The following is a 72089-nucleotide window of genomic DNA, read 5'->3' as shown; positions in this document are numbered from 1 at the left end:
TATGTCCACATCATATGCAAGATTCATACCAATCATATAACAGGATGCTCACAAAGAGCTGTAGTATGATCGCAACACATGTAAGGTCAATACCGATCGAGATCCTCACAGGAACCATGTAACGGGAAGCTCGAGGGGGGTTATAATAGGATGCTCATAAGAGCTATGGTGTGTTTGCAACATATGCAGGACCACAACCATTACGGGAAATCCTGTATCCATCGAATTTTATTTATTCAAACGAGACTTAACGTTTATCGGATATTATCGGATATGTGACTGATTTTCATACATAAGACATTTATACAATTCACACATATACAACATTCAATTCAAAAATATTAATATACATAATTTAGTTACACGAACTTATCTCGATAATTATTCGTGTTAGTAGGCTACTAATCAGATACTTTTTGTTTTTCTCGATCCAATTTTGAACTAGGTCTGTCCGGATCTATATGATTAAATTTAACTCATTTTAATAAAATTCACATTCAATTTCATCCAATTCACATCCTAGGTAAATTTACCATTTTGCCCCTATACTTTTAATAAATGACGATTTCGTCCCTAGGCCCGAAAAATGAAATTCATGTAGTTTAATGCTTATTTCAAGTCTAACTGGATTTTTCAAATAACATTTACAGCCCATGTAATTCATAAAATTCATAAATTTTTCATGAATTTTACATCTTTACACTTTAGTCCCTAAATCACAATTTCATCAAAAATCACTTTACAAAAGTTGTTTATCTATCAACAACCTTTCATTTTCTACCATAAATTTTAAAATTTCAGCATACTCATCCATGGAAAACTTTTAATACTGTGATAACTTTACAAATTAATCCCCAAAATAGGTAGATTAGGTTACTACGATCTCGGAAATATAAAAATTACTAAAAATGGGACAAGAATGCTTACCCAATTAAGCCAATTTAGCTTGCTTGAACTGTTTTCTCTTAGCTAGGGTTTCCATAAAAATAATTTAGGTAAAGATGATGAAAACGATGATATTTTGTTATTTAATTTAATTACCATCTTTTATTTTTTCCACTTTCCAATTTAGTCATTTTCTTTTCTTAAATTTCCGTGGATGAATCATCATAAATATCTACTCACTTCTCTTAATGGTCTATTTTTCGTATAAGGACATCAAATTTTGAATTCCATAGCTATTTAATCATTCTAGTTACTAGAATTCAACTTTTACATTTTATGCAATTTGGTCCTTTCTATAATTAAACATGAAATCGGTAAAATTTTCTTATTGAAATTTTCATACATCATTCCTATCATAATGCAGACCATGCAATAATATTAAAATAAAATTTTCTTTCTGACTCAGATTTGTGGTTTAGAAACCACTGTTCCGATTTCACTAAAAACGAGTTTTACATATTCTTCACAGTGATCTTGTTTAATGCCCGATAATTGATACATAATCTTAGTGACCCATCGTGCTTTTTTTTGAACAAAATGATATACCAAATGGAGTTTTAGATAGTCTAATGAACCCAACATCTAAAAGCTCATTTAATTATTTTCGCAATACTTCTAACTCTGGTAAAGGCATTCAATATGAGGCCCTAGCCAACGGCTCAGTATTTGACACCAACTCAATCCTGTGATCCACCTCCCTCTTAGGTGGTAACTTCTTGGGCAACTCGACAGACATCACATCTCAAAAAGACTGTAACAATTGAATTACTACTTCTGGGATCTCGCCAATGGGCTCATGAGACTCATTAACCTTCAAATTTGCTAAGTAGGAAACTTTCTCTTAGCGCACCTCCTTAGCAAATTGTATTGCAAACAATACATTGGCTTCCACACCCGCTTTACGTTTAATTGGTACCATGCATTGGTGGTGCGAATCCAAAATGCACATTCAATCAACAAAAGGGACAAGAAGAGCATTAGCCTAATTGAGGAATTTTAAACCAACTACAAAGTTGTAATCATCAAGGGGTATTACCTCAATGGTTTCCTTACCAGTCCAACTACCAAGTTGAAGTTCAACTCTTTTTGAAACACTTATTATTAAAACTCTCTTGGAATTCATGGTCTTAATCCATCCCAGCTCTTTCTCAACTTTGAAACCTAACTTTTGAGCAATCTTTTCGGACATGAACAAATCTGAAGCACCTATGTTGACAAGGGCATTCGATCTTCTGCTTGCTAGAGTTATATCTACAAACATTAACCCCTTTCTCTTATGACCCTTCTTGGTTTCGATAGAACTCAAGATCGAACCAAGCTTTTTCATTGCTTTGTTTGGCTTATCATCCTTTTGGTGGCATAAAGTGCATACTTTTTTAGATAGTCTCTTACCATATGTGGACCATCACAAAAGAAGCAGTTTACTGGTCTTTTCTTCTTTTTTTCCCACGGCTTATTGGGTTTGACTTTTTGAAAAGTTTAGGTCTTACCATTGCCATTCTTGGTTGGCTTGTCATTGTCTCCCCCAACATTGCCCATGGGTTTGAATTTGGAATTAAAAGACTTGTGATTATCAGGCTTTTTATCCCAAAACTTACAAAATATATTGGCCTCGACCATGGCTACGGTAAGTTTAGTGATACCTTGTTAGCGCAACTTTTATTTTGCCCAGTCCATCTTCAAACTCGTAGAATGTTTCTTTCTCATTCAAGTCAAAGATTTGAAGCATCAATTTATTGAAGTCTTTGACATACTCTCGAATAGTTCTTTGTTGCGTAAACCAGTGCAACTTGGTCTGAGCCTCATTCTCGACATATTATGGGTAAAACTACTTTTTCACCTCATTTTAGAACTCCTTTAAAGTTTCAATTACGGTCCAACCTCGTTTCTCATTTGTGGACTTGCAACACCACCATAAGAGATGGACACCAAAAGTAAATTGAAGTAGTGTTTACCTTAGTGGCATCATCGTCAATGCCGATCACTCGGAAGTATTGTTCCATTTCCTACAAGAAGTTGTCCACATCTCTCGTTGACCTTGCACCCTTAAACTTCTCTAGTTTGGGAATATCCATTTTTTGTTGCTTCGGTCCCAAAGCCAACATCCCACTACCCAAGGTAGCTTTATAGATAGTGAGCTCCCATTGAGCACCACAATTCGTTCCTTCAAAGTCGTTACCATGGTTTTGAGAGCATCATTCCTCTCTATCTAGTCATCTATAGTGGTGTTAAGGGCTATTTCATCGCATCCAAATTGGATTTGAGAGTCTCTACCACATATTCCCAAGCTACTTTTTCAAAAATTCCAGCTCATCGGTGCGTCCCTCGACCACCTTGAGTGATTCCTTCACATCACCAATTGATTCATCCAGATCAACCACTCAACTTTCCAAAGCCGGCAAGATATCCCTCGATTGACCAGCTTTCATGCCCTACAAGTTTTCAGATGCTCAATATGATCTTCTACTCCTTTCGTCATCTCGACCGACGCTTTCGAAACCTTAGCCCAGATATTAACAGTCACAAGGCTAGAACTTTAGTCTCGCAATCCATGTAACCTTAGGCGATTTCTTAGGTTCAAATCCACCTAAGTCATTCTAACTCTCACAAAGTGAAAATTCTTGATATAAATTCTCTAAGGCATCAGAACTAAAACGGAAACAACTCAAAGACAAACAAGCAATGAAAGAACAAAAAAGCCACAAAAATGCAACATTCACAAGTTGTTTAAGTAAATGCTTTCAAAGTATTCTATTACTCAAGTATGAAGTGAATGCAAATGAGGGATGAATGCCTCTATTTATAGTTAAGCTTCTTCAAAGCCAAAGGTACATATTAAAATACATCAATGGTCGAGATTAAAGGCAAGCTACAAATCAAATCTCCTAAGATTACAAAATCAAATATTTTAAGATAGCAAATCTTCCAAGATTACTTCCCATATTTGCTAGGTTATATAGATAGGCCTTCAATCTCTCCGAACAACATGTTAATCCTATTAGGCCAAATGACCCATCGCGAACAAGATGGACCATTCAAGTGTGCCTTGGTTGCAGGCTACCTTGCACGGCTTGAGACAGTTGAGCTCACTTTAACATGTTTTATCTTTCAATTTAAACATTTGAAGAGTTTTTTTTTTAAATAGAGAAAACCATGTTAGAAAAGCTCTATCCTCGATTTAAAAGTATAACTTGATTTTGGATTTAATTAAAGTTAAAGTATAATATATATTGTACCCATAACTTCTCTTTAATTCTTAAATTGAAATAAAATGCATTAAGAACGAGTAAATCTAAATTCTTTTAGATGTTACCGTAATAATAATGCTAATAAAATTAAAACTTAATTATAATATTTAGTAATATTAATTAGTGATGGTGATATAAATTAACATTATGTTTGTATAAAAATGTAATTGACATATATATTAACTAAATATTAGTATATTAAATTTAAAAACCTAAAGCAATAATTCTCAAAAAAAAATAAAATCTAAAACAATAAATAAAATATTTTGACGAAATCTTAATGAGTAGTAAATAAATAAAAATAAACAAAACAATTAAAAAAAAACAAATAAAAAGGGGTAAATCTTGTATCTGTACTTTAAATTTAGATGCATAGCCATAGGCCCCGGTGGGCTGGGTTATCAACTACACCAGAAACACTTGACAGTCAATTTGCTGGCTTCTTCCCTCTCCTTGGAGCTTCAAAGGGGAAACTGCAGGGATTTTCTTTTTCATTCTTTCTTTTTTGGTTTTTGAAAGCAGAGAAAATTTGAATCGCTTCAATGTCGTCCGTACTCAACACTGTATCATCCTTGAGGCTATCCAGAGTTTACAATAGCAACAACAACAATCACCTGCGACTCCCAATTCACTCCGTTTTAACTCCTCCTTCTGTCTCCTTCACCAGTGAGTTAAATTGAAAATATTTATTATCTTTAAACAAGACTTATTTTTTAGCTCTTATCCTTTTTTCTATCTTCCGCTAATTTTTTTTTCTGAGCTTAGTTAATTTAAAGTTTCACCTCTATTTTTGGCTTCCAATGCTGTAAATAATTTTTTTTCAGGACGGAGATTGACTATCAGAGCGGCGGACACTGATACTAATGAAGGTTTTTTAAAAAAACCATTTTTTATGGCTTTAAAAAAGTAATTATATAAATTTGTTTTTCATTTTTTTTGTGGTGGATATTTGTGTTCATTTGGCAGTAAAATCCAAGGCACCGGATAAGGCACCCGCCGGCGGTGGTTCTAGCTTCAACCAACTTCTTGGTATCAAAGGAGCTGCTCAAGAAACTGTAATTCCTCTATATACAGATTTTTTTTTTTTTTACCTTTTTCCTTGATGGCACTAACAAAAATTAGTAATTTTTTTAATCATTTCTGCTTCAATAATAATCTATAAGTGCAATTCCACTTAGATGTCAACTGAAAGAAAAATGGGAACTTTAGTTGCAGAGCATCCGCCTTCATATTTTGAGGATAAAATTATTCCATAATTTGGTGCGCTATTTATCTCTAACGTGTCACCCATCCCAGCTACCAATCGAGACAGGGCCATAGGAAATGCAAATGTTTATTGGGAAAACTTTTGCTCCTGCTTGTTTCATTCACTACTCAAATGAATAACCTATTAGCCTTACTTATGAAGGAACGTTTGAAGCTGTCTTACTTATATAAGAGCTATTGTATGATTTGGTTTTTTTATACATGATGCAGGATAAATGGAAGATTCGTCTTCAACTTACAAAGCCAGTTACTTGGCCCCCATTGGTATGGGGAGTAGTTTGTGGAGCTGCTGCTTCAGGTACTCTAAGAAAATTCGTTCACATCTACTGTTAGGAGTATCCTTTTATTTGAGAATATAAGAATTAAACTCCACGAGAAATTGTGTGAAAGTTTCATGATATCTAGTGCTTGCATTTTTCTATCTTGCTCAACTGTTAATTGTTAATTCAAATCACTTTCTTTTGTGAATGTAAATTTGTCCATGAACTCAATTACAAGTTGCATGGAAGAGTTTGTGAGGTAACTAGAGGACCACCTGAAACAATTTTATAAATTGCAGGAAACTTCCACTGGAATTTGGAGGATGTTGCCAAGTCAATTCTTTGCATGATAATGTCGGGTCCATGTCTAACAGGCTATACTCAGGTATAAACCCTTATCAGTGAAGGTGTGTCTTGATTTTTAATGAAAAAAAGGAGCTTCAACCTGAATAATACGAAATTGTCTGGCTAATTTGACTTTTTCAGACTCTCAATGATTGGTATGATAGAGAGATTGATGCAATTAATGAGCCTTATCGCCCGATCCCTTCAGGAGCAATATCTGAGAATGAGGTGTGTAATCATAACTAGTTTGTGCTATGCACATGATAGATTTGATATTCATTAAAATTTTGTGCAGGTTATTAGCCAAATCTGGTTGCTACTCTTAGGGGGCCTTGGCATAGCTGGTTTACTAGACGTGTGGGTAGGTAATTTCAAATAATTTGCTTATTTTTTCCCTAAAAGATGTACAAAATGAAGCAGTTTTAATCTGTCGTTATAGGCAGGGCATGACTTCCCTATTGTATTCTACCTTGCTTTGGGAGGATCCTTGCTATCATACATATACTCTGCTCCTCCTTTAAAGGTAGTTCACTTGCATACGGTTGTTATGACCAACCCACTTTCTTCTTATGGAAGAAAATAAGCTTAGATCTAACTAAATTTCAAATATGTTGCAGTTGAAACAAAATGGCTGGATAGGAAATTTTGCTCTTGGAGCAAGCTATATCAGTTTGCCCTGGTGTGATGTCATCTATTTTGCTGCTTTTTCCACCATATGATTTGAACTCTTTGCTAATTCCTACACGCACAGAGCACCCTATCACAAATTAGGCTACCATTTATTCATCTATCATGATTCCTATGTAGAATATATCAAATTTTTACTAATATAAGGCTTAAAAATGTCCTGAAGTATTTGATATATGTTCTGGACTGTCACTTTGCTGTCTGACAAGCTTTAATCTTTGCTAATAGGTGGGCCGGTCAAGCATTGTTTGGGACACTTACACCAGACATAGTTGTTCTCACACTCTTGTACAGCATAGCTGGGGTAAATTTTTTACATTGTCTCATTCTTGTTTTTGTTTGAGGTCCGGGATTCGACCTATGACAATTTGTTTTTGCTGTATCACTTTGCAGTTGGGTATCGCCATTGTTAATGACTTTAAAAGTATCGAAGGAGACAAAGCTCTAGGATTGCAGGTATTCTTTTATTATCATTATTATTATTAAGTAAATATTTGGGACACTGATGAGTTCTGCAGACCCCTTACTTTCTTTGATCCTTTGAAGAACGGAGTTAATATTTGTATGCTTGTTATGGTTGAGCAGTCACTTCCTGTAGCCTTTGGTGCTGAAACAGCTAAATGGATTTGTGTTGGTGCTATTGACATAACTCAATTATCTATAGCTGGTATGTACCTGGAATTTATACGAGTAACTGAAAGACTTGGAAATTCAATGCATCTTTCTTTATTAACAGCTCACTACACGTGGTGATTGCAGGGTATCTTCTAGGGGCTGGTAAGCCGTATTATGCACTCGCCCTAGTTGGTTTAATAGTTCCACAAGTTGTATTTCAGGTAGAACTATTTCTCGGTACATTGTAGAAACTACAGTCCCTTTCTTACCTTCATAGAGATTAATGCTCATATAACCCAATATCTATCCACTGCAGTTCCAGTACTTTCTAAAGGATCCTGTCAAGTATGATGTAAAGTATCAGGTAAATTTTACTCAACTACATTGCTCACTGACTAGAACAGATTAAGGATTTCTACCATAGTTACGACTGTAGGTAAGGAGAAACACAAACCAACTTCTGCTCATCAGTATTTGTAATTCTTACCGTCTCTCACACACACTAATCTTTATGTCTCAATACTTCTACCATCTCATAGTGTCAGTATCAAGAATACGTTACCTTAAATGAGTTAACATGATAAAGGAGTTGCAATTTAATTATCTCATCTCTTGTTTCATATTGACCATCTAAGTTTGTTGTTGTGTTTCAGGCAAGTGCACAACCATTTCTGGTTCTTGGTTTACTGGTGACTGCTTTAGCAACGAGCCATTGATGAAGTATAACTGGTGGAGGACAAGAAAGAGATGAAAGTAAGCTGATGAGCAGAGTAAATTGTGATCGAATGAAGCAGCAGCTAGCTTTTTTGACTCAAAATGTAGTATTTAAATTGTGAGCTTCCACAAATCCAGTGACTGTTCCTTCTTGGTTTTCCAAGTGATAATAAAGAATTGTCCAATTCTTAATGCTTCTTTTTTTATTCCTCACAACTGCCAATTTTCTCTTATTCCAAACGTACTTTTTATACCAATCAATTTTTTGTCTTGGTAAGTTTCTAGAAAAGTGTTTGCAAAAAGCTATGCTATAGTTGCCATTAATGCAATGGAACTTTCTATTCTGATTGTTTTTAGAAGAAAGAAACAATGAAAAAGCAATGGAAGAGTAGAGGAAAATATTAATAGAAGAAATCTGCAGTTTATTGCTTTCACAAGCTCTATATTTATAGTACTTGGAATGACAGAAAAATCAATAAAAAATGTAATCTTAGCTACCAAATCTGATTCACTGGAAATCAGCAATAAACCAACTAATTCCTAAAGAATAAGAACAACTAACAACAATTGGCTAAGAATTTATTCAAATTAAAAAAAAAAAAACATGCAATTCAAAAAAACAATTTTCCAACACTCCTCACTTAATGAGCTGCAAACTCAAATTTTTTTGTCTGAGAAGCTCAAATTTTCTAACTAGTAAAGGTTTGGTAAAAATATCAGCCAGTGGTTCTTCCTTCTTGCAATAAACATAGTTATATTTTCATCTTTTTGCTCCTCTCTCAGGAAGAAAAGCTTAGTATTGAAGTGCTTAGTTTTCCCCTGAATAACAGGATTGTGAGAGATTGCTATTGCAGCTTGTTGTCCACGAACACTTTAGGACCTGTGGTCTGTTCCAGATGTAAATCAACCAAATTTTTCCTCAGCCGCAATGTTTGATTTACTGCTGCTGTTGCTGCCACGAACTTTGCTTCTGTAGTAGATTGAGGCACAATATTCTGCTTTTTTTGAACACCATGAGAAAATTCTAGAGCCGAGACTAAAACAGTACCCTGACGTACTCTTCATCTAAGGAACAGCCCCGATCACTATGAGAATACCCAACTAGCTTCATACTTTGACTCTTCTGACACTTAGCTCCATAGTTGATGGCTTGTTTGATGTACAGCACAACTCTTTTTACCGCCTTTAGGTGCACCTCACTAGCACAATGCATGAACCTTGACAAAAACACTTACAACATACAATATATCAGGTCTGTAATACACTAAAAACCCAATGAGACTTCTAAAGTTTGTTTCTTCCACTTTTTCAGCTTCATCATCTTTTCTTAGTTCGCTTTTTTGTTCTTGGAGTATTCATCTCTCTACAATCTTCCATCTTGGACTTCTTGAAAATCTCCTTTGCATACTTGGTCTAACAAATGAAAACCTTGTCTTTTCCTTGCTTTATCTCTATTCCAAGGAAATATGTTATTAGTGTTAGAGTAACTAATAAGTCAGTTAATTAGTTAGCTAGTTAGCTATTAGTTAGCCGTTAGTTAATGTTAGTTAAGTCTGTTGATGTTAGTTAAGTCTGTTGATTTGGATTCTGTAAATAGCATGCCTTGCTATATATAAAAGCATGAGCAGCCTCTGTAATCCTCAATCTTTTTCAATGAATTCTTCTTTCACAAAATAGCTTAACATGGTATCAAATGTTCATTTCTTCCTGGCGACAGTTCCTTGAATTCCTGTGTTCTTCATGGCTCCGCCTTCTAGTCCGTCTGCCGTTTAGTCTACTGCACCAGTGATGGCTTCCAATCTTACTGATGGAGTCGTTGACAGTCGGTTCTTTTCTACCAAGAAAATCAATGTTCTTCTTGATGATAATAATTACTTGTTGTGGCGTCAACATGTTCTTTTGGCGATCAAGACATATAAGCTTCAACATTTTCTTGACTCTCAAACTATACCTCCTCCTCAACAGATTACGGATGATAATGGGGTACCGTAAGAGAATCTTAAGTTTGCTTGATTTGAAAAACAAGACAGTGCTCTGGCATCATGGCTCCTGTCATCGGTGAGTCTAGCTGTTCTCCCACATATCATTGGGATGGATACTAGTGCTCAAATCTGGAATGCTCTTATTACCTTGTATGGCAGTAAAACCACATCTTGATTGATGTTTTACAGAAGGGCTCTACACTCTCAGCGCAAGGGTGATCTTTTCATAAAAGATTTCTTAATGAAAATCAAGGGTTATTGTGATAATCTTGCTAGTTGTGGAGAAGTTATTAGTAAGCATGAACATGTTACTGCCATTCTTAATGGGCTGTCACCTGAGTATGAATCGGTCATTACGATTATCACTGCCAGTCAGGTGCCTTACAATGTTCACGGTGTTACTACTATACTTCTTGATGCTGAAGCACGACAACATGTTACAATATTTGAGACTCCTAGTTCAGCTAATCTGGTGTCACATCAATCTACAGATCCTGCTGTTGACAGCGTGCCTGCACCAGTGTATAGGCTACAGACCTCCTCCCCCTCCGCAGACAAATTTCTACATGTTTGGAACTAGATCTCCCATTGTACCCTGGATGCCATCATCTATGCCCATTGCATCTCCTACTAGTTCAAGTCCACAATCAGGTTGGTTTTCTCCACCTGCCCCAATTACCAACTGGACTAATCCATTTGCTCTTACTTCTCCACAGCATGGTAATGCACCTCCTTCAGCAACTCCACAATCTCAGGCTTATCTTGCAACTCCTGAAACAATGGCTGACAATGCTTGGTACCTTGACTCAGGTGCAACACATCACCAGAAAAATTCAGCTACTTCACTAGGTGAAAGTATGTTTTACAATGGTCCAGGTAAAGTGTATGTTGGTAATGGTATTGCACTTCCTGTCATGTCTACTAGTCAATAGTCTTTGATTACTCAATCATGACTTCTATTCATGAAATCACTATTTTTTGTACCTAGTATAACCAAAAATCTCTTATATTTGTCCAAGTTTACAAAGGATAATCAGGTGATATTTGAGTCTCTTCCTACACAGTGTCAGGTTCGTGACCTGAAAACCAATGAAATTCTTCTTCAAGGCTCGGTGCATGATGGGTTGTACAAACTGCACTTAAATGGTTCTTCCTCGACAGTGTTGTCTTCTGGCTCAGCTCAGTGTTTTACTGCTAATGCAATAGTTCCTTTAAGTATTTGGCAATCTAGGTTAGGACATCCTTGTAATGTTACACTTACAAAGGCTCTACGTCAGTGTAATATACCATTTGGTGCAAATAAAGATTTTGTTAACTGTGTTGCTTGTCACTTAGGAAAGGAACATAAGATGCCATTTCATAAGTTGCTATCTGAATATACTATGCCATTGCAACTAGTGGTTGCTGATGTTTGGGGGCCAGCTCCAGTTGCTTCTAATGGTTTTTAGTATTATGTTGCTTTCACAGATGCATATTCAAGATGCACTTGGATTTATTTTCTGTAGAATAAGTCAGATATGCTTACTATTTTTCCAAATTTTCATAGACAAGCTAAAAAAGCTCTTGGATACAAACTTAAAGCCTTACAAACAGATGGGGGAGGCGAATTTCAGGTGTTGAAGTTGTATTTGTCTCAACAAGGAACCATACAGCGTGTTACATGTCCATATGCTTCTGAGCAAAATGGACCAGTTGAACGCAAACACAGACAGATAGTTGAAGCTGGTTTCTCCATGCTGGCTCATGCATCTATGCCTATAACCTACTAGAATGATGCCTTTAGCAGTGCAGTATATTTGATAAACAGGTTGCCTACTTTTTCCTTAGGTAATATTTTACCCTATGAAAAACTTTTTCAGGTTTAACCAATTTATTCATCCCTTCAAGTTTTTGGCTGCTTGTGTTTTCCCAACCTTAGACCATACAACACCTTCAAACTACAATTTCAGTCAACTCCATGCACATTTTTGGGGTATTCTCCGTTACACAAAGGGTATCGTTGTCAGGCTACTGATGGTAGGGTGTATATTTCTCGCCATGTTACATTCCATGAAACTGAATTTCCATTCAAAGCCATCAGACCCAAACCTATGTCTTCCATTCCTTCTCCACAGTCTAGTTTTAAGCTACTTGTCATGTCCCAAGGTCATACACCACAAGCTCCTTCAGCAGCTACTGTTCCGACCCCTACTTGTGTCAACCCCTTGAATAATGTCCCTGTGTCCAGCTCACCTAGCCCAATACAGTCTCCTTGTGCCAACTCCAGCTCTAGAATGTCTAGTCCTGATATACCACACCTGTCATCTCCACAACCTTCTCTTCCAATTAATTCTCATGCTATGATTACACATGGCAAGACTGGCATTTTTAAACCCAAAATATACCTGAGCAAAGTAACTTGTTTATCCAATAATACTCCTACTAACATCCATGAAACAATGTGCGATGAGTGTTGGCAAGCAGCAGTGCATAATGAGTTACAGGCTCTTCTTCAAAATAAGACATGGAGTCTTTGCTCTCTCCCTATTAATCGAATGGCCATTTGCTGCAAATGGTTGTTTAAGGTGAAAAAGAAGGCTGATGGGATTGTGGAAAGATATAAAGCACGATTGATGGCTAAAGGATTTTCTCAACATACTAGACTTGATTTTCGAGACACCTTCAGTCTAGTGGTTAAAGCAACAACTATACAAATTGTTCTTACTATTGCTGTCATGAAGGGATGGTCGTTACGGAAAGTTGATGTCAATAATGCTTTTCTCAATAAGGACTTGACATAGGAGATATACATGGATCAGCCACCTAGTTTTGAAGTGGCATGTGACAATAGCCAAAAACTTGTTTGCAAATTGACCAAAGCTTTGTATGGTCTGCGGCAAGCTCCTCGTGCGTGGTTTCAAACTCTAAAACAGTATCTAGTTGATCAACTTGGATTTCATGCATCGAAAGCTGATCCCTCATTTTTCATTTGAGCCTCTTCAAGAAAGTTCTTGTTGCTTATGGCTTATGTGGATGACATAGTTGTAACAGGCAGCTCAAGTGAAGATATAGACAATGTGATACATCAGCTTCACTATAAGTTTGCTCTTAAAGGCATGGGGAGACTTAATTTTTTTTCTTAGGTATTGAAGTGTAACACACACCTCAGGGGTTGTTGCTTAATCACAAGAAATATGTCTCGGAGATACTTCATAAAACAGGAATGATAGGAGCAGCAACCACACCTACACCCAAGGTGAGCACTCTTAAATTGGAAGCTTCAGATGGTAGTCAACCATTTTTTGATGGCTATTTGTATCGAAGTGTAGTTGGAATGCTTCAGTATATGTGCATTACACGCCCTGATTTATCATTCTATGTTAACAAACTTAGTCAATACATGAATTCGCCAAGTGACACTCATTGGAAAACTGTTAAGCATGTGTTGAGATATCTCATCGGGACTATGGATCATGGTTTGTTCCTCTCAAATGGTTAGTTTGAATTAGTCTGTTACTCTGATGCTGACTGGACTTCCTCTGTTGAAGATCGACGTTCTACCATAGGATATGTTGTTTATCTAGGACCTAGCCCGATTGTATGGTGTTCCAAAAAGCAAGAAGTAGTGTCTAGGTCTTCGTTTGAAACAGAATACCACAACTTAGCTAATTGTGTATCTGAGTTGCTATGGGTTAAGCAATTGTTAGATGAAATTGGTATGCCAATGTGACAACACTTCTACAGTCTCAATGGCTGCAAACCTCACTCATCATGCCCAAATGAAACATGTAGAGATCGATAACCACTTTGTGAAAAAGTTCTTGATGGTACACTGCAGGTCAATTTTGTTCCATCCACAAAACAAGTTACTGATGTACTCACAAAGCCTATCACACCAAAATAGTTTGCTTCATTTCGACGAGCTCTGCAAGTTCTTTCTAGTGATAGTGATCTTAAAGTTTAAAATTCAAAGAAACTCGGAGAATGTTAGAGTAACTAATAAGTCAGTTAATTAGTTAGCTAGTTAGCTATTAGTTAGTCGTTAGTTAATGTTAGTTAAGTCTGTTGATGTTAGTTAAGTCTGTTGACTTGGATTCTCTAGATAGCATGTCTTGCTATATATAAAAGCATGAGTAGCCTCTATAATCCTTAATCTTTTTCAATGAATTCTTCTTTCACTATATAGCTTAACAATTAGATCAAGATCTGTTATTTCAAAAGCTTGCATCATATCTAGCTTGAACTCATCAATAAGTTTTTGACTGCTCCCTGTAATTAGAATATCATCCACATAAAGAGAAACAACAAAAGTCTCATTTTCATTGTGCTTAACATAAAGTGTGGACTTTGAAAGACTTTTTCCAAAGCCTAGGCCAAGTAAATAATTATCTATTCGTCTATACCAACCATAAAGTGCTTTAAGTGGCCTGTAAACTTTTTCTTCTTTGCCTTCCAAAAGAAGTATTTCAGTTGTTCAACATAAACTTCTTCAAAAATTTCATTTAAAAATGTTGATTTATGCAACTGTAACAAGAAGTAGCCCAATTGTGTCAAGATTAGCAACTGGAGCAAATATGTACACCCAAAATTTATTCATACCCTTTTAACTACAAGCCTTGATTTATGCATTTTGATTGAATCATCAACATTTAGCTTGGTTTTAAACACACATTTTACCCTAATTACCTTTCTGCCTTTAGGTTTATCACCAAGTTCCAAATTTCGATTCTTTTCGATCATAAATAGCTCTTCCCATTACGATTTAGTGTCTTAATGTCAGAAAATCTGATTTTGAAGCCTTACATTCACGTGCAAATTTTGATGCCTTTGGACTTAGCACTTCATTGATCTCTAGTTGTATGGAATGGATGTACTTATGTGCAATTTGGTTGTGCGAGATAGATGCACTTGTGTACAATTTGGTTGTGATGCAGGAATGTGATATAAGATCTAGCACTTATGTGTTTCTTGGTTGTGTGGGATGAATCCCGAGTACCCAAATTATGTTTAACTAGAGTTTATTAAGGGTGAAACAAATTTAAAATTCTAATGATGAAATTCACACTTGAATATGAATTAGTATATGGGCCAAAGTGACATAGATCAAGATTTAAAATTTTATAAGTTGAAAGAAAGTGAATTAGTTAATATGGGATAAAGTAATGTAATAAGATACTAAGATTCAACTATAAGTGGCATAATTGAAATGTATAAATAATTTCTTGATAACTGATTTAATTGGTGAGCAAAATTTATGAATCCCTATGCCTCTAGTAAAGAAGGGGTGGCAAGAAGTATGATTTGCATAAGTAACTAAGGACTATAAGTTGATATTTTATGAAAGTTATTGATACATAATTTAGTTGGTAGCTCTGTTAATCAATTCATCGGTTAGAGTATGCAGAAGGGAGGGATTCTCTTGTGAAGAAGATGGAAAAATAGAGCTTTTCAGAAAGCAGCCCGCTTTTAAGAGTCTTTAGAAGTATATAAAAGGGCTTTTCCAGGTCGAATTTTGGGTCGAAATAAGATATATTCTATAACAATTTGTCCCCCACCTTGTCGAAGAAGAGTTATAAAGTGACTATTCTGAGACAAACTTACAGGTGTGAAGCGTAAAATTGGGGGCTTACTATGTAAGTTTTAACTTGAAACTTTACTGAGCAAATATTGTTGTCCGACAGTGTGGTATAGGAGTCAAAAATTGTATTTGCAGAAATGTAGCAAACTGTATTTACAGAAATGTCACAAATTGTATTCTAGAATTATTGCGAATTGTATTGCAGAATACCACGAACAGTATTTACAGAAATATCGCGAACTGTATCATAGAATATTGTGAACTGTATTTACATAAATGCTGCGAACTGTAGTCCTTAAGATTCTAAAAATCTTGTATGTAGAAGGTCGTGATCGTAAATCAGTGGACCATGAGATTCGTAAAATCTTGAAAGTAGAAGGTCGTGATCGTAACTTAACAGACCGTGAGATTCACAAAATCTCAAAAATAAAAGGTCGTGATTGTAAATCAGTAGACCGTGAGATTTGTAAAATCTCGAAAGTAAAAGGTCGTGATCATAAATCGACGAACCGTGAGATTTGTAAAATCTCGAAAATAGAAGGTCTGATCATAAATCAACAGACTGTGAGATTCGTAAAATCTTAAAAATAGAAGGTCGTGATTGTAAATCAGCAGACCAAGAAATTCGTAAAATTTCAAAAGTAGAAGGTCGTGATCGTAAATCAGCATAACAACCCAGAAGATATAAGTTGGACCTATACTCACTTATAGAGCATACAAGAAAAGAGTAGCAAAATATACCATAGATAGTAAACTAAAGTTCCATAGGAAGACGAGACCAAGCAAGCAGTAGCACAGAACATCAATATGAGATCACATCTGGGATTATATATGCCGAAAGATCTACCTCAGCTGCAAATTCATAGCATCAGAAATTTTATTAGATTATAGAGAAGATGAACGATTTAAATTCATATCAAAATCTTCTGGTGTAATGTTTAAGAAATTTACAAGGTTTTTAACTGTCTAATGTCTAATAAACTGTATCTGGGAAACACCATCACTAAAGAGGTGTACTGCAGAAATCAAAGGGTAATTCGAAACTCATAGTCATACTTGTAAAATCCAATGATTTTATAGATGTAACTCATAGTCTGGCACTTTCCAGAACTAAACTTCCTCATGAAAAGTAATTAATAGGCAAGGTAAAGAACGATCATCGTAAAGTTGTAGATACATAAGAACTTGAATATTTTATTCTTTTTCTTGAGAGTTTCAAGCCTTATCTGAAAAAAAAAAGAGCAAAAGCAAGATAACCCAGGTGTAGAACATCATACTTAAGAGTTCCAGTAATCAAAATCAATACAAGGACTAGGTCTAATAGACGACAATAACAATAAAGCCTTACATAGTTAAGAAAGGTCCACATACTTTTGGTTTCAAAAGAGAGATCTGGCCAAGCAAATGAATTTTTGCGTTAAGATAACATTTGTTGATATGTTTATAAACCTCCATCATAGGCTAGAATTAAATAATAAAATGATAGATAACTATGGACCACTAACAGGAATAGACAAACCCAGTTGAAAGCAAAGTATAATCATCTATGAAGTGCTTATTAAATAATTGATTTATGAAATATTCCAATTTAAAAATATTAACTAACAATTAATTAGAATATTTCATCACTATAAATTTAACTATCAAAGTAGCAATTAAGGCACCAACCAATGGCGTAAAAATCATGAAAGTAATCACATTTAAATAAACTAACAAAAGTTCTAAAGCTTAAAAGGATTCAATTACATGTCTTATAAAATGAGCTATTTTTATGGAGGATTTCTTGACCAATGAAAGAAAAAATTTAAAAGAACCAAGAAATGAGAAATAAAATTTAAAGAATTGGAAATATGAAATTATGCTTCTAAAAATATTAAAGAAGTCGAATCAAGAAAAATCAAAATTGAAGCTCAAGTTTTATCTTTGTAAATAGGATACAAAAGAATATAACTATAACACCTCAAAATAGGTTCTAGAAGTTTCGAGGGTATTTTAAAAATTTTAGCTTATATGTACTCGAAATTTCGTAAGGTTGGTAATCAATAATGTTTTCGACAATGAATATTAGGAAATTAAGTCAATTTCTGAAAATAGGTTTTAAATACCTTTAATTTTGGAAAAAGGACTGATTGGTAATAAGGTCAAAGTTGAAAGTGTTTATATTGCAGTTAGACCAAATTTTAAAAATTGAACCTAAAAGCACCCCGTCAACGGTTTTCACGTTAGTTTTCCTCCTTTACTTGGTTTGTGCCGTCTCTTGTTTCTCCAAACACATTCCATTTGATTTTTGATTCCCAAACTATATTACCATGATTTCTATCAACACCCAAGCCTTAAACCTCCATAGATTTCAAGAAAGACACTAAACATCACCATAGTCTTCGCCATTATCAAGTTGTGGGTTTTATGAGTTTTTGTCAAAACCTCTATTTTTTCCATCGAAGGTGACCATTCATTTCACTATTAGTTTTTAATGTTATTGGATCCTTAAAAAATGAGTTTTTAGCCATTAAATCATGAATTTTCAATAAAAACTAAAAATGGGGTTGTTAATGGTGAATTTTGGGTTTTTGAGTAAAAATGTGGTTTTAAAGTGCTTTTCAATTAGTTTTGTTGTAATTAGAAGGTTTCTAAAGCTACATTGAATTTTCGTTAAAGGTTTCTCGAGTTTTAAAGAATTTTTGTCATAATGGCCAAAACTTGTTGAAAAATGTTGATACCTTGAAACGTGTAGTTTTGTGTAGTTTAAAGGTTGAAAAATAGTCGTAAATGAATATGTAGATGAACAGAATTTGTTTCGTGCAAGGATTAAGTGTAGGCTGAGATATTTGAATTTAAAGTTTTCTATGCCGAACATTTCAGTTAAAAGAGAACGTAGCCTAGACTATTGTTTTTGGCTAATTAAGGTGAGTTAATAATTGATTGTTGATTGTAAATTTGTGTGGTTTCTCTTGTTGAAGTTTCGGAGTCAATAAGACCTACAACGAATAGAGACAAATGCAAAGAAAAGTTTGTTTGAGCTTTTGGCTTTTCGATGAAAGCATATTTCTAGTGAGTATTTTGGAATTGCTGCTCGTAGATGATTAATTGTGTAATTGGGAATTTAGAGGTAGCCTAAAGCCCTACTCTAAATTTCGAGTGTAAGTGTTCTCATGCCTATGATTAAATGTGATATATGTGTGATTGTGCAATTGTGAAAATATGAACATATATGAGATGCTATGACATGTGCCATAAGCTTGTGATGATTGTTGTGAAAGAGAATATGTGGGTATGTTATTCATGCCATGTGATAGTAAATATGTGGGTACATTTTCATACCATTGACAGTAATGATAATATGCTAACGATGTGAATATGCAGTGAATATGTGTGAAAAATCGGTAAGTAAATATGTGATAATAATGTGGATATTTTGGCTTTGTGATTTTATGAGACCGTTGGATATAGTTGGCATGCCATAGGATTGTCAGTACTCACCTTTATGATGTGGTTTTAGGGCATTTAGGCCCAATGACAGTTTTCAGAGAGATAAAGGAATGTCAGATAAGCTCCATTCACCGAGATATGTGTGTGTGGTGTGTTGGAGAGTGTTAGTTATATGCTTCACTTATGGGACATGATTGACTCTATGAGTCATTTTGGTATGTTGGAGACCTGTGTATCCGATGTATGGTGATAGATTCCACATTATGTTTCACAACCTCAAGAGCCAAACTATCTTATAATGTGACTAAATGTGATTAAATATGGTTTATATGACTATGATATATGCTTAAAAAATCATGTGGTTAATGTGATAAATGCATAATAATATAAATGGAAGATGAATAAACATGTGAAATATGATATTAGAGTTGAATAAGTATGAATATGTGACATGCCTGCTTAGTCAATGCATAATGGCTTGTTTGTGCAGTGGTTGTTCTGAGCATTCATTGAGTTTGTTAAACTCACTCACTCCTTTTTAACCATTGCAAATAAGTAGTGCCGGTGTGAGTGGTGTGGTCTCGAGGGGTGATCCAAGCCAGAAACTTTAGTTGCTATTAGTAGGTGTTCTTTTATTTTTTTGTGTATTGGGAATAAAAGGTAATGTGGTAGATGTTATGTTGGTTTTGCTATGATTTTTAGTTGTTTACATGCCTATTGTGCTTATGAACTTTATGGACTTTAAATATGATGTTTGGGACTGTTATTTGAGATATTTCAGTGTTTATTTTATGAGATAATTGATGCATGATGTTTAGAACCTACTTGGAATGATCTAAGTGATGATATAAGCTATGTTTTTAAGGTTTGGAATAGAGGTATCGATATTCAGGTTTAAAAAAATGATACCTTTGTAATTTTTAAAGTGCAAGAAGTTAGTTTCGCTAGTTGGTATCGATATTTTTCCACGAGTATTGATCCTCGAGGTAAAATTATCGATACTTTTTCAGTGGTACCATTATTTTTCGAAAGTTGGGTTTTTGAGATGAGAATCAGTAAGCTAATTTGGTATCGATTTTCCAAGCGGTATTGATACCACTTGAAAGATTTATAGATACAACTCTACCAGTATCGATACCTACATAACAGTTTTGGGAAATTTTGCTAAATGGTCCTAGTGCTTGTTTAGTGCTTGTTTTATGATTATTCAATGATTATTTAGCATGATTCAACTTCCTTGGAGTGTGTGTGACTTACGTTTCATGTGAATGCTATTATATTAAAAGAAAAAAAGATGTATATGTGTAATAATGTGATGGTTTATGATGAATACAAAGGGAGACAATGGTGTAACATCATGTTCTCGGGCCTGACGATCAGGTTGATTATAGGGTGTTACAATAGCTTTTCAAGTTATTTACCATCAAATAATTTTCTATTACCAAAAAGTAATTTAATGTAGAAATTTTTGAAAAAATGGCCGAGGAAGATCAGTAGAGGTGAAGTTCTTAATTAGATGATAGGAAACAGACCAGATATCAAAATTATCAACAGATAAAATCCAAACAAGCATGCAAGAATACAAACAAATAGTCAAATGTAGAACAAGAATTAACACAAGTCTTGGATCCAAACTGATGAATGATGATATACACATCATAAATAAATGGAGAATCAAGCCGAAACTTCTGTATGAAAAAAATACACATCCTTTGGTAAAACATGTTTAGCAATCCCAACAGTTTCTGGGAGAAAATAGGAAAATGCATATCCCTGTAAATGCTATACCAATGAGAATTAACTCTCTCAGCGCTATACATATGTGTATATTACCAATTAATTATTTTGATTCAACGCATAATACGAGAAACTTTATACAACAATAAAGAGAAACTTAAGCTAATACATGCTATTCAAATTCGATAGTAGGGGGTGTATAAGCAAGATAAAGACACTCACATCAACAGAATTACAGACAAACAGGATGAAACTAAAACCAAGGATTACCAAGCTTAACCAACTTATTCCTCTTCAACCATTCATCAACAAAACCACAACGGGTATAAGTTTGAGCATGGCAAGCGAGGAGTAGGTTGATCGAGTGGGAAATGTCAAAACATAATGGACAACCAAATGTTAAAATGTAAAACTATCATATTTTCTATCTAAAATGCAACTTATGTTTTATGTAATCTCATTAAACAAGCAGGAGATGACAAAGCCACTTGCAAGGACTACTGAGACAATATGGGGGCTCAACACAAAATATCCAAACAAACATGCAAGAATACAAACAAATCGTCAACTGTAGTTGGTCTCTTCAATTGTAGAAATCCACTTGCATCAATCATTTTAACTCTTTAATGCAATTATTAACACAATCAATTCCATATAATTCCCACTGCTGCTATTAGTACGACACCAATAAATTTCATCCCACATTTGCACTACAAGATCACTAATATAATCCATATCTAAAGTTGAATGCAAAGTTCAAAATTTATTGTGCAAGTGACAATTGCAGTTAAGCTATAAAACTAACACTTATGGACAGTAAAGAAGGGATAATTATACTACAAATTTACTATGTCAAAACTTTTACGAATTAGAACAAACCTATAATATCACTGCAACTTTAGTTCCAAAGTTATGTTTCTACCACTGTAGAAGTTCAAGATGGACCACTTGAAAAGCTAACTGCTACTCAATCATTTGCGCATTATTATAGGTATGTTTGTATGATACAGATTGAGAATTGAGCTCATTCAGGACGGCCGAGATTGAGGTTTTTTTGGCTGAGGTCGAGTTGAAGCTAGTGGATGTGTTGGGTATAGTATTAAAATGAAGTGTATTAAATTGGTGGGTGATAAAACATGAAACTGGTCCCTAACATGTATACCTGCAAATTTTTATTTGCGCTGATACACCACTATCCCAATATTATAAAATTGGCATTGTTTGATTAGCAATCATGTAGGTTTTGTGTAATGGGATTTTGTTTTACATGTTGGTTGTGGATAATACCATTAGGGAAAGTAAAACACAATTTGTTTGCACATACAGGCATGCAAAACAACACAAGCAAAGCAATTGAGGCAACATTATCTTTTATTTCTTGGACAATACTAAATAAGAGGTGTCTAACATGCATAAAGATAATAAATTTGAAATCGTTTTATCATGATGTCCACTGAATTAACTAAAAAGTTTACTAAGGTAAGTGTACCTATTAATTAATAGTATAACTATGATAAGCAAAGATATTGTTCCCACGAAGACTAAAAGAACTAGTAATTACCATCTTTCTATTATTTAATCAAATAATTTGAGTGATTGATTAAAAATTAAATTTAACTAAATTAATTAACTAACGAACACGACAATGAACAAAACATGAAAATAATTGATTAACAACCAAAGAGCGAAACAATACCCAGGAAAGAATTCAACTAGATTTCATCTGCCGTTGTCAATCTAAATTACGCAAATTCTTTACTTAGTAACTTAACCTATAGAAATATCTAAATTATGCAAAAATCTCTTTTGAGCATAAGAGAAAATGACTCTAGGTTGATTAATTGAAATTTATTTATATTTAAAATCCTTATTATCGCATTAACTCGTGCTTTGAATTCCCCTATTAGATTTGACTCTAATCCAGCAGATTTATGTTGTCCTATTTCTAAGATTGCATGCAACTTCACTCAATCACGCAAGATCTAATCTTAAACAAGGTCTATTCAACCACCGAATTAAGCACATCAAACATAAATCAATACTCTAGAAATATTAAACCAAGAATTAAGCACACACAATTGAGAACAATAAGCTAAGTATTTATTGTGTAAAATAAAAATCAAATGATAGAATCCATCATAGGGTTCATCTTCCTAGGTATTCAGAAAATTAGTTCATGCTTGAAAATAAAAACATCCAAAATACAATATGACCGAAAGAAACAAAGTAACTCATAATAACTTCCTAAGAAATCAACTGGGAATCTTCAATCTTGACGGAAATCTACTTCAAAGTTGGCTTCAATGGTGCTTTTTAAGTTGTTTTCTTGAATATTCTCTGACGACTCACTCCTATCTTCTTATTTTATATATATACATATTAGAATGTCCGAAAAACCTAAAAATCATGATTTTTTTGCAATTCAGTACGTAATTTCGTGAAATCAACATGGCCTACCACACGCCCATGTGGGTTATATGGCCATGTGGTATGGCTGTCTGGAATGATTTAGATCATGTGGCTCTCGCAGCATGCTTTGACGCTCCAAGTTTTACTCATTTTTTGCCCATTTTGCTCACAAGTGCTCTATTAAGCATTAAAATATGAATTTAAAAGATTATGAGTATAAAATTCATAATTAACATCGGATAATCATCCAAAAACGCATTAAGAATGAGGTTAAAACACATTACATTTAGCACTTATTATATCATATTAATTTGATTCTAACAGGACAAATTTATGCATGTGGCTTTCATGTGTGTATGAACACATTCAAAAAGTACTGCAATTTCTTATGAGATGAATCAAGGAAAATTTTCATTAAGTTCTAGAGAAATTTTTGAGTAAAGAATAAAAAAATTTATACCTGGAATAAAGGTGGAGCCAAAATCACAAATGTATCCATTAATAGCTATGAAGCACTAAAGAGGTAGAAAAATGTGTTGGATATAGTATTGTCGGAGCCCTTCCCCTTGCTTGGCGCGGATTTTGGTAGTGCATGTCTCTTTTGTTGATGTTGCTTGCTTCCACTCAATATCCACCGTCGCCATTGAGTATTGTTGGATATAGTATGCTTCTCAACTATTGCTTTTGAATCCGAGTTGGAAAACCTAAAGAGCTTACCATTATTGGAGAAGATGATGACAACAACCTCAGCATCACAGAGAATGGTGAACTCTTTTGGTGGGTTCGATCCATGCTCACAACATCATTATTGATACATAATTTAGTTGGTAGCTTCGTTGATCAGTTCATCAGTTAGAGTATGCAAAAGAGAGAGATTCTCTTATGAAAAAAAAGATGAAAAATGGAGTTTTTCAAAGAGCAACCCCTTTTCTAAGAGTCTTTAGAAGTATATAGATTGGATTTTTCTAGGTCAGATTCTGAGTCGAATTAAGATATATTCTATAACAAAAGTATATTAAGAGGTTATGGCTTAAGGGAGTAAACTTTGAATCTAATGTCATTTGAACCATAAACAAAAAACTCGAATAGGAATTTTCTTATTGTCATGGATTAATAAGTCATAAAAAGAGTAAGTTAAGCACTTATAGTTGGATAATAAGAAATCAATTTGTTTGAGTTACTAAAGGGTGAAATGAATGAATCTTGTAATGAATTTTATTAAAGGGGCTAATCATTAATAATGGAATAGGATAAATCAGATTATCCTTGAGTGCTTACTGAGTTTTTAAGCTTACACGTTAGTGATTTATAACACGTAAGTTTGAATTCTATGAGAAGTATAAGGTCCAAATTTGGGAGCTTCAGATCATCAATCACCTTGAGGTTGTGCATCATTAATTTGGATGTTTTAGATATTAGAAATTGACATGTACATAAGGACTTTATTTGAATATGGTATTTGTAAAATTCAATTTGAAATTAAAGTTGTTTTAATGTAATTATTCAAGCTTTATATTGTTATTTGACTTGGATGTGTTTATGCTTTGTATGTTAAGTTTAAATGAGTTTTAAAATTAGATTTTTATGTTTTGGAACATATGGGAAGGATATGAAAATTTTTATGCTTGATTTTAAGTTTTTTTGACTAATTTTTGACTTTAGGGGTCAAGGTCCAATACCCTTGCCTCGGGTATCAATACCGAAATTGACAAAATGTAAAAAATTATAGTATAGAGACTTAGGTGCCGATACCTAGTGTCACAGGGCTAGATCTTTCATCTCGCGATCCATGCGACCTTAGGCGATCCATTCGCCTAAGTCAGCCTTTAGAAATCCTCCAAGGCACCAATTTGTATAACGGAAGTGATTTATGCCAAAAGAAGCAACCAAAGAACAACAAAAAGAGCGCATATAAAGTGTTTGACTAAATGCTCTCAATATTTTTTTATTCACAAAGAATAATGAAACAGTAAATGGCGTGAGTACAAATGAGGGGGAGACTCTCTATTTATAGTTGAGCTCCCCTAAAACAGACGGTCAAGGTTACAATACATCGATGGACGATATTCATCCTATCCCTTAAATCGTAGGATTTACAAGATATGCCATATCAAATCTAACCTAATCTTTACAAGATATGATTCTATCAATCTCTAAGATTAATTACCAAAATAGCCTAAGTTGTCATATCTTTATTATCGGGCCAACCAGGCTTCAATCTGACAGGTTTTTCCAATAGGTTACCAAATCGAGCCAGTTATTGCGGGCCAAAATGATCCCCATCTACATAATCGACCTCCATCGAATGCATTTGGTGCGACGGTCATGGGCTTTGAACTGTGGCTTGTGACATTCTCTCCCACCTATTCTTGCAACACCCTCGTTGCGACTTCCGAATGGCACTGACTTGATTCGCCTCGATCTTGTCTCAATGCCTTAGCTTTTCCCTTCTTTTGGGAATTCTGCCTCGGCTTATGTCATTTTTTAACTCGAACCGTCCTACTCGTTGCATTTACTTTGGTCAACTGTCCCACTTGCATCACTTCTTTTCCCTTGAAATCTGATGCACTACCCACCTCTCCCATAGGTGGAAGCCTTGTCAGTGACTCGACCAACTCCGATGTTTCACTCAAATTGAGCCTCATTGGTCCTAGCTTCACTGTTTTCATCGTAACTTTTCCCCTAAGTTCGATTACAAACTCACCTCTTCCTTGGGTGAAAGCCTCTCCGACGACTCACTAAGCTCAGACATTGCCTTTCCTTTGGCTACGGCTTAACAGTTCCATAACTCATGTAGACCATGACACAAGAAGCACTTTACTCGCTTCTTCTTGGTCCTCTTTGCCCTCTTGGCTTTGACTTTCCCTTGCTCGAACCAAGGTTCTTGGGCTCCTTGCTTGCTCCATCATCCCCTTCGATGATAGACTTCTTCGAACACTTACGCAACCTATGCGGACCATGACATAAGAAGCACTCCACTAGCTTCTTCTCACTTTCAGCCTTATTGGCTTCGACACCCCTTGCGCTCGAACAAAGTCCCAAGGTCTTACCTACCAGTTTCTCTTTCTTAGAAAGTGCGAATTTCTTCAGACATTTCTTCAATATATGTGGATCGTCGTAAAGAAAGCATTTCAACTTGTCCCTTTTCCTCTTGGTTTTCTTCTTTCCAACTCGTGGTTTTCCATTACCACCATTCGTCGTTGCCATTGCCATCAACAACATCTTCATTATGCCCCTTTCCTCGGGCTTCGAAGACCCAAGCTTGTCTTTCCCTAGACCAAGCTTGACCACAGACTCTGCTACCACCATGGCTTCCGATAGCTTTTAGACACCTCTTTGTTCCACCTCCTGTCTAACCAACGACTTCAATCTATTTCGAAAATCAATCAATACTTCTTTCTCGGTCACATCTAAAACTTGGAGCATGAGTTCCTTGAACTCTCGAACATACTCCCCTACTGTGCCCCGTTGCGTTATTCCTTGCAACTTTGCCCGAGCTTCTTCCTCGACAAATTCTGGGTAAAACTGTCCCTTCAATTCACATTGGAACTCTTTCCACGTCCCAATCTCACCTTGCCTTTTATTTGTGGTCCTATCTCGCCACCATAAAAGTGCAATATCAGTAAGAAACATTGAATCGATGTTTACCTTAACTGCATCATCCGTGATGCCTTTGGCATGGAAGTAATTTTCTATCCTCCAGAAGAAATTGTCCACATCATATGCAGACATTGTCCTCACAAACTTTTTTAGCTTCGGGACATCCTCGTTACTGAGTGTTGCACTTGACACTCCTTCCCCTACGGCTGCTCGACACAAGGCCAGTTATACCTCGAGCTCCTCTATTCTTATGCTCATAGCCATCGTCATGGCCATTGTTTCCTTTTTCAAAGCCATCATCATGGCCTTGAGAGCATCGTTCCTCTCCGACAACTTATCCCTGTATGAATTAAACAACTCGTTTACCTTATCCATCGTGGAATCAAGAGACATCTTTACATAGTCTCTAAACTACTCCTTCTAGCTGTCTATGCGATCCTCGACCCTATCGAGTGTGTAACACCTCACTCGTATCCGTCGTTAGAATAGGGTTACGGAGCATTACCGGAGTTTACATTTTAGAATAATAAAAAATTTTAGTACATTTAATTCATATCATCAATCACAGAAAAACCAATCAATAACATACATATTGTCCCTTATATAGGCCCTCGAGGCCCTAAAAACACATTAGAAACAAATCGGGATTAAATCAGAAACATATATAAATTTTAGGGAAAAGATAAAAATTTACAAACTGCAAGGGTCACACGACCAAGAGAGACACCCATGTCTTAGGCCGTGTATACATTAAAAATAGGGACACACAGCCATGTCCCAGCCCGTGTTTGTGCCTGTGTAACTCACTGACTTGGGTCACACAGCCAAACCACACTCCCGTGTGCTAGGCTGTGTACCCTTCAAAATAACCTCACACACCGGTGTGCCAAGCCGTGTGCTAGGCCGTGTAAAACCTAACTTACAACCCTTTGAAAACTATAGAGGACACACGGCCGTGCTACTTGGCCGTGTGTCACACACGGCTAAGACGCATGCCCGTGTGGATGAAAATAAGCTATTTTACAAGCCATTTTTCTCACTCTTTTCAACATGTACCTGTAATCCCTTTTGCACATATACATAATCCCCCAAAAGGTACCAAAATCATGTATAATCAAGCCAAATATATATGGTATAATATCATCCAACCAATACGCCCAAAGGCACATCAAATGACAACATGAAAACATGTATAACCATGTACTCAATTTGGCCAAAATAATAGATTAACTACTAACTAAATTTGCATCATTACACAACATGTAAATCACTTACCAAAACATACCATTTGGTACCAACTGAACCACATAATCATTAGCATCAAATAGATATATACTTACTATGGCCAAACACCAATTCACAACAAGTTATATGTCATATCTAATATGCACATTCAACTACTTTTCTATCTACCATCATTAAACCATAACAGGTCATATATCAACCATTACAAGGCTACTTATATACACCTTATAATATATATCATTTTACCAACACAAGGCCAAAATACAAACTAACCAAATGGTCATTTCCACAACCAAAACACATAGGCTAACGTTAGCCAAAATACCTATACATGCCATTACACCCTTAACCAAGATATTAAAATCTACCGATATAATCGCTGGATAGTGTGATAAATCTTCGACAAGCTTCCAACCTGATCGAGCTTCCGATAGTTTGAAAAGTAAAAAAAATAACTACGTAAGAAATGAATGCTTAGTAAGCTCGTATAAACTTTAATCAGATCAATTCATTTCCAATATGAAATTTATACATATCAAGATTCATGAAACCAAATTCAACTACTCAAAAAATGAGTAAATCCATAATATCACTTATACATATTATCTTTAGCATAGTAGGATTTTAACTCTTCCAAATTTCTTTATTTTCATTTCCATTTCATTACTTTCCACACCCGTTCCATATGCATAACATATAAGACATAGTATATCATTCAACCATATCCACAAGCTAGTGCATTTAAATATAGCCTTTTCGAATTAATCACATGATAAACCATTTTATAAGAATTTGCATAATTTAAACCTTACCATTTTTTCATGAGTACAAGCATATTTTCATTTGAGCACTTACCATTTCAATTCGACTTATAGGTAAACATAATGCCATTTAACCAACAACTTGGCACTTGCCTAAGCATCAAACAGCAACACATGTTAGTATATTTGAACATATTTCATATAAATTCAACATTGATAACCTTATTTTCTCTAACATGTCACACTTGAGGTCATTACTCGTCTCAACTTACATAATTACCATGTATCAACATATCAAAAATATTCATATATGTACATGTCATGATTCATATCATTATCTTACCGTTTCATTATATACATATATCATCCATATCAATATATCATGTACCATCATTTCCATGTATTTCAAGTATATACATGTATTAGTTCGTATCGAACTCATATCGTCTCGTAACAGAACATTTCCCGTTGAACCACTTAGAATAATATCGAATATGCGGGAATCTCGCACACTATGTGCCAACACGTGTTTGAAGCCACTAATATCTCATATCTCATATCAATTCTCTCTCTCGAGCCATAACTGGGTCTGCTCACACAAGCTGTTAGTCAAGACGTAGCTACACGGTGCTGCTCACACAAGTTGTCAAGTAACCGCAACACATGCCAGAAACTCAGCCACCGGTAGGACGTATGAGACCAGCACCCAAAATACGGTAACCCCTAATGACATGTCATTTGTATCCTAACTATTCCTAGGGTTCAAACGAGACTCGATAGTCGTTGTGCGTCGTTGAATTTTCCTCGTTTTATTATAAGCTAAATTGTATAATATCATATATATATCGATTCATTTTAATAAGATTCATATAATATCATTCAATTTAATCAACAATATACATATTATAGTTCATAAGAACTTACCTAGATAAATTGCAGAAATACCAAAGTTTAGGGGCATTTTGGTAATTTTCTATTTTTCTAGATTTTCCATCCGATCTTGATCTAAATTAATAATTTCATTCAATATATTAATTTAGGAAATAAAAAAATTCATTTCTTACAATATGGTCATTTTGAAATTTTTACAAAATTACCCTAAAGTTTTACTTTTATTCAATTTAGTCCCTAAGCCCAAAACATGTAAATTAACCATTTATGCCCAGAATTGAGCTTAAATAAATGTTCATGGTATCCAAAACAACCCATCTATGCAACAATTTCACATTAAATCCTTGAGCATTTATTAATTTAACAAATTAGTCCCTAATCAAAAAATTCATCAAAATCACTTAACAAAATACTTTTAAATACAAATCAACATTCCAAATTCATCATCTAACATCAAAAATCACAAGATTCATCAATGGAAACATTCAAAATCTTTAACAGTTTCAAAATCAAAGGTACAGGCTAGCTAGACCGAGTTGTAACGATCTCAAAAACATAAAAATTATTAAAAATGGATGAGAAATGGGTTACCATGCATCATCCAAAAAAGAACCAAAGCTTGGAGGTTTTAAATTTCCATTTCCATGGTGACATTCGGTGGAAGAGAAGAAAACACCTTTTGTCTTTTATGTTTTTATTTTTTTATTATAAAATAACATATAAAACTTCATAATTAAAATAAGTCAAAGCATCCAACCACCCCACTATCTTTAGGATGGCTAATTTACACAATAAGGCCACCTAATTAATATTATTTACTCAATTAACACTTTTAAACTAATACCAATTGACTTTTTTACTTTTATGATTTAGTCCTTTTGCTTAATTAACTATCGAAATGATAAAATTTTCCAACAAAACTTTAATACCATCTTAATTACACTCTGTAAATATTTATAAAAATATTTACATTTCGATTTATAGAAACGAGGTCGTGATATCTCATTTTTTAAAACCACTTGAACTTAATAAATCATTTATACTACAAAAATCACTATATCAAAAACCATTTTAAAATCACAATTAACTCGTAAATATTAAATATAATATTTACAAACTTACTTGTCAGATTTGGTGGCCCCAAAACCACTGTTTCTAACATCACTGAAAAATGGGTTGTTATAGAGTGCCTGCTTTACGTCCTCTATGGATCCCTCGAGTTTACCCATATGTTCCTTTACTACCGACATCGTCTCCCCCAAAGAATTTATGGCCCACCTTTGTTCGAATTCTTCTTTCGACATCCCAACGGTACCTTCGAACCAATAGCTCGAATACCACTTGTCACGAGGCTAGATCTTTCGTCTCGTAATCCATGCAGCCTTAGGCGATTCGTTCATTCAAACTCGCCGTTTTTCAGTAAATGCTCCAAGGCACCAATTTATATAACAGAAGCAATTTATGCCAAAAGAAGCAACCAAAGAACAATAGAAAGAGCGCACACAAAGTGTTTGAGTAAATGCTCTCAATATTCTCTTATTCACAAAGAATAATGAAATAATGAATGGAGTGAGTACAAATGAGGGGGAGGCTCTCTATTTATAGTTGAGCTCTCCCAAAACTGACGGTCAAGATTACAATACATTGACAAACGAGATTCATCATATCCCTTAAATCATGGGATTTACAAGATATGTCATATCAAATCTAATATAATCTTTACAAGATATGATTCTATCAATCTTCTAAGATTAGTTACCAAAATAGCCTAAGTTACCATATCTTCATTATCGGGCCAACCAGGCTTCAATCTGACACGCTTTTCCAACAGGTTACCGAATTAGGCCAGTTCTTACGGGCTAAATGATCCTCATCTACACAATAGGCCTCCATCGGATGGATTTGGTGCTATGGTCATAGGCTTTGAACTGCGGCCCAGTGACACTAGGCCTTTCGATAATGCCCTTGCACTATTTTGGCCATTTTGAGTGTAACACCCCAAAATAGGGCTTAAGTGTTTAGGTATTTTAGGAATTATAGTTTTAGTGTGCTTGGGAATTTTGTTAGCATGGTATTTAGAAATGTTTTTGTTTATGGTATTTAGAAAATCAAATTAATTTTTGAAAATAATGTTAAAAAGATTTTGAATTTTGAAATAGGGACTGGTTTATAAAAGTGGCAAAATTCTGTGTGTTTATGAAGTAGTTAAACCAAAACTTTAAAATAAACATAATATCTTCCCCTACCTACAAGTTTCATGTTATTTTTCTTCTCATTCAATTGTCTTGTCGTCCATTGCTCTCTCAAGTCTCTTCTATTCAAATTTTTTTTACAAACTTAATTCCTTTTAGTTTCTATCACCACCCAAGCCATAAATCTCCATAAAATATCAAGAAAAACACCCAAAATCACCATAGATTTTTCCATTGTTAAGCTTTTGGGTTTTTCGGGTTTTCGATTAAACTTTCAGTTTTTCATCATCTAAGGTAACAATTCAACTTCTAAATAGTTTTAAATGTTATTTAGTCTTTAAAACTAAGTTTTTAGCCATTAAATTGCATGTTTTAAATAAAAGCTGAAAATAACGTCGTTAATAGTGAATTTCAGGATTTTGAGTAAAAACATGGTTTCAAAGTATTTTTCAATTAGTTTTGACATGATCAGAAGGTTTTCTAAACTTACTTTAAAGTTTTGTTAAAGATTTCTCGAGTTTTAATGAATTTTTGTGAAAATAGTCATAACTTGTCGAAAAATGTCGATACCATGAATTGAGTAGTTTTGCATAATTTAAAGCTTGAGAATTAACCATAGGTGAATAAATAGATGAATGGAATCATTTTTAGGAAAAAATATTGGGTATAGATCGAGATGTTTAGATATCAAGTTTACTATGTGGAAGGTTTCGGTTACTTGAGAACATAACTTAGGCTTATGATCTTGATTGTTTAAGGTGAATCCTTAGTTGATTGTTGATTGTGTTATTGTGTGAACTATTTTGTTGAAGTTTTGGATTCATTAGGACCTTCTACGAGCTAAGAAAAGGCTAGTTTGAGCTTTCAGCATTTCGGCGAAAGCATATTGGTGAATGTTTGGAATTGCTGCTTGTAAACACAATTCAATGCGTTATTTGGGAATTTAGTTGTAGCCTAAACCACTACTCCAAATTTTGAGTGTAAGCTTTCTCGTACTCATGTTTAACTTATGAAATATATGTTTGTGTTATTGTGAAAATGTGGATTGAGATGATATGCAATTACATGTGTTATGTGTTTATGATTACTATTGTGAAAGTGTATATGCAAGCATGTCATACATGCTAAGTGACAGTGATAATATTGTGCTAATGATGCAAATATGTAGTGATAGTGAGCGGATAATCGATAAGTAATATGTGTATTTAATAATGGATATTTTGGCTTTATAAACCTTTAGACCATTGGATATAGTTGGCATGCCATAGGATTGTGAGTACTCACCTATATGTGTTATATGATTCAGGTGTTGAAGCCTTGGGACATGTTGGAGAGATAAGGGAATGTGAGCTCAGCTTCATTCAACAAGAATTTTTGGTGCGATGGAGAGTGTTAGCTATATGCTTCACTTTTTGGGATATGTTCGACTCTTTGAGTCATTTAGTGTGTTGGAGATCCATGTATCCGATGTGTGGTGGTAGTTCCCATTTTTATGTTTCACAGCTCAACTATCAAATTATATTTAAATATGATTATAGGTATTGTGATGTACGCATGAAAGTGAATGTGATGACTATGTAAATGAACTAATGAATAATGCATGAATAAGTAAAATCTGATATTAAAACTGAGCGTTGTAATTGTGTTAAATGGATGTTTCGATAATGCTTTATGATCTATTTGCATGATAGTTGTTCTAGGCATTCACTGAGCTTGTAAAGCTCACCCACTCCTTTTTATCCATTACAGATTAGTAGCGTTCCGGTGTGAACGGTGTGTTTCCGAGGGGTGATCCAAGCAAGTCTTTTATGTTAATTCGTAGGTGTTTATTACGCAATTATGATTTGGGAAATAAAGGCAGTGTGTTTCCGAGGAGTGATCCAAGCAAGTCTTTTATGTTAATTTGTAGGTGTTTATTACCCATTTATGATTTGGGAAATAAAGGCAATGTGGTAGAACTATTGCATAAATGTTGTCATGATGTTTTGGTTATTTTCATAGCTTATTAATTCTTAGGATTTATGGATATTGTTCTTGTTATGTCACTTGGTTGCTTAGACATGTTTTCAATGGTTGAACTATTATTTTGGTCATTTTGATGTTTATTTGACGAGGTATTGGTTACATGTTGAATGGTTTATGATTGGGATAGATTATTTGCCTTATTATGTTGTATTTTTTGGTGTCTGGAGCAGATGTATCGATATTTGGGTTTTAAAAACGATATCTCTGTGATATTTTGTTGTACAGGAAGTCAGTATTTTAATTTGGTATCAATACCTTATCACGATTATCGATATTCGGGGTAATAAAACTGATACTTTTTGAAATGTACTGATATTTTCCTGTCTTTTGATTTTTAAACGAGAAATAGAATGTTGATTTGGTATCGATTTTCCAATTGATATTGATACCCTTTAAGAGGAATATCGATACCTTTGTTACAATATTGATACCTACATACTTTTTCAAGAATTTTTGTTAAGTGGTTCAAGAGCATGTATATTTGTTAATATTAGTTCCATTGAAGTATGCTGAGCATGTTTTACCGCTGATTGATGTATGTTGGACTTAAAATTCGAGCGAATGCTTATTAAAAATAATGATTTATTAATAGCATGATAAATTACTACGAGTGTGATGTGAGACAATGGTGTGGCATCCTGATATTCGGGCTCGATGACTACGTCAGGTATAGGGTGTTACATTGGGCCCTTTGAGGCTCATACTTGACTCCAGGCTTCTCCAATCACTTGAAAAACGTTTCTAAATGGTTTTAAGTTGATTTTAAAGCCTCCAAAATGCTTGTATATTGTTTCTAGGTTATTAATATAAATTGTTTATAGCTTAAATTATAGTAAAACTTCTACTTATCTGAACCCATAAAACCCTGTTATAAGTTAAAAAGCTTCGATCACTCGTTTTATGAATTATAAATGTCTTTGCATGTTTTCAAAAACCCAAAATAATTTAAAACCAGCTTGAATTATTGTAAACTTGGTTAAAATGATTTGTGGAATAGTAATATATTTTGAAATGAATGTTTTACAAAAGAAAATTTTTTATACAGGTAAAGAATATGTTCCAATAGCACCTCCTATTCATATCGTACGTCGGGACGGGTGAAGAGCGTTATATTTGTCACTTCCTTTCTTTTATCTACAACATTTCAATCACTTTCTCTTCTCTTTCTATTTCATGAACATATAAAAACATAATTAAAATATACACTAGAAATTACTTTATCATGTTTCTACTTCAACTAAACATAAAATCCATATGAAATACTTAAATCTTACCTTATCACTTTAATCTCTTCACCTTCCTTTTAACTTCTTCACTTCCAACTTCAAATCACCTACTTTCAAGATGACATAGAAGCTCACTAAGGTCTCTTCTTCACTTTTCTTTAAGTTTTGAGTTGAAATGGTGAAATTTGATAGAGAAGAATTAGATTGAATAAAAAGTAAAATTTCTCTCTTTTTCCTTTCTTCTACACGTTGGAAGCATGGGACATATGAAGACATATCTTCATATTTCCTTAATAATTATCTTAATAATAAATAATTTAAATAAAAAATATTCAACATCATAATTTCATTTCTTCTACACGTTGGAAGCATGGGACATATGAAGACATTTCTTCATATTTCCTTAATAATTATCTTAATAATAAATAATTTAAATAAAAATATTCAACATCATAATTTCAATGTAAGGGCTTATATTTCATCTCATTTTCCAACAAGATCTAATGGATATTATGTAGCCAAGAATTCCATAAATTAATAAATATAAAAATATAATTATCTTTGGTTCAATGGCGGTTTTTTTTATAAAAATAATGCAAAAAAATTAATTATAAAAATGGTAAGAAAAATAAATTAATTATGAAAATGGGCTGAAATCTACCGTGACAATAGGTGCCGCTACACTATCAGGCAGCCCCACCCAAGCTCTGCCACCAATCATCACCTAATAATGTCGTGCGAAAAAATAAATTTTTAAGTGGTGTCTAGGGGTGAGCGTTCGATTGAATCGAATAAAAAAATTTCGAGTTAATCGAGTTGACGAATCATATTTTATCATCCTAATTTGATTTGAAATTTTCTCTAATTGAGTTGAGTGAGATGGAATTCGAATCGAATATATTTGTTCAAGTTAAATTTTAAAAAAAAATTTGGGTCCTTGTAACCACTGTCACCCATCGTAATAAAATTTGTCCACCTTAATCAAAATTTTTATTAACTTTCATCACCTCATAATTTATTTATTAATTTTTTATATACTGGTTAGCTTCTTTGCTTGCTTAGTTGTTTCAATTATCTTCAGATTCTTGTCACTATGTATTTTGGAATTAAAAAATATATTAAATGTAAAAATATGATTTTTTAATAAAAGTTATTTTAAAAATAAAATGTGAAATTGATACCAATATAAAATTTTAACACGAATAGTTTATGGCATAATTAATAAATCAATTTTAATATAAATATTCAAGATGACTAAACAATTCAATAATATAAATAATATAAAATGTGAAATTTAATTTAATAATATAAATAGTAGATATAAATAAAATTATTACTATTTACGTTTAATGATTTTTTTTTGGATAATTTTAATTTTTTATTTGAGAGTGAAGGGTGAGAAGTAAAAGTTTAGAGGAAAAATAAAAAGTTTTGGGAAATAAAAGTTTGAGGGAAAGTAAATAGGGGGGAGTAAAATTTTGGAGGGAAAATATTAAAAAAAAATTGGAGGGGGAGGGTTTGAGGTAGATGGGAGGTGAGATGGGAAGGGAATAAAAGTTTTAGGGGAAAAGTGGGAGGGAGTAAAAATTTTGGGGGAAAATAAAAGGTTTTGAGGGTTTTTGAGAGTAAAATTTTGAGAAAAAGTAAATGGGAGAGTAAAATTTTGGTGGGAAATGGATTTTGGGTAGATTGGGGGGTTGGGAGGGGAGGGGAGTAAAAGTTTTGGGAGGTAAGTGGGAATAAGTAAAAGTTTTGAGGGAAAAGTAAAAAGGTTTGGGAGTTTGGGGTAAAAATGTAAAATATTATAGTTTGATATTCGAATTATTCGAATTATTCGAATTCGAAAACTCAACTCCATTCGAACTCGAAATTTGAAAAAAAAAATTCGAGTTGAATCGAATAACTTGATTAACTTGATAACTCGATTCATTTAACTCGAAATTCGAATTTTTGTCAATTTTTTTGAGTCGAATTGATTTTTGCTCATCCCTAGTGGTGTTGCATGATAAATTGGTGGATAAATATCAAAATTATACATAAACTTTGATTTAATGTGCAGTTGTATACATGAACTTTAATTTGGTGCAATTATATACGTGAAACTCTAATTGTGGTTCAAATGTATACTTGAAACTTTAATTTTGATTTAATCATACGCATTTAAAGAAATAAATACATCAATTTATTTTTATATTGGATAAATATAATTATTTATGTATACAATATATAAACATAAAATGGTGTTATATTAATAATTGTGTTAATAATTTACAAGAATCGGATGAAATTAAAATTTCATATATAAAATTGCACGAAAACAAAGTTCATATATACATTTACACATTAAACCATAGTTCATGTATAGTTTTGATATTTATCCCTTTTAAAAACATATTTTTTCTCTTAAATATAGTACAAAAATACACGGTATATTTTTTATGGTTGTGGTACCGTCTAATACGTTGGTAGTATTAGTGTGATTTTAAAATGAAGTGGCAGAAAAAGAAAAAAAAGGAAATAAATTCTGACATAAAACTTGTCTTTTCTCTCCTCCATCTCATTTTTTTCTTGGATAATTAAATTACATCATGTTTATTAAATTTTATTCTTCAAAAGCAATTAAGAAACCTTATGTCAATTTTCCTCGAAAAAGCAAAGGTACTGACTGGTTACTATGGAAATAATAAAGGGTTGGATATTTTACATATTTTGATTTGATTTTTAGAGATTCATGATGGCATTGATGCATCTTTATTTTCCCGCTTTTCAGCTTTACGCTTTTTTTAAAAAAAATTTGTCCGCAAATGTATCAAAATTTTTTTTCTCATATTTCATTTTTGATGTATAAATAAAAAATTACGGGTATTTTTAAAAATTTATACCGATGTCGCCAATATATCAAGTGGCATCACTTAAAAGATTATTTTTTCCCATGACATTATCAGGTGATGATTAGAGGTAGAGTTTGGGTGGTATTGCTTGATGATGTGGCAACACCCGTTGTTACGGTAGATTTCAACCTATTTTTGTAATTAATAATTTTTATATATTTTTGTAATTAACTTTTTGTTATTATTCTTAAGAAAAAACCCTCCATTGGTCCATATTAATTCCATCTTCATCGACTAAAATTTAAGTAGATATGTTTTAAGGCATTTTGGTAATTTTACCAAATTATCTCGCAAAATGATAAATTTTCTCCAGAAAAAAATACAATGTTGGTCCAACTTTTTCCACTTTGACCTTCAACTTTTGAATATTTAGATTTGATTTACTATCTTTCACATCAACTCCAGATTAATATCTCACGCTATAACCCTTATTTCAATGATTTACCCGGAAAATCCAATATGCTTAGTATAGTGGTTTTAGCTGTGGTACAATTTTGTATTAATTTTTCACTCAAAGGTAATTTTGTTGTGATGATTTGTCTATACATGTGTCATCAGTGATCTTTTTGTTTTAGGAAATTCACACATTTAAGATTTTGATCTCATGTTCTTTTTTCTTAGTTGTTTTTTTTTTAAATTAATCCCTAAAATTTTAAGAGTAAAAAGAGTTAATATATCATTTGATATTTATATTTGGATTCAACGTTCAATTTGATACCCGAGTCTTTTAAAATTGATGCTTGAGTTTTTCTTTGTCCATACAAGTATCCAAGTTTGACTTCAATATTTAATTTGGTACTTAAGTTTTTATTTTGTCCCAATTAAGTTCCTATATATTTTTTTACTAGAGGATACATGTCAAATCTTTCTTGGGCTCATGTTGTTTAGGTATCAAATTGAATATTGAAGTCAAACTTAAGTACTAAATTAAACATTGAAGCCAAATATAGGTATCAAATGGTATATTAACCGAAAGAAAGAAACCTTAGACGAAGAACAATGAGCGCGGCACCTTATGGGCTGAATTCTAATTATGTTTTTACCCTTCCTTCTCGTTTCATCCCCACCAAATAGGCCTTTATCAATATAGACTTTAAACTGTCTGAGAGAAAATTCTCAGTTTTCGACTTTTCTTTTATTTTGTCCTCTGAATTCTAATTACTTGAATGAGACATGTTGATAATGAAAATTGCTAACCACAAAAATGGAGGTTGTGAAGATAGAGCACTTTGGGAATTTGATTTCATTTTTCTATTAGAGGCATGGCCTAAATTGCCCTTCAGTGGGACGGCGCCTGATGGCCATTGGGGCTTCTCCTGTTATAAAGCTGGAATAAGAAACGATAGGATAAACCAAACATTTGCTTTTAGTGGACCTTTCAAATAACCCCCAGGTAGAATTTATCAGTAATGTCTTAAGTAGCAAAAAAAGTTTATTATCTCGTAACATTGGCACAAAACAATGCATTAAAATTTATTAAAAACCTGGAGAAAAGTTTACAGTCACAGGCCCCCTGAAAGAAGAGAAGCTTCAGCAGAAGAAGAATGGGAGAATTTGTTGTTCAAGGAAGATGTGTACAGCATGGCAAATTCATCGAAGCCTGTACGATGGGAAAATGCTATACCACTAGAGAGACGAAGTGATGACATTCTGGGGAAGGGAATATCTCCTTCTAAAAACTGAACAATATGGCGCATAGTTGGCCTGGCTTCAGGCTCTGACTGGGAGCATATCAACCCAAGTTTTAAAATCAACTCGACTTCCTCAGCGACACAATCTGAACCCAAATTTGGATCCTTTGCCTCAAGAATATCACCTTTGCGCCAGCAAGAATACACCCAGTCAACTAGAATGACATCTGTTGAAGATTGTGATATTGGCCTTCTTCCGCAAGCAACTTCAAGCAAAAATGCCCCAAAAGCAAACACATCGGTGCAGGGTGTAGCTTCCCCGGTTCGAGTAAGCTCTGGGGCAAGATAACCAACTGTGCCCACAACATGAGTAGTTTGTGGTTCAGTTCCATGATCATATAATCTAGCAAGCCCAAAATCTCCTAATCTTCCATTTAGTCCACTATCAAGCAAAATATTGCTAGCCTTAACATCCCTGTGAATTACAACTTGCTCCCATTCTTCATGTAGATAAAACAATCCTGATGCTACACCTTTGATGACTCTGAATCTTTGACTCCAGTTAAGGGTGAGCTTCGGCTGGTTGTACAAGTACTTATCCAGACTTCCATTTGGCATGTAGTCATAGACCAAAAGTAGCTCACCTTGACGCCGGCAATATCCCAAGAGTTGAACTAAATTTCGGTGGCGGAGACGACCGATACTCACGATTTCTGCTATGAATTCCTTCATCCCTTGTTTCGATTCACGTGAGACTCTTTTCACTGCAACCTCAAGTTTAGTGGTTGGAAGAACTCCTTTATAGACTCTTCCGAACCCACCAGCACCCAATAGCTCCTTGTCTTTGAATCCCTTTGTAGCAACATATAGATCTTTAAACTTGAATCTATGCGGCCCATACTCAAGTTCCCAATCTTCAACAATTTCAGCGAACTTCCTCTTCCTCCTTACGAAATAAACTACACTTGAAACTCCTGCCAAAATCACACTCGCTAAAACCAAAGGCAATCCATTTGTCAAAAGCCTTGATTTTTTCTTTGGTCCTAAACGAGGAAGCTTTGGAAGTCGAGACAGGGTAAGCTCTTGCGCCTGACCATTCATCTTAAAGCTCCAACCCAAGACATAATGAGATGAGATAAGAGCGCCAGTTGAGGATGAAAAACCAACATACATCTCACTGTTAACAATTGAAGAAAGATCAAGAGGCGAAGATAAAAGTGGAGTCTTGGGTTTAGAAACTCCAGATGGTGCTAACGTAACATCCATTCGCTTCTCTCGACCATGATATTCGACCCAAACTTGTATCCTTTTCCCATCGATCATACTCAGGTTTCTAAACTGACGGCTGCCATCCTTGTAATATCCAGCTGGAAAAGAATAGGTAGAATTTAGCCCATTAATATCAATCCCAACGTGATTGTTATTGATGTCATTGAAGTTGTTGCTTTGAACCGTATCGAGTTCTATAGCAATAACGTGGTTTGTACCATTGCCGTTGTTGGACTCGTTGAAGAGTCCGAGATAATCGCTTGGAATAGCTTCGGGGAGGCCCCTGGTTGGTGAAATTGCGAAAGCTATTCCGTGACCACCGAAGGCTTGGGATTCAGAAATAATAGCGAAGACAAAGGCTGTAGAGAAGGAAGAAACGGAACCGTTGGTTGAGTTCTTGAAGTTAATAAGGTGAGGGTAGAAAGCACCGCCTTTTTCATGCCTGCCTGTTTCATTGGTGAGCTTTAGGAGCCCATTCGAAGTCAACTTTGCGATGCCATCAAGGCTTAGATTAGCTGACAGAAATCCATTGTAGATGAAACCAACATCATCCATGTCTGCTAAGCTGGTCAGAAGAAGAGTTAGCAGAATTGCTAATCTGAAAGTGAAACACATTGCCATTATCTGCTTCTCTCTTTGTTTTATTTAGTTATCGATCATGTAATGGTACTTGAGATCAGTATGAAGTTCATAGAATTTCTTATATAATGGTATAGAGAGAAAAGTTCAAAGGTTTTTAACTTTGTTACCATGGAATACATAACATTTATTAATTTTAAAATTTTAAAATTCAGAAACATATAAAATTATTTTTAAAATTAAAAATCATTAAAATTATTTAAAAATAAACATTATAATTTTTTAAAAATTTTAAATTTTTAAAAATTAATTAAATACTAAGATATTATCTATGTGATAATTCACATATATGCCACGTCAGTAAAATTAACAAATATTAACTCTTTTTTATCTATTTTAAAATAATTTGACAAAAATATAATTTTAACATATAAAAAAATTAAATAGAATGTTAAAATGATATATATTCTTTTGGAATATTGGAAGGCAAAAAAGGTAATTATGCCCTGTATTTACGCCACTTTCCAAACACAATTCCAAAAGACATTGAAAGACATTATTGTCGACACCATTGGAAATTTCAAAGCATAAAAAATTTAGTCAATCATTAGAAAATTTTTAAGGCTTAATACGCACTTTCCAGTTTAATTCCTAACATTATCAATTATTCTTTATTCTGTCCTTTTCAGGTTAAAAAACAGTTGAAAATATCTTTAAAAATTATATATTTTAAAACATAAAAATATGTTAGAATTTTTTTAAAATGTAAAAATAATAGCTATTATTAAAAACATCAAAATTTTGTAAAAATTATTAAACTATTATAAAATTTATAAACTTGTTAGAAATTGTAAAAGATCCTAAAAAATTAAAATTTTAAAACTTAGTAAATTTTGTTGTATCTTGAAATAAAGTAGACATATGCTAATGACATTTAAATATTAAAAATTATATATGGTAATACAATAAATTTTTATAAAAATTATATTTTAAAATTTTTATTTTTTTTTAAATACATCAATTTTTAGTACTTTACCAATGATACTGGTAGCGTGTTTATTTGACTTGACTCTGTATTTAATGTCTAGAGTGAGCTCCCTCCATCCAAGAAATTATTTTATGGACCATTCCCACCACATCATTCATGGTCCCTTTTCAATTATTTAATGACGTTTCAACAATTTTTTCTATGTCATTGATACATAGTTTTGGTAAATTTTTTTACCTTGAACTCTAAACTCAGAGCCCTAAACCATGAACTTCGAACCTGAACCTGAACCTGAACTCTGAATTCAGGGTTCAGGTTTGAGTTCAAGTTCGGGGTTCAAAGTAAAAGAAAATTACCAAAACTATGTATCAATGACATAGAAAAAATTGCTAAAATGTCATTAAATAATTGGAAATGGACAATGGATGATGTGGTGGGGAGGGTTCATAAAATAATTTCTCTTTCATCCATTAGGGTGTGCATGCTCTTTTTATTTTGTACAATGATCAAACATTCGACAATAGTTCATAATATATTGGTCTAGAGACAAACAATTTATCTTGAGATAGTAAAAAAAATTGAAATAATATTATTTTTATTATTTAAATAAATTTAAAAAAGTATCCAGATTTATCAATGAAAAATCTACCAATTATAAATTCGATTAATTAAAGTATAAAATAATTATTGTAGGTAATATTCTTTCAAGAGATAATAATCTCATATGCAAACTCGAGCAAATGTGATTTATAAAATAAGAAATTTTAGTAATTTTTATGTTTTTATATTTTAAATTATTCTATTTTTTATATATATATTTAAAGATTTGTAAGGTTTTTGAAACGATGACATCATTGCTAAAACATTAAAAAACATCAATAACTAAAATAAGAAAAATAGTATAGTTTTAAGGTCACAACAATTCCCTTTTTAATATTTTATTAAAGAGTTAATAGAGATTGGGCCAAATTCAACCATAGGCTTGGAATATTTTTTAAAATTATGCCTTGACTGACCTTGACTTATAGACATGTTTATTTCTCAATAAACGTGTTAATGCATTGAGTGGCCTACCAGCTTGATCAAGGATTTTTTGAGCTCAAGCTACCACGATTCAACCAGAATTTCGTTTATATAATAAATATATATTTTTTTTCTAAATCAAACCGCGTATTAAAAAGTCTATTGGGAAGGAAATTTTACCAACTCTTACTTACTATGACCAAAAGGAAATTCATTAGATTTTTCTTTGACCTTTATCTTTTGATTATGACAACTCTAATCAACTTTGGTTCTATTTGAAAGGAAATTTTACCAATCGTGGTAAGAACTCTCGAAAAATATGAATTCAAATATTGTCTTCCCTTAATCTCCACCTAATATTGTATTTATATTTTTTGTTTCACTATATTCCAACTTAGAAATTTTTTTTCGCTAATGTTACCCAATATTCAAATTGTTGGTTCGAACCCGAATTATGCAATGAACAAGAATAAGAATCGAGAAAATTGGGCACAAATATTCATGTAGAAAAATCCTCCGAAGAGGATAAAAATCACAAGTAAAGAAAATTTTACTAAAACGGTAAAAATTGAACCGACAGTACAATATGGAGAAACAAATTAACCTCGAAATATAAAGTTTTCCCCAATCTTAATTTTGTTGTTCTTATTCTAAACTGTCTAGGGTTTCCAAAAGGCCTATTTATAGCGTAATAACATGTTTTTTTAGTGGTGTCGAAAATAATGGTTTCGGAACCATAAATTTGACTAATGAGTCCATAATTTTTATTTTTTTATATGGGTCTAATATAGTTTATAATGAATTTTGATTTGATTAAAATTTGCTAATTGAACAAAGAGTTAAGTGGTGTGTCCTAAAAGTCAAATGGTTTCTGAAAATAAGGTATCGGAACCTCGTTTCTATAAACTGAGCTCGTAAATGAGTTATTATATTGGTATGTGAAGTTATGGTTCGAAAATTTTATTGATTGGCTAGTTAATTAAAGAAAAAGGACTAAATCATAAAAATATAAAAATCATTTTTATTAATATTTAAGTGTCCATTTGTATAAATTAAAAAAAAGGATGATTTAATATGACAAATTATCCATAATTGATAATAGAAGACGGTAATGTGGTTGATTTCTTAAGTTTATCTGAAATGTTTTATTAAATTAATGTTTAAGTACTAAAATAATAAAACAAAAGCAAAATAGGTAAGTATCATCTTTACTTTGTTTCTTCATTGAAAATAGAAGGAAGAAACTCCATTTGAGAAGCTTACGTCTCAGCTAAACAAAAGTCTATGCATGTAAGTGTTATTTTGTCTGTTTCTCGTAATTTTTATGTTTTTAAGATTGTTTCTGTAATGAAATCTATCTAGCTCAGGGTAGAAGTGCTCATGGGCCGGGCCGGGCCAAGAAAAAATTTTGGCCCGCGTCCTTGGCCAGGGCCCGGCCCGAAATATGGACCTGAAATTTTGTCTAAGCCTGGCCCAAAAAAATTCCTAAGCCCGAGCCCTGCCAGGCCCGGCCCATTTTTTAATAAACACTAAAAATTTATTTTAAAAATAAAAAATAAAAAAAAAGTATTTTAAAAATATTTTAAAATTAAAAAAATAAAAATATATATTTATTATATTCGGGCCGAGCCGGGCCAGGCCCGAGCCAAAAAAGTAGTGCCCGAGGCCTGGCCCATTTTCTAAACGGGTCTCTTTTTTTGCCCAACCCCATATTTCGGGCTTATATTTTTACCCGAACCCTCCCATATTTCGGGTGGGCCGTCGGGTCGGGCGGCCACCTCTAGCTCAGGGATTAATTTGTGAACTTTCCAAATGTTTAGAAATTTACCATTGATGATTTTGATTTTTTTTTTTATGTTAATTGGTTTTGTTGGAAGCTTTGTTGTAAGATATGATTAAATTGTAAAGTGTTTTTTTAGTAATTTTGAGTTTAAGGATTAAATAGATAAAATGTGAAATTAGGAGTTTATTGAAAATTTCAAATTTTAGGGCTGTTTATATAGGGTTGAATGTTCGGCAAAAACAGGAACATGAGGTAATTGTGAAAATTGACTTGTTTTAATATTAGGGATTAAATTGAATAAAATGTAAAAGTTTGGGGTAAATTGTGAAAAAATTGTAAATAAGAAGGAATATGTACTAAATTGAATGTTATATGAAATTAAAGCTAATAAATTGAAATAAACTATTTTATAGATCAAGAACAAGTAGATAACGTAGGAAAAAGGAAAGTTGCTGATTAGCCCTTGAACTTTTGCTATCTCTGCAATTTAGCCCAGATAAGTTCATACGGTTATTTTTTGTTATAATTCATTATTAAATGCCATTAATGATATTTTTTTAATATACTAAATTTCTGAAATGATTTAAATGGATTGAGTAAAAGTTTCATACATGAGACTTTTGACTGAATTTCTGTTATGGACTGAGCTCTTGCATGTGTTGCGGACTCAAATATACATGTGACTCGGATTTAGCCTGGACTGGCAACCTTACATGTATACATAGCCCTGGGCAAGCTATTTTTCTGTGTTGTCGTTGGTTTAGCCCAAACAAGTAATCTGACACACTTACTCTGTATCTGATTAGCTCAAACTAGCGTCATCTGATTCCAGACTTATGTATTGAATACTTTTATAAAGATCCATAGGAAGAATAAATGTTATTTGATATGGAATTGTTTCTTTGAAGTAAACAAATTATGAACTCTGAATATGTGTGTATGTTTAGATGGTTACTGATTTGGAATTGTTGAATCATGTTGTGTTAAGTTTAACACTTTGAAATGACTATATGAATCGGTTATATCGAAATAATTATATGAAGTGTTTATACGAATGTTTATATGGATAGATATGTAAAAGAAGATATTTGAAATGAACATTTGGAATGGAAATGTGGAATGTTAAATGATTAGATGTTGAATGAATAATATATCAAATATGTTTACTTGTATGTGTTTTATGAGATGATAAAGTTATAAGTTTTGTATATATGAACTCGCTAATTTTGTGAGACTTGTGATATGTATAGGTTAATAATGAACTCAGGACCTTGCTTATGAATTTAATTGTAAAATGTTTAAGTTATAACCTTTATGGTAAGTTGAAGTTAAAGTTTAATACAAACTCACTAAGCAAAGATTTGCTTACATCCGTTGTATTTGTTTTCTTATTGATCATCGAAAGTTTACGTCGGTTGGAAGTTCAAGACGAGCGTCACACTATCTGTTCAACAATTCAGTATAACCTATGATTATTTTGACTTAGCTTATAAGTGACTTGTATTAGGAGTTTGAGTTTAATGGTGTTGTTTTAAACTTTATTTAAGTAAGGTTTATTGATGTGTATATAGTAGTAATTTGGCTCATGTATGCCCATATGAGTGCTTTTGGTTATTTGGTTCATGCCTTACAAAAATGGTTGTTGATTTGGTAAAATGAATGTGAATGAAAGGAATGAGATGGCATGACTGGTACGTTTATAATTAAGGATTTGTAATTATTAAATGTAATCTTGTTCATTCTGGTATCTTCTATGTTTATTTTAGAATTTATGTTCGGGATTTAAAGTTGCCTCACCTAACAATGTTATCTTCAAGGTTTGAACTTGTGTTCTCTCCTTGAGAATACAATGTGCCGTATCATTACACACAACACTTGTTGATATCGCTTCAATATATTTTAATTTAACTTAATTTTTTATATATATAATTAATGTTATTAGCATGTTAAAATAGTTAACATTATTATTTAATTCTATTAAAGTGTTGACATGGATTTTCTCTCTTAAAATATCCTACCAACTCATCATATTGAAATGATTTTTTATGTTGGAAGGATGAACCTATATTAATATTTTAATTTGAATAATTAATAGTATTAATTATCTGGATTAATCGATCACATTATAAAAATTGAGGGATCAAGTTATGGAAAATAAAGTAAAATGATTAAATCATAAATTTCAGAAAGACCAAAACCAAAATTTAAAAAAAAAAATAAAACTTATTAATTTAAGAACAAATGTCATTCTTGTTAAAAAATGTCATTCAAATTCAATTCCAATTTGAAGAAGTTCATCAATATTTCAAAGAAAAAAACAGAGAGATTATATGTGGTCATGAATGTAAAATAATGTGCGCAAAGAGGAGCTCATTCCATGTATCAGGTAACCCAGGTAAGCACCAATGGATGCAGTCTGCATATGTGGCCGGATCGGCCTGTTGTTCCGGTGTCATCAATTTGCCTTGCCTCGTGGTATAAACTGATGCATGCGCATCTTTCCGATACTCAGAGAGGGTCGTAATGTCGAGGAAGAAGACCGGTACTTTCATGGATTCGGTCACATTAGCTACCATCCGAAATAGCCTATGGTCCGTGCCAACATTCGGTGGCTTAAACACGTTCGTCACTGGAAGCGTTTCTTTAGCACATCGGATTCCATCGGAATTGTTCCAATCCGAACTCCTGTTTCATGAGGCAGAAGCTATTTATATCATTCAAGTGATAGAACAATGGGACGACATATTATGTAAAAAGGAAGTTTAGTGTTTATAACTTGATATGAAGAGGGGACATGCTCATGAAGTAGACTGAAGTGAACTTGGGATCAACATTTTCTTCAATCCACTTAGCCCATGTCTTCAAAACTTTCCGAAACGCTACAGGCCGCTCGATTTCGTCGTACTCGATCGGGTCTGCATTGAACGATCCTCGTCTGTTCCGAATAAAACATCACAATGGAATGTACTAATTAACTTCATGGATAAATTCTCATGCAGATAATTAAGCTCCATTGCAGTTCACATACTTACAAGACTTTGATATATCCAGTGTCCATCCACCAAATATAAGTGTTGAAAATCAAGTAATCGACACCCTTCCAATCGTTTCCACCATTTTTGATTGATTCAGGCATGATTATACGATCTTTTATGGTGTGTCTCCATGGATTATCTGAATTGGATTCAACCAAAAATGGTGCCCAGTAGAACTCTACTGTGGTATTATACTCCTATGCTAGCATTCAAGAAATGCTTGTCAAATCACCAGCTAAAATTATGAATTTCATTCCTTCACAAAATCTGAAAGTTAGTCTCTTTACTTTGATTTTTCGTAATTTGGTCCTCGTAATTTATAAAAGTTAAGATGTTAGTTTAATTGGTTAACATTATTAAACATTTTTTGTTAAATTACGGACTTGAAAATATACATTTCAACAATTTAGCAAACATTAATAAGTTAATGCGTTTACCAAATTTAATTTTGTAAAATACAAGGATGAATTCTGACAAATTAAAGTAGAAGGATTAATTTCTTAATTTTACTGAAGTAGGGGATGGAATTCATAATTAGACTCTAAAATAGCTTATGGTTGTTCAACAATAAAGGAAAATGGAGCGTGGGTTAGCTTTAAATTTTCAATTCATTAAGTAATTGGAACCAATTATATGAGTCATTTTCGTTATCCCATTTCTTTAATATGCACACCTTTTCATATAATTGCATGTAAACAAACTTGGTTAAAATTTGATTTTATCCTCTATTATGTCTAAGTTTAAGATTTAATCATTTTATTTTATTTTTCACAATTTGGTCCTCATAATCTTATAATAGCGTAAAATAGCTAATTATTCCAATTAAAATGTTAAATTTAGATTTTCTTATTTAAAAATACTTCCAACACACAATCCATGTCTACATAATAAGTTTGAAAGGGTGTTTTCACCAAAAATTAAATGAATATTTTATTCGGAATAGCTAACATTGTTAACTATTTAGACTAGCAAACAAAATTATAAAATTAGGGATTACATTTTGTTAAATTAAAGTAAAAAAAATTAAATATCAAGTTTTATCATAGTAAAAGGATCAAATCACAAATTGACCAAAACTTTTCTACCATTTCATCAATGCAGTAGTGGGGACAAGTTATCTGCAACTACAATGGAAGACCATTCAAGAAATCTTTGAACTGATTTAGAGATTCTTGGACCAGGGGCAGCCCAAAATGATCTTAATGCAATAATAAAATTATACTTTTAACCCGTAAAAATTTATAATTCTATTTTAACCCCTAAAACAAATTTTGGCTTCCCCTGATTAGAAACAATTTTAATGAGTAATTTTCCATTATCCCCATATTCTATAATATGCACATCTTTTCATGTAATTGCATATCAAAAAGAGCTTCCAAGACATGCTATTATTTCAACAATGGAGTAATTAAAACAATGTTGTCTGCAACTTTAATGGAAAAACCCTTCAAGATTTCTTCAACAGGTTTTAGAGATTAGAAAAGTTATATGCTTCAATGAAACCAGAGATTAAGGAAGAAACATACCTCAATGGTGAAGATAACCAGAGAATCTGACATTTTGAGGCTCTTCTTCCCTGGAGAAATTGAGGATTGAAGCAAACAAACCATGGATTCCCACTGGTTCCTATTCAATGAATCCCCCACAAACATAACCCTCTTTCCTCTCAGTTTTTCAAGCATCAATCTTGGTTTGAACCTTTACCATATACCAAAATAACCGCCGCTTACAAATCACTAATCAAATCAGGTTATTGATGAGACTCGAATTGAAGTGATACTTATAACTTACTTGGGCAAAGAACAATCCCTGGGTTGCCATCTCCAGCTCTGATAAAGAGAGTCTTGTCTTCCATTTCTGATGCAAGTCACTTGCTGTGAGAGGAACTCACATTCATCTTCTTTATACAAAGGGTGGGTCTTATTATCAAAAACCCAATTCCCAGTGAAAATATCACAACCCTTTGGTGGTAGCTTGACCCTATCTTCATCGTCAGCTTCCTCAATGATTCCTATGGGTCTAAACAACACATTAGACCTTGCTAACAGCCTAAAATCTCCATTGTAGATAAACCGTTTGAACAAAAGTATCAATATCAGTGAAACTAGAAGAATTACGTGATAGCTTTTGCTTTTATGGCTGATAATATTGCTGCTGCAGCTGTGCTTCATAGCTTGAAGATATGAAAACAGACAAACAAACACTAAGACAAGGCTTAACCTGAAGCAGTTAACTTCAACTAGCTGCTGGTTTTTAGGTATCTGCAAAAGTGAGATTTTTCCTTTTTCCCACTTTTTGTTTTTGATTAGTTTCTAACTACAATCTTCATGTCTGACAAGGAAAAACTGAGATCATTCAGGATATGTTGATTATATATATATATATGCAGCTTTTCAAAGCCTAAAGTTAGTATGTTTTGACCGTTTTACTTTAACTTGAATACAGATTATAATAACTATATAATTTTTGGGTTAATTCCACGGTAAGTCGTTAAACTATGAGATTAATTCTGATTTAGTTTCTAAACTTCAAAATGTTATAATTAAGTTTTCAAAGTATCGGTATCAACATCATATCAATTAGGATCTTCCATTAGCGTGGTCATTAAATACAAACTTAAATATGGCGAGAACATATTTAAGACATATGAATTAAATTGTAAAATTGTACTTACTTATTACATGAGCAATTTAAATGTAACATCATTACATGTTTAAAAAATAAATCACGTCAAATTAATCAATATAACTAATGGGGAAAAAAATGACTTCATGATTGAAAATACACATTAGGAAAAGTATGGTACTGGAAAAGACTAAATTTAATAGAGAGATTAAATCTTCAAAAAAAATGGGTAGGCATCTTTTATGGAATTTGACCTTTCAATACCTATGGAATATAAGAGTAATGCTGAGCCAATCTTTTAAGCCATCTCTATCTTGCCTTTTCTGTCAAATTTCTTGGAGACAGTAAACAAGAGCCACGTTATTTATGAGTTTTGTACTTTATGGCATGCAATCCCTGGAACATGTGGTATGGGTCTTTTGTATGGCATTCGTGTCCTTTGCCACAAAGAAACTGTCTTTCTTTGTTTGCTTAGTTAGCATCATTCATTCACATATTGCTTCCCATAGCATACCACAAATTATACAGCCGTGCCTACACTGGTATGAAAATCCAGCAGCATCACGTGCCTGGTTTTATTACAATTTCGATTCTTGAAAATCAATGTTGCGTTAGGTAAAAAAGAAAAGCTGCAATTTCAAGCCAATGCTTTGACTGCAACCACAGTAGCTTTCTTTTTGGGCTAACCATTATTGGTTAAATATAATATAAGGACCAAGGGACCAAATCTCAAAGTAGTAAAGAGACTAAATGATAATTAAGCCAAAAAATTTAAAAATGGAGATGCGGGGTATCGATCCCCGTACCTCTCGCATGCTAAGCGAGCGCTCTACCATCTGAGCTACATCCCCGTTGGGCTTAGTTCTTAACAAGTTACATTATAATGCTATTCATGGATTAATATCGGTGATCTGTCAACAGAGTGTGTAATTGCAGTCATCTTAGTGATCTAATATAATTTGCAAATCCAAAATTAAAGTAAAGGTATGCGAGATTAATGGACATTTTAACTTGTTTACTGTTAATTTGATTGCTGACCCACCTGCTATCATAAAGATTTCTAAGAATCCAAGAGGGTCATCTCATCTTCATTGCTTTTTTAAAGTTTTCTCCTTATAACAAACTGGTCAAATTGACATTGTTAAAATTATAGTCCAATTCTCGATTTTCGTTAAAATTGACTTATTATATTATTTGCTTCGTGATTATATTATTACATTGAAAATATTAATGATAAAAATGAAACTTTACACTTCATTCAAGTATAAAAATTGATGACATATTTTGACGGTTTTAGTTAATGGCATTTGTTCATCTTTACCTTAATATTTGTATTTAAGATCAATATATGATTTAGTTATTTATTTGATATGGGTGGTTTGAGTAATTTAAAGAGAAAAAAAAATGGAAGAAAGCAAAGATTTGATAAAAATTAGCAAAAGGGGAAAGGTAGGAAACCTTGTTTCCATATTCAAAGTTTCCAACATATGCATTAATCTACAAATTTGTGCATTGGCTTAGGAGTGATGAAATTTGACATTAAATCAACCAAAGAAATTAAAAACCATACCCTATACGAAGCTACATCGATCAAATAATGGAGAGAAAATTACAAGAAACTTCCAATTTTAAAGAGAAAACAATGCGATCTATGTGTACGTGTCATGAGCGAGATATGATACGTGTATAAAGAAACTCGTTCCATGTGTCCGGTAACCCGGGAAGGCACCAATGGATACAATCAGCATATATAGCCGGGTCAGCCTTTTGTTCAGGGGTTAGTATTTTACCTTGTCGAATAGTGTGAATTGCAGTGTGTGCATCTTTTCTGTATTCCGAAAGAGTCGTAATGTCAATAAAATGGACTGGGATTTTCGTGTTTTGAGTAATGTTTTTGGCAACCACATAGAGCCGACGGTCTGTGCCCACGTTTAGGTGCATTGACTGGTTGAGGATTGGGGTTGTCTCAAGGGCACACTTGATCCCATCTGGGTTGTTCCAGTCCAAGCTCCTGCAGACATTGTTAGGTTCAAATTTATGTAAGCCTTAGAATAATAATAGAAAGAAAAAAACTAAAACAAAAATGATTAGATTTTGTTTGGTCTTGAATAGACGAATGAATTGGTGGGTTATGTTTGGTTTTGGATTGAGATTGGATTTTGAAAATTTGAAATAATTTTGATTTAAGTTTGGATTAATTATAGATTTGGATCGTTTTAATTCGGGTTACTTTAGATTCATGTAATCTTGATATCGGATCATTCATGTTTGAGGTTTTAAATTTTTAAACGGTCATTTTAAGTTCTAGTAACTTAAAGTACAAATTATTTTGATTCACTTTTTATATTTTGATTAATTTGAGTTTGGGTCAATTTAGTTTCAGATTTAATGAGTTCAAATTCTTAACTTTTAATCGTCAAATCAATTAGGATCAAATTTGAGTTCATATCAAATTTTATTTTAGATTCGAGTCATTCAAAACTAAGAAATAAAAAGTTTTAATTAAATCATTTCAATTTTTAACCTATTTTTGAATCAGAGTTGATTGGAGCATGGCCCCATTTGTTATTCTGTTTATTTTCTTCACCCAAACTAGACCCAGGGGCTCAGTATACTAATAATAAACAAGGGAATAGTTGAAAGGTCATAGGCCTACTGTCTAACTACTGGGGATCACCTAATTTTGGATGCTAAATTCCGACAACTATGGCAGCTAATGACAATGAAAACATCTAATTAAGTTCCAGGATGTGCATACAAATTAGGAGGAATCTCTATAAATGCATGGTGGCGAAGAATAAGTTAGATAAGGTGTTGTTTCTATTGACTTCACTCAAATTATTTGCAATTTACTACTTGGGATTCTTTCATTTATTTTAATATCTTAAAAAAGATTAGGGTATCTTTTTTCGGTGAAGGTAGTTATATCTACTCATAATTCATACAAAATTATTGTTTGACTCAATTTCTAGACAAAAAGAAATTGTAGCAAGGCTATTATAATTAAACCCGAATTTATTAAATTACTATTTTTAAATAACTAAATTCATATTGATTAGTTGAGTTTTGATTTACTGATTAGAATGGATTTACAATGAAAATATTCGTGATTTAATATTAAACTCCTATAAATTTGAATATAGAACCTGTCATGACTTAAATTTGATAATTCAACCTAACCCAGTTTGATAATAAAAATCAACTACTTGAATTCGAAATGACCAAAAATTAATATGACCCAAACTCGAAATGATTTGATTTGAAACCTAAACCCTAAATGATCGAACTTAAACCAACTCAGACTTGAAATTATTTGAATCTAAAATGATTTTAACGTGACTTAAATTAACTTAATCTGAAATCAACCCAACCCATTAAATTAACAATTCTACTTTAATATAGTTATTGGAAAATTAAAAAAGGGGGGGGGGGAGATGGAAAGAGATTTATTACCTGATATGAAGAGGAGACATGCTGTTGAGGAAGACAGTGGTTCGATTTGGATTTACATTCTTATTAACCCATTTAGACCATGTGGTCAACACTTTCTTATATGCTATCGGCCGTTCAATCTCATCGTATTCGGTGTCGCCTCGATCGAAGGATCCTCGTCTACACACCAATATCCCTCAAACATCAGAACATAAATTGGATCTGATGAAACCGAAATGTTATGTTTCTGACTACTTACAAGACTTTCATAGTGACAGTGTTCATCCACCATATGTAAGTGTTGAAGACCAAATAATCAACGTTTTTCCAGTGCTTGCCATGTTTCTTGATTGATCCAGGCATGATTATTCGGTCCAAGATGGCGTGCATGTCTGGGTTATCTGCGTTTGATTGCACCAAAAATGGGGCCCAATAAAACTCCACTGTCGCATTGTAATCCTGCAATAAGAAAAGTTTTAAAAAACTCGTAAACATGAACACGGTACGCCAATGTTTGGGTTGGTTGAATATTTCAGATTAGATTAGTTAGAGTTTTAAAATTTTTAGATTATTTTGGTTGGGATTAATTTTGGGTTTTGGATGGTGTAGTGTTGAGATATTTTTTAGTTCGGATCCTTTTAGGTTTCGTTCATTAGCACTTGAGGTTTGGGTTTTCAAATTAAGTCATTATATGTTTAAATTAGACCGGATCAAGGTAAAAATGCTAAACCCGAGTCTGGCTCAACCCACTTGTATTAATAATTTTTATATTTTGTTTAAAAATAATACATTAAATACACTACAAATATTTAAATAAATATTTCTCAACAAATTAAAAATACATTAAAAAAAGTCTTTATACTTAAATAACACTAAGATATTTGTAACTTAACAAGAATATGCCTCTAATAGTAGCAAAATTAATAATAAATAAGAGTTATACAATATCTAAACGATAACAACAAAATAGTAGTAATATAATAGCAAAATGGCAACAAAACAACATCAAATTGACAGCAAAACAACGACAGAAAAATTTTTTTAGCCAGATTCGGGCTAGGTTGGGCAAGGCTCGAGTAAAAAGAATCTTACTCGAGGTCTGACCCGTTTAGAAAACGAACCTTGTTTTTTGTTGAAATCTATTTTTCGGGCCTATATTTTTTCTCAAACTCTTTCACTTTCCGAATAAACCTTCGAGTTTAAACAGATGACCTGATCCATGATCGGATGTAGTTGAAATCATTTTGAATTTTGGTCAGTTTAGGTTTGAGTTGTTTTGAGGGTTGTTTTGGGTTAAGTTGAGATTATTTTTTGGTTTTATAAAATTGGTATATCTCAAAGCTTCAATTACCTTTTAACCACTTTGTAGATACACTCATTACCAATGACAAAGAAAAGTCAATGAAAGAAACTTGTTTTTTGGGCCAGCCATTAGGTTAGCAAATACTAAGAAAAATGTCTGGTTTTTGGTAAAAAAAATGTTTGACTATTCAGAAAGCAATGGATCCTGATAATCTTGATAATGATTATTCAATCATAATGAAACAAAAGTATGAACTTTCAATTATATATTAAACAAATATTGTAATTAAGAGTGATTAAAGAATACCAAATGAAAACCGCTTTCTCCCATATAATAATCTGTTTGGCAAGCGAGAAAATTTTTACCTCAATTCTAAATATAGAGAGAGAACCGAACTTCTTCAAGCTCTTCCTCCCAGGCGGGACAACAGATTGAACCAAACAAACCATGGATTCCCATTGGTTTCTATTCAATGAATCTCCAACAAACATTAGCCTCTTATTCCTCAGTTTCTCAAGAAATAATCTCGGTTTATACCTTAAAAAAATTATCAGAAAAATCATCGGCATCTTCAAAATTAATCAAGGTTTAATTACAAAACAAATCCTCTACTTTACAAAAATTGAGAAACTAGTCCCTCTACTTTATTTGGTCATCATTGTACTTTATAATAAATTTGTCTAATTCCCAGTAAATACGTGAACTTGAACTGTTAATTAGTTACATATAAATTAGGTCAAAACTTGTTGTAGGTCATATACTTTTATAAAATTTGAGATTTAATTCTTGTATTTTAAAAGTTAAAATTCTCTTATTAATTTTTATCGAAAATTGTCAACTTGACATGTGAATCATATGCCACGTCATATGTGAACAAGCAAAAATTGACAAAGAATTGTGATTTTTAAATAGGAAAAGAAAGAGGACTTGGCTTTTAACTTTATAAGTGGGTCAAATATCAAATTTTGTTAAAATACAAAGATTAACAGCATTTTTTACCTGTAAATTACAGGGACTAGCTTCTCAATTTTTAAACAAGTAAATGACTAAATTTATAATTAGACAAAAAATCAACAAAGGAAGAAAAAGGCGGTTCTTACTTGGGTAAATTACAATCCCTGGGCTGCCATCTCCAATTTTGATACCTAGAATCCTTTCTTCCATTCCTCACGCAAGTTACTTGCGCCGTAAGAAACTCACACTCATCTTCTTTGTACAGAGGGTGCGTTTCATTATCATACACCCATTTTCCAGTGAAGAGGTCACAATCTTCCGGTGGCAATTCGACGTCTTCATCGTCTTCTTCGACGACCGGCAGTATCTCAACTTTTTGTTGTACGTCGTCCGCTTTATCTTCAGCTACTTTTCCTTCATCATCGTCTTTCACCGTCGCCATGGATTTCAACTCCTTATCAACTGAAGTAATTACTTCCTTCTTTGTTTCTTCAATTCTGGTAGATTCTTGAACCGGCTTATTTGGCTCGTCGTGTTGGATTATTTCACTGGCTTTAGGCCTCGACAAAAAGGGGAACTCGGCGATGGACTTTACGTCCTCGTTGTACATGAAAAGGGCAAACAAGAAGACGGAGATTACGACGATGAATACGGGGACATGGTTGTTTTTGCGGTGTTTCATGGCTCCCGTTTCGGTGAGGAGAGTCTTACTACTACGACGAAGTTGCTGCATGAGAAAAAGAAAATAAAAAAGGCATTGATTTGAGTCGATGGAAAAGGAGAGAAATGAAAGGAAATATAGACGAAAAAATAAAAAAAAATTATGTAAAATATTTATTTAGTTTATTTAGGTTTGGTGAGAAGGGTTTTTCTTTAAAGGAACTGGTGAGTTTCTGGTAGAGGGAGAGTTGTCTTTCTCATTTTTTTTCTTAAATTTATTGATTTTATTTATAAATATTTTAGTTAAAATATGCTCCAAATCCTCTACTCTTAGTTATACCAAATAAAAGAATTTTATTTTAAAATATTATAGCAATGAAAATAAAATTAAAAGGATTAAATTTCAAATGTAAAAAGAGTACAAGGACTTAAAAAAGAATATTTTTTAATCGATATATTTCCATCACTAACTACTTTCCTTGATGGAAACTATCTCTGGGGGGAAAAGCAAAGGTGAAGAGTGGAATCAAAGCTTTGCCAAGTTGGTCTTCATATTTCTACCTAAGATTGGGACATGAACAAGTGTATTGTTTTGCAAATAAGATGTTTGATATGGAAGCTTCATCAGACATGAAAATTTAATGTTTATCCGATGAATGCTTAAAAAAGTCCTTGTCATGAACATGCTAACGGAGATTCATAGTTTGAAACTTCAGAGTGTTTCTTTGGAGTGAGGTCAGATGAAATGGACAACTAGCATGGTAAATTATTCGGGTTCGATAAAAGAAATTCATTCTTATCATTGTTGTGTGAGTTTGAACTATTAAAGAAATCAAATTTGAGTATCTTAATACTTGAGTTTTCAATTTTAGGTCATTTAAGGTTTGAGTTGGACGGGGATATAGGTGGTTGATTTTTTATAATTAAATTGAGTTTTTAAATTCAGAGTCAAAATTATAGATAAATATTACGGATATAATTAATTTCTTACCACTAATTCAACTCTTATTATCGAATATATTTTTATTTTGAATTATGAGTACTACATAATTCTCATAAAGAATTCAACAAAATTATATGTCTAGTTTATCACATGTTTGTTATTCTGTGGGGCTACCATAAATTAAAAGAAAATTCAGCTCCAGCAGTAGTTTCCGGACCGCAGAGAAAAAAGAAGGATTTCAGACAACTACCAGGTCGTGTTCTTAATAAACAAAATCAAAATTGCCAGAAAAAGGTCAAACAAAAATAATAATTCGATACCATGATGATGCAAATTTTGTTATTTTGTTAACTAAAACCTCATTTTTTTTAATATAAAATTTTGAAAAATAGAGATTCGGATAACGTTAAGAGACAAATTAATGATACCGTTGACAGTAAATTTAAATTGTAATAATCTTAGCATGGTTTTTACTTTTACCATGTCAATGCTTTTAGTTGGTACAATAATGTTTATTTACCATAATTATAAATCTCCCCAAACTAAAAATTCTACCAAATATATATCATTGGTACTTCTTGTGGAATCTATCGCCTCCCTAAAATAGAAAATTATTATTTAGGTCTTTAAATTTTTAAAAGTTTTTGATAAAGGAAAATTACATTTTGATCCTCCCTAAAATTATAAAAATTGAATTTAATCTTTTAAAGGTTATAAAGATATAAGTTATAAAAATTAAAATTTCATTCGTACCCTAAAAATGCATTATCATTGACAAAAGTGTTTGAAATCTTATACATTTATTTATTTTGAATGATGTCATTATTAGAAACTTTATGTTTGAGAAGTAAAGACTAAGGAACCCATTATTTATTTGTATCATAAAGTGAAGTGAAGGGTTTTGTACTTTCTCACTTCAATGTCTTTTTTTTGGTGAACTATCACTTCTATTCCAAGCCAAGACACCTTATGCAGAGTGTAATGTACAGTAACTTACAAAGAAAGACACATTTTTACACTCTCTTCAAGTTATCTTTTTACCTACATTTTCTTTTTCTAAAATCCTTAAATCTTATATTTCGGTTTAGATGAAAAATTGGTATTATACTTGTATTCATATATTATTTTTTATTTTTTATTTTAATTTAAAGTGTTATCTAAACTAGGTATCTGCTACCCAAATCAACTCAATCTTTAACTCTATTAGGACAAAAAAACAATAAAAAGAAACAATTCATTAAATTAAGAAAAATCATTTAATACAAGTGAATGTATAGAACACGGCTAATCCAATTCAAACCAGAACTAAGGGAATTCATCATTTTATTGCCCAATGACGATGTCAATTGCAATCCAGAAGCAATGGCCTGGATCTCCACCCAAGTTGGAGATAAATGACGCAGGGTTTTTTACATAAATAGGCCAAAAGAATTTTTTGTACTGAAATAGATTGTCAGAAAGATTATTTACGAAGATGGTTACTTTTTTCATTGGTACCTATCTCAGAGGCGTCAATGAATAAAAAACTATTAAATTTTTTTGAATAAAATTTTATTTTTTTATTTTTTTTTAAAAAATTTAAATAAAAATACGGGTCAAAATACGGTCAACGGGTCGGGTCGAGTGATGCCTGTCAGGTAGGCGCCAATAAATGCGCCATTAAAAATGCCTCATAGGGAAGGGCCAATGGTGGCCTCCTGCCCACCCCTGCGCGGCTGCAAGAGCAGCATGGTGTTGTCCCTTAAACACCATAATTTTTAGCCTATAAGTAAATGGTCCCGAAGCATGCAATGGACGGTAGAGAAAAAAAAAAGAGAGAGAGAAAGGAGAAGAGAAGAATAAGAAGAAGAAAGAAAGAAAGAAAAAGGTAATGTATTATTTTAGTAAATAATTTTGTTTATAATTTAAAGAGTTTAATTAAGATATTGTGAATTTTTGTTATTAATTATTAATTATAAATTATTTATATTTAGTGTTTATAGTTTGGATTAGTATTTTGTATGAATATTCTAATTTTTGTATGAATATTGTAATTTTGTATGAATATTGTAATTATTTTATAATTAATTTCGTATTTATAGTTTTGGATTAGTATTTTGTATGAATTTTGTAATTTTGTATGAATATTGGAATATTGTAATCTTTTGTATGAATATTGTAATTATTAATTGTTAGTAATTTAGGATTATGTTATAAATTTTTGTTTTGTAATTATTTAAAATTGAATTTATTAGTAATTTAGGATTAAGCTATAAATTGTTGTGTTTAGTTTAGTATTTGGTGAGTTTAACATATAAGTTTATAAAAAATTAAAATCATTTTATTAAAAGTTTAATTATAATGACTTTTTAATCATATAGTTGTTGTTAACTCATTTAATTTTTATATAATGTAACTTTTATATAATTTAATTTAATTTGATTTTGTATTTATTTAACAAGATTTATTGATTTTTGAAACAAATTAAATGAATTCATTTTTTAATTGCGATTTTGAGAAATGGGTTTTCGATTAATAATAATAATCACATATCAAGTACTATTAATGAGATGGTAATAAAATTTTTATTTGATACTCATGTTATTTGCTGAATTAAATTATATTGTATTAACTATTTTATTAATTTAATAATGTCAGGGTCCGTACCGCGTATTGAGGAGCCGTGTTAATAGTGTAGGGTTTCAGCCAGATGAAAGCCTAATACCATACTTAGAGTTAGCCGGGTTCGGATCAGCGGCATTGATTCGGATTTTTGATCCGCGATACAACTTGATTTCCGCTTTAGACGAGCGATGGCGTTCGAAGACCCACACATTTCATTTGCCGTGTGGAGAGTGTACCGTCACTCTAGAGGATGTTGCAGTACAGCTCGGGCTTCCCATAGACGGGATGCGGTCACGGGTGTAAGTTCAATCTCTAGGCCGACTACCCTTTACTATGAATTACTTAGACGCTCGCCAAGTGAGGGGAAATTTTCCAGTTTGAGATTTTCATGGCTATAAAGGCCAATTTTGAGCATTTGCCAAGTACTGCTAATGAATGGGAGGTGATGCAGGCCGTTTGAGCTTACATTATGCACCTTATAGGGGTGTACTCATGCTAGATGCAAACGGCACTAAGGTCTACTTGATGTACTTACCCCTATTATCCAATTTGCATAACACTCGTTCATACAGTTGGGGGTCTGCAGTTTTAGCCATGCTGTATCGCGAACTTTGTCGGACGACAGATCCTTCTATGGTTGACATAGGCGGATGCCTCATATTGCTGCAATCGTGGGCACTTTACCGGATGTCATTCTTGGCATCCATTAGTCATCAATCGTATATATTTCCACTCGTTAATAGGTGATAAATTTTTACTCGTTATAATAATTAGTTGACTTTTTTTATATTATATTATTCTAACAATTTGTTTTCATAAATGGAGTACTAATTCGGGTATCGGAAGGTCATACACGGTTCCGATATACTGTCTAATGATTGAGAATCATGCTGGAAAGGGGGTAAGTTTTTCGAATATAAACTTAATTTTATTATTTTATCTCATTCGACCAGCGTTAATATAACAACATTATTAACTGTGCAGTTCATTTGGATGCCGTATTCTGTTCCAGAAATTATGGTAGTTATCCCCTCATCTGCCCACTTCCACTCAAACCTATGGTGCATTAGCGCACCCATTATCAATTTTAACGTAGTGGAGTGGTATCATGACAATCGAGTACTCCGACAGTTCAGTTGTATACAGTATATCCCGACACTGCCAGTACAATTGAGGGAGATTCATGGGATGAGCAAGAGGGGGAGGTATGGAGATAATTAGGGAGAAGTGCACAAGAATATATTACGATGTGGAACAACTGGTTCGGGAGGGTACCTCAGATGGATCGTACTCTGGATTTGTAGCCCTCGTTAGAGTACATACAGTGGTACTGTGAGATAGGGAAACCATTTCTGTTTGATAGGCAGTCGATGGTAGTCCCTTCGCATACGACACGAATTACACATCCCCTTCCAGATCTGCATCATGCACCAGAGCCAGAGCTAGAGCCAGTGTCAGAGACGGAACTACATTTTAGGGATAGTTCTTATCATCCAGAATTAGGGGGCGATGACTATTTCGCGGGCTCGTATCCACCTCAGTACTCCGCTTCTTTCGGCCCGTATCTACCATCGTACCCTTCTCTTCTCGGATCAAGTTCATTGATGGCATTTGAGACATATGATTTTTCATCTATGTTTCACACACCCTAGCATACGGTTGAACAGAATGTTGATGACCGTAATCGCCCGTAACGTGAGCGTCGAGCTCCACAAAAATATACCTCTAGAACCACACCATCAAACCATCAATTTTAGGGATTTTTGTAATAAACAACCTCATATTTATGAAATAAATTTTGTTGGCATTTTATTTATCAGACGAAGATAATTTTTTTGCGTTTTCAATTTAAATTGTCAACTGTGTATTTATATAATGATTTTTTGCCTTTTATGTAAATAAAATTTTTATGGTTTTTTTTATTTTGCAATTTCAAATTGCTCTATAACTGCAACAAATTGTAGACAAATTTGTGATTCAAACCATTAATTTATGTAATTAAGTACATATTAATTTCTACCCGATTGAGAACATATTAATTTCTACCCGATTGAGACGATTGTCCGACATGGTAGTTTCGAAACGGGCATTTACTCCGATTATGATCGGCTAATCTGCATACGCCACACAGCTTCCCGTCAGATTTTTCCCTAATATCCATTTCATTATGGATTCTAGATGATTGCGGACGACCTTTCGAATTTCTACGCAACCTTTTGTCTAGGACAAGCTCGAAGGTCGTCGGAGGTACCTCCCAAGTAAATAGGTCAGGAAGCACAAGGAACTCATTTTCCCATACACGCAACGTGCGTTCGATGGTGTACGCTTCATCGATAAATTATTCTACATTGAACCCAACTTTAGCACCAGCTGCCACGATATGTGCACATGGATAATGAAGTGTTTGAAACCTTCTGCAATCGCACCGTCTATTTTGGAGATCAACTCCGTAAGACCTAGGTGGTATACCGGGTTGACGACTGATGGTCTCTGTAACTCAAAATGTTTCATTATGTCGTGAATATACTTCTACTGTCATCGACCTCGCCATCCGACAGTTTGTAACCATTGCATCCCTAATATCTTCGATAAAGACGTGTTCCACCTCCATCTGGTTCACTTGTTGCTGACCCATTCTTGGCATCAAGGTAGCCAACATGTAGAACGTAGCCGAGAAGACAGATGAAATTGGAAGATGTCGTGTTTTTAATAACACAGCGTTGATCCCTTCCACCAAGTTTGTGGTCATTTGACCATAATGAAAGCCCTCGCCAAAACTTTGAGCCCATTGCCACGGCTCCATAGTACCTAACCACTGCCGAAAAGATGTGTTGGTTTGACCCTCCATGTCACTCTCAAGTCGGGCCATTCTTTAGCGAAAAATGTGTGGCTCTAGCTCGTACGCTGCATATGTATTAAGAAAATTTAAGTTACAGTATTGCTCTAAAACATTAAAACTTATATTGAAAAGATAAGGTAATTCTTTACCCATTCTCACAACTTGTCTCTTCTAGTCTGCATTCTTATAATCTCGCTGGAAGTTAGCCGCGATGTGCCGGATGCAGTAAATAGATCTCCATGGTACACCGGAATGCCTAATGGTTGCAATTAATCCTTTCACTCTATCAGAGATGATGCAAATATTATCGTTGTTAATAACATACCTCCGCAGGTTGGTAAGGAAGATCTCCCACGATTCTATGTTCTCCTTATTGACAATAGAAAATGCTATCGGGAGCATGTTCCTGTTGCCGTCTTGAGCAACTGCAAGAAGTAGGGTCTGTGTGTATTTTCCATATAGCCAGGTTCCATCTCCTTGCACAAACGGTTTGCAGTGGAGAAATACGCGCACACATTGATCAAACGTCCAGAAAATTCGATGGAAATTTTTTTTCTCGATTGTAGTTGGTCATCCGACTCGTAATAAGATCGTGTCTGTAACTCAATTATAGTCCTTGGTATGTGTTCCCTCATAGCGGCTATCCATCTCTATAACTCATTGTACGATGCATTAAAATCTCCGTACAATTGCTCTATTACCATCTGTTTAGTTATCCATGCCTTCCGGTATGATACTTGATACTGGAATCGTGCTTATATTTCGGTAATCAGTACGAAACTTTAATGGTCGGCATGTCTTTCACCATTGGCATGATGCACGTACAGATAGTTTTGGAGTCAAGTTTTCGATAATCTTCTGTCATACGTGTTGAAGTGTATGTGTGAGATCCAACCAATTTTCGTATCTCCCACATCTGCGACTTCTGGATAAATAAAGCTCGTATCCGCCAATTGTAGCCTTCTGCCGACCTCCAACACTCTCCAATATATAATGTTGGTTTAGACTCGATGACTTTGTAATCTACTGATATATTTATGATATACCGCTTAATGGAAAATATACATTCTTCTTTACTTTCAAATCTCTGGCCCACACACAACTCCTCTGGATCAGAATATACGCTCATTCGGTTAGCAAGTAGTATTTCAGAGTACTCCAGAAACTTAGCTACCCGTGTCACATCGGGGTCTATCCGAGACATGTAAGCCCCAAGATTATTGTGTATCACAATACGACGAATCTGGTTTCCGACTAAAGATGCGTTAACGTTTTCATCCTCATTCACGCTTTCATCATCAATATCATTTGGGACCTCGTCCACGTCGGGATCACTCTCACTATCCACTTCGCAATCAACAGGATCACTACTATAGTATACATCATCACCAACCACATCAGTCTCGGCTGCAGCATTAAGATCAATATCGATCCCGTGTATAGTTGATTGACTATCAACATACAATACCAGAACCACCATACACGGCGCATGAACTCCATCTTATTCACCTAATGGAGTGGGATCTTCAGTTGCCTCCACACCGGCTAACTCAGCAAATAACTGAATCGGTGCATTTTTGTTACTCTAAGTCCCACAATAAAGAGCGACCATTGTTTCCACGTCTTCATTGTCTACAAGTTCTATTTCGGTAAATTTTATTGGATCTGTTGAAACTGGAAACTTGTAGAAAACTTTTGATATCCTTCTCCCACAACGTCTATAAATTTTTTCACTAATTTTTTCCTTCATATCATCAAATGAGATATTTCTATTAAGTCTCATTGCTACTTGTTTGCGACATTCAAATATACATTCCACGGTTGTTGTCAAAATTTCTCCATCGAAATAAACACATACAAAAAACTAATTCTCCATCTTCAATACTAGATCTGTTAAAAAGAATTTCAGATTTCTTAAAACAGTTTCGAAATGTAAAAAAATTACATAAAATTTTTAATGCAAACTTTTTCATTCAAAAGCTAACAAAATTAATAACCTAACAAAATAACTTTCAAATAATAAAATTACTAACAAGACTCTACATTCTATTTAAAAAGAAATAAACCAAAATACATTATCCTTCTTCTTCTTTTCTTTTTTTTTCTTCTGTCTTCCTTCTTATTTCTTCCGTTTCTCTGGTAAAAATTATGTCTGTGTTTGGGGGGTATATATAGGGAAAAATCAGACCATTGGCGCCTCTCAACATGACACCACTAATGGCGCCTCTCATATAGGTACCACCATTGGCGCCTCTGAGATAGGTGCCACTACTATGTATTATACGGGTCATATACTGACCTAGGAAAAAAATTAATTATATTTTATAAAAAAATTAATATAAAATATATATTGGCGGCTATCTAATAGGCGCCATTAAAAAAATTTAATAGTTTTTTATTCATTGGCGCCTTTGAGATAGGCACCAATGCAAAAAGTAACCCATTTTCGTAAATAATATTTCTGACAACCTATTTCAGTACAAAATTTTTTTTAGCCTATTTTAATAAAAAAACCCCAAATGACGCATCTACCAATTAAAAGTTACGCATGGCACAAAAGTCACATAAGAATTATCATGTATTTTTATATATCAAATAATTTCAAAAAAAGAATTTAAAAAAAGATTTTTTTATCAAAAATCAAAATAAAATTTTAAAAATTAAAATATATATTTAAATTTATTTTTATAATACAATAATTATATAAAATTTTGAAAGTATATCAAAAGTTAAATTATATAAATTCAAAAATAAAAAATCTAAAATTTAAAAAGTTATATAAAATTTATTTGTATATAATTGTATAAAATATAAATAATTTGTATATATAAATTTAAAAATAAAAATATTCAAATTAAAAGTTGACCGAGGTTGATTGATCAATGGCAATATTGGTCAACGCCTAATCAAATTTGGTCAACACTTACCAATGCTCAATCAGTGGGCAGCGCTTATGTGGCTATTTTATGCCACATGTTGGTATGTGATTGACCCATATAATCGTTAACTAATCGTTAACTAATGGAAGTATCAATGTAAAAAAAAAAAAAAATTATATACCACTTTTAACAAAAATAAAATAGAATTTTAGTGCAACAATTATAATAACAGTTCATGATAAATACAAAAGATATTTGCACTAAATTAATAAACACATTGATTAAAACTAATTGTTGAAATTTGACTTTGTTTTCAAAATAAATCCACAAATTTTTGTCACGTTCACCAAACAATAACAAATAGATAAAAAAAAGGGGGATAAAATCTGCCATTGGTCATGTACTTTACAAAAGTTGTGGATTTAATCTCTGTATTTTTATTTGGTCATTTCTAACCTCTAAAATTTCTAAATTTTAAAATTCCAGTCCTCACCAAACAGTAACAATCAAGTTCATTAACTAATATTATGATATTTCTAAAATCCGATGCGCCAAATATTTTATCATATGTGTAATGTCATGTCAACTTATTATTTCCACATATTACTCACTAAAATCTATTTAATGGATTAATGACTCTTATTTGCATTAAGATTGAAATTTTAAAATTTGAAAAGTATAGGGGTTTAGAATGATCCAATTGGAGAATGTGGGCTAAATCTATAACTATAAGCATAGTATAGGACTAGTAATTGATTTTAACCAAACAAATTTAATTGCTATTGTTTGAATTAGGACTAAAATTTCAAATTTTAAAAGTACAAGGACTAAAAGTGACCAATTCAAAAAATATAGAGACTAAAATTGATCAAATAAAAGTATAGGAACTAAATCTACAACTTTCGCAAAGTACAGGGACTAATAGGATTTTAAGATGGCTTGATTCACAATTTTAAAAAATAGTATCATAATATTAGGTTTCCTCATCATCAATTAAAATAATCTTTGATCACTCTTCGGTACCATTGCAGTTTATTCGATATTGCCTCTTTGAAAAACCGTTGTTTTAGTACTCTATTCTTCTTTATATAATTCTAGCTTATTAATCCTAACAATTTCTATTATTTTATTGATACTTTTTCTTAGATGTTATTTAGGTTGAGTACAATGGTAAACCTAAAATTTAGATTGTGAAGTCAATTTTAAAAAATGTATTTATAAAATCATATAAACTAATCCATACTATTAACCATTGATAAACTAATGTACTTGGTTAAATGTAAAACTATTACAAAACTATTAAAACAGTAACTAAAAAAATAGGTACATCAAATAAATTTAAATGACGCCAGACGTTGTTTTTTTTTAATTGTCCACTACACTTTTTATACATTGAAACTGTTGAATTATCTCCTCCTTATCAATGTTGTTAAATATATATTTATCAACATATGTAATCAAACAATTATCCATCCATTAATCTTCAATTCAATTCCTCAAACTATTTTTCACAATTTTCATTGGAAAAATACTATTTCCACACTTCTTGTAGCAACTAGCAAAATAAACGCAAAAGAACTTTTAGAACAAATAAACCTAAACATTCCTTTCGAAGATACTCTACTCCACCAGTAAATTTTCTTCTAAAATATTGTTCAGTCCTATTAAACATCCAGACAAATAAACGTGAGCTTTAAATAAAAAAATTTCATGAAGCCAACATACGACTAGTAATTTTTTTCACAAAAATAATAAGAATATAATACTAGAAATCCTATCACATGCTTATGCGTGTGAAAATCACAAATTTAGAACACGGATGTGTGTTTAAGAATAACATACAATAAATAATAAAACGTTTGATTTGAAACTAATTAATGATAATAATACATAGAATATGTACAATATTAAAGTAAAAGATTAGGTTAAATTGTGAGTAAAATGAAATTTAAACACATAAATACATCACATTAAAATTATTAAATACACTACAATTGTTTATCATGGTGTTGTCATCAATTACAAGTTCATGTCGAGTTGACTTGTGGCACCAACTCAATTGATGACATTATCTATATACAGAAATTTGGTTAGAGAAAATATTTTATGTTAAAATTAATATTTTAAAATTTATTCAAGAATTATTATTGGTGCAATGGTAAAGAGTTTGTTTATAAATCTATTAAACATTACTTCAATATTTAGACATGTTAATTTTAGTTCTTTTATTTTAAAAATATATAAAAGTATGAAAAGACAAAAAGAACCACAAAAAAATAGTAGCAGTCATTTAATGAATGGGTATATTAGTCATTTTCTTACCAAGTTGGTGCACAGTTAACCCGTGACACCAACTCATTTGGGAATTTTATTAATAGTATAGATAATAATTTTCAAACACAAGGTTCACAACAATCACACTAGCAACAACTATTCTAAATCAAAATGTTAAGTTTCTAATTACTATTCAAGAAAATCAAGAATATAAATATAATCAATCCTAATTTATTTGATTATTTGTATTAATCAACCTCTAAAAAGTATTAGTCGATCAAGATGTTAGGAATCTTATACAAAATCAATATCTCAAACACATTTGATAAACGAAAAACTAAATCTTGAAAAAAATTCTAAACTGTTGTAAGAAAACCACAATTCTAATTTTCTAGAGATTAACCAATAAAATTTGAAAAAATAATTGTTACCAAATTAGTGAGCCCATTTAAAAGTATCGAAAGATTGTTCATCTATCTTTTAAAAATTTGGAGTGTATGTGTGTGAATAAGAGGAATTTGAGAGAAAATGATAGTGTTGAGGAAAAAAGATATTAGGATTTTTAGGTTTTAGTAGTTGAGAGAGATTCATTTACTTTTATATAAAATATTTTAAAAAAATTTGGTGAATCATTTTCAAATTTTTATGGGATCAATTCATCAATTATATAATTGAGCCCATAATCTCCTATGTGTCTCCACCCATGGATGAACATGCCTAACTACTAGATGTAATCTATAAAACTAAACTTAAATTTTATTTGGTATCACTCCGGTATTAATTAAAAAGTTTATATATAGTTCAATTCAAGTAATAATTCTATTTTAAATCAGTAAAATTAGCAAAATATTTTTTCAAAAAAATTAACATAACTTTTTACATCAAATTTAATAATATAATAGAAAATAAAAATATTATCAAGATTTCAAAAGTTTCTCCAAACTTATGTTTTCGCATGTAGTTACACATAGGATCATATAATTTAATTTATATCAAAAGAATTATAAAATATAATAACATAATTACTATTTGTCTAAATATATATAATTAAATTGGAAGTTACAAAATATTATCCAAAATTTACTTGAAATACATTATGAATAACTCGCTCTTTTGCAGATAGATATGTCCATGAGCCGAGCCTTGGTGGGAGAGTTTGGGTAAAAATATAGACCCGAAAAATGGGTTTGAGCAAAAAATAAGGTCTGTTTAGAAAACGGGCTAAGTCTCAGGTAAGGTGCTTTTTGCCTGGGTCTGACCCAGCCAAATATGTAAAACAAGAAAAAAATTTGTTACTTTTCCGTCCTTTTTTTACTATTTTCTTGTTATCTTTTTACTATTTTACTATCATTTCACTATTATGTTGGTACTATTTTGTTGTTATTGTTTGGATATTGTATAACTCTTGTTTTATTGTTAATTTTGGTACTATTTTAGAGGCATTTGCTTGTAAAATTGCACATATCTTAGTGTTATTTAAGTATATAGTAATTTATTTTCAATTTGTTGGGAAACATTTATTTTAATGTTTTTAGTATTTTTGATGTATTATATTTTTAAAAAATTATATAATAAAAAATATAAAAAAATTAATACGAGTAGGGCTAGACTCAGGTTTTAATATTTTATCTAGGTCGGAGTTGGGCAAAATCTTAGGCCCATTTTTCAGACCGGGCTCGAGCCTAGCAAACAAGCATAAAATTTTGCCCAAACCCAACTCGAGTCCAGCCCATGGACACCTCTATTTGCAGATTGCCTACTATAAATTGTTTTTTAACTCTCTCCATGCCATATTTTTCTGTAACGCAATTCAATTGAAGGATTCAATTTGTTAGTAGCATAATTTTGGCAATTCAACTCGAGTTTTAACTTATAAGTGTTAAAAGAACTCCTGGTTAATATAGCTATTATTTCAGACTTTTGCCTTGTTAAAGTTGTACTAATATATTTTATTTTCACCTTGAAACCTTGAAAACTAATATAAAAATGTAATAACAATGAAAATGATTTTTTTCAAAGTATATATCATTTATTAATTATTAATTACCTAAAACATCTTTATAATATGTTTATTCAACTCATCCACATATTCATTTTAATATAAAAAAATTGCACAATTCGTGGAAAGCTAACATTGTCTCCTACAGAAGGAAACATGTTATTACTCATAGGAGCTTATCCAATGTAATGACATGTTTTTTAAAACAATTCTATAGTATCATAATAAACCTCATAAAGTTGTATCTGTGATATTTAATGGCAAAACAAATGTTGAATGTGGGATGGCACATGAAAATCGTTACCAGCGGTAGTTCGGTACTTAACATAATTACGCACCACCAGTAATGCAAAAGATAGAACCCCTCTATTCATTAAATTTTCATCTACAGAATAGCTTAATTCAAAAAAGAGGTCAATTTGGTAACATCAACCTAATGATAATAAACCCAAATTAGATATTCATTCATAGCATTCCACCCCCCTATTTTATAAAGTAAATACGAACAATTCTACTATTTCCAAACTCTACACATTTCTTAACCGTATTTACCCAAATAAGTGTAAAAAAAAGAAAAAGAAAAAGAATGACAACATGATGCCATGGATAAGAAAAGAACTCATTCAACTCTTTTTCTTTTTTTTTTCTAAAGATGAGTAAGGCAGAAGCTTTAGCATCACCCATAAGCCACTTGCGAAAGGAGGAACCATGTAAACATTTTATTTCTAGACAAAGCCATGCTCAAAGCTGAAAGGAAGTTTTTTTTTTTTTTTCAACGAGCTGAGAGACTAAGGTAACAATTGAAGAGTAGTTGGAAAGAAGATTAGTGGGGAGGTAAGAAATGTTGGGAGTAAGGTAAAATTTGATGGGCAGCTAGAAGGAAGTTTAGCAGTTGGTGGGAGTTAAAATACCTAAAAATGTCATTTTTTTAGGAAAAATGTTCGAATTAGGCTAGGTTTTCTAAAAATTATAGGATTAGGTCAAAAAAACGAAAATGCGTCTAGCTGGACACGTTTTTAGTGGATAGGCAGGAAAACGTTTCCAGCTGGAAGCGATTTCCATAACGGTTACCCCGTCCCAACAACTTCCCCCCAGTGATTATGAAATGGCTATATATAGTCGGAAGATCAAATTTTGGAGACAGATATTCTTAATCTACCCGTTCCTCCACCGTCTTTAATCGAACCATATTTGAAAGATGTGGGATTTTTACACATGGCCAGTATAGGTAGGGGGTGTAAATT

General features: G+C 32.8%; 4 protein-coding genes and 1 non-coding gene across 5 annotated transcripts; 1 reads left to right on the top strand and 4 right to left on the bottom strand.

Annotated features, from left to right (window-relative positions):
* The first annotated feature begins 4560 nt into the window (after positions 1-4560).
* On the top strand, positions 4561-8272 carry LOC105780406 (chlorophyll synthase, chloroplastic). The gene is made up of 15 exons (XM_012604718.2): positions 4561-4859; positions 5018-5062; positions 5160-5248; positions 5670-5757; positions 6019-6104; positions 6206-6292; positions 6360-6425; positions 6504-6587; positions 6682-6743; positions 6980-7055; positions 7145-7207; positions 7337-7418; positions 7511-7587; positions 7683-7730; positions 8020-8272. The coding sequence occupies exons 1-15, from the start codon at positions 4736-4738 to the stop codon at positions 8080-8082; spliced, it is 1140 nt and encodes a 379-aa protein (XP_012460172.1). The 5' UTR covers positions 4561-4735; the 3' UTR covers positions 8083-8272.
* Positions 8273-39424: 31152 nt separating this feature from the next.
* Positions 39425-41594, bottom strand: LOC105778742 (L-type lectin-domain containing receptor kinase IV.1). Its single transcript, XM_052629424.1, has 2 exons — positions 41144-41594; positions 39425-41023 (listed from the first exon to the last, which is right to left on the bottom strand). Exons 1-2 carry the CDS (start codon positions 41544-41546, stop codon positions 39528-39530), a joined length of 1899 nt encoding a protein of 632 aa, XP_052485384.1. The 5' UTR covers positions 41547-41594; the 3' UTR covers positions 39425-39527.
* Positions 41595-47515: 5921 nt separating this feature from the next.
* LOC105781031 (xylan O-acetyltransferase 1) lies at positions 47516-50695 on the bottom strand. Its single transcript, XM_012605600.2, has 5 exons — positions 50125-50695; positions 49860-50031; positions 48331-48530; positions 48075-48233; positions 47516-47983 (listed from the first exon to the last, which is right to left on the bottom strand). The coding sequence occupies exons 1-5, from the start codon at positions 50502-50504 to the stop codon at positions 47635-47637; spliced, it is 1260 nt and encodes a 419-aa protein (XP_012461054.1). The 5' UTR covers positions 50505-50695; the 3' UTR covers positions 47516-47634.
* Positions 50696-51736: 1041 nt separating this feature from the next.
* TRNAA-AGC (transfer RNA alanine (anticodon AGC)) lies at positions 51737-51809 on the bottom strand. Its single transcript has one exon. It is a non-coding gene; the product is annotated as a tRNA-Ala (tRNA).
* A 554-nt stretch (positions 51810-52363) lies between these two features.
* LOC105780935 (xylan O-acetyltransferase 1) lies at positions 52364-57468 on the bottom strand. The gene is made up of 5 exons (XM_012605475.2): positions 56794-57468; positions 56059-56230; positions 54650-54849; positions 54412-54570; positions 52364-52969 (listed from the first exon to the last, which is right to left on the bottom strand). The coding sequence occupies exons 1-5, from the start codon at positions 57378-57380 to the stop codon at positions 52621-52623; spliced, it is 1467 nt and encodes a 488-aa protein (XP_012460929.1). The 5' UTR covers positions 57381-57468; the 3' UTR covers positions 52364-52620.
* Between the last annotated feature and the right edge of the window lie 14621 nt (positions 57469-72089).

Source organism: Gossypium raimondii, chromosome 4, assembly GCF_025698545.1.
Source record: "Gossypium raimondii isolate GPD5lz chromosome 4, ASM2569854v1, whole genome shotgun sequence".
NCBI lineage: Eukaryota > Viridiplantae > Streptophyta > Magnoliopsida > Malvales > Malvaceae > Gossypium > Gossypium raimondii.
Note: the sequence above shows the minus strand (reverse complement) of the source record. Positions and strands in the feature narration are given on the sequence as shown.

What these genes read in the sequence shown, in the direction of transcription:
- LOC105780406 (XM_012604718.2), top strand. Translation starts at nt 4,736, where the DNA reads ATGTCGTCCGTACTCAACACTGTATCATCCTTGAGGCTATCCAGAGTT. An exon ending in TCTTGTACAGCATAGCTGGG is followed by an intron (nt 7,056 to 7,144) that starts GTAAATTTTTTA and finishes ATCACTTTGCAG; the next exon opens with TTGGGTATCGCCATTGTTAA. An exon ending in TTCCACAAGTTGTATTTCAG is followed by an intron (nt 7,588 to 7,682) that starts GTAGAACTATTT and finishes TATCCACTGCAG; the next exon opens with TTCCAGTACTTTCTAAAGGA.
- LOC105780935 (XM_012605475.2), bottom strand. Translation starts at nt 57,380, where the DNA reads ATGCAGCAACTTCGTCGTAGTAGTAAGACTCTCCTCACCGAAACGGGA. An exon ending in AGGGATTGTAATTTACCCAA is followed by an intron (nt 56,231 to 56,793) that starts GTAAGAACCGCC and finishes AATTTTTTTAAG; the next exon opens with GTATAAACCGAGATTATTTC. An exon ending in ACTGTCACTATGAAAGTCTT is followed by an intron (nt 54,571 to 54,649) that starts GTAAGTAGTCAG and finishes ATTGGTGTGTAG; the next exon opens with ACGAGGATCCTTCGATCGAG.
- LOC105778742 (XM_052629424.1), bottom strand. Translation starts at nt 41,546, where the DNA reads ATGGCAATGTGTTTCACTTTCAGATTAGCAATTCTGCTAACTCTTCTT. An exon ending in CGAGTCCAACAACGGCAATG is followed by an intron (nt 41,024 to 41,143) that starts GTACAAACCACG and finishes ATTCTTTTCCAG; the next exon opens with CTGGATATTACAAGGATGGC.
- LOC105781031 (XM_012605600.2), bottom strand. Translation starts at nt 50,504, where the DNA reads ATGAAGCACAGCTGCAGCAGCAATATTATCAGCCATAAAAGCAAAAGC. An exon ending in AGGGATTGTTCTTTGCCCAA is followed by an intron (nt 50,032 to 50,124) that starts GTAAGTTATAAG and finishes TATATGGTAAAG; the next exon opens with GTTCAAACCAAGATTGATGC. An exon ending in TGGTTATCTTCACCATTGAG is followed by an intron (nt 48,531 to 49,859) that starts GTATGTTTCTTC and finishes ATGCTAGCATAG; the next exon opens with GAGTATAATACCACAGTAGA.